The 72,089-nt window shown below is 32.5% G+C and overlaps 3 protein-coding genes and 1 pseudogene across 6 annotated transcripts; 2 read left to right on the top strand and 2 right to left on the bottom strand.

The window, feature by feature from the left end:
• The first annotated feature begins 51 nt into the window (after positions 1 to 51).
• LOC145587426 (zinc finger CCCH domain-containing protein 18-like) lies at positions 52 to 2,993 on the top strand. Its single transcript, XM_081644163.1, has 7 exons — positions 52 to 688; positions 788 to 955; positions 1,052 to 1,231; positions 2,059 to 2,132; positions 2,206 to 2,376; positions 2,469 to 2,595; positions 2,750 to 2,993. Exons 1-7 carry the CDS (start codon positions 81 to 83, stop codon positions 2,808 to 2,810), a joined length of 1,389 nt encoding a protein of 462 aa, XP_081500289.1. The 5' UTR covers positions 52 to 80; the 3' UTR covers positions 2,811 to 2,993.
• A 38,184-nt stretch (positions 2,994 to 41,177) lies between these two features.
• Positions 41,178 to 44,928, top strand: LOC145589396 (scarecrow-like protein 21 pseudogene; annotated as a pseudogene). 3 transcript variants are annotated; one of them, XR_014101669.1, is made up of 3 exons: positions 41,196 to 41,307; positions 41,689 to 41,798; positions 42,988 to 44,928. The product of XR_014101669.1 is annotated as a scarecrow-like protein 21 pseudogene, transcript variant X2 (transcript). The 3 variants fall into 3 exon arrangements; XR_014101668.1 differs by lacking the exon at positions 41,689 to 41,798 and having other exon boundaries at positions 41,178 to 41,307; XR_014101670.1 differs by lacking the exons at positions 41,196 to 41,307; positions 41,689 to 41,798 and adding an exon at positions 42,271 to 42,778.
• A 320-nt stretch (positions 44,929 to 45,248) lies between these two features.
• Positions 45,249 to 54,546, bottom strand: LOC145589395 (WRKY transcription factor SUSIBA2-like). Its single transcript, XM_081645940.1, has 5 exons — positions 54,342 to 54,546; positions 52,381 to 52,893; positions 52,133 to 52,295; positions 51,871 to 52,026; positions 45,249 to 46,433 (listed from the first exon to the last, which is right to left on the bottom strand). The coding sequence occupies exons 2-5, from the start codon at positions 52,766 to 52,768 to the stop codon at positions 45,692 to 45,694; spliced, it is 1,449 nt and encodes a 482-aa protein (XP_081502066.1). The 5' UTR covers positions 52,769 to 52,893; positions 54,342 to 54,546; the 3' UTR covers positions 45,249 to 45,691.
• Positions 54,547 to 57,256: 2,710 nt separating this feature from the next.
• On the bottom strand, positions 57,257 to 58,321 carry LOC145588523 (uncharacterized). The gene has a single exon (XM_081645169.1). The coding sequence runs from the start codon at positions 58,319 to 58,321 to the stop codon at positions 57,257 to 57,259; it is 1,065 nt and encodes a 354-aa protein (XP_081501295.1).
• Positions 58,322 to 72,089: the final 13,768 nt, after the last annotated feature.

Below are 72,089 nucleotides of genomic sequence, written 5' to 3'. Positions count from 1 at the left end.
CGTCTCAACTTAATAACCCCATTCAATATAGCAATCCATATCAAGGTTTTCCTGATTTTCGGCCTTACTCAAACTCAAACATGCCATTGAGTGCTTCTTGGAATGTTCAGGTGGCCGATGGTCTTGAAGAACAGGTTCCGCGGTCCTTGAAATTCAAGGATGGTTACTTGAAGCTGGGTAACTCATTAGATACAGAGTTGCACAGCAATTATAGTTACCCTGATCAGCCTGGTTTTAGTGGATTTTCTACTGACAGAGTTTCAAGAAGGTCGCGGAGTTTGATTGAATTTCCCCCAAAAGTCTGCCATTTCTTCAGCAAGGGGATCTGCAAGCATGGTAACAACTCTAGGTTCTATCATAGTAATCCAATGACCCTTGATGGTTTTTCTGAGTTGTTGGGTCTCAGATCAAACGATATTAGGTTTGGGAATGGGAATGGGATTGACGATCACAATGTATTCCCAGTAGGTTCACTTGAGAAACTTGAATTAGATCTGATTGAACTTCTGAGATCAAGAAATGGAAGCCCCATTTCAATTGCCACATTGCCAATGCTGTATTATGACAAATTTGGCAGGACTCTTCAGGCTGAAGGTTATCTTACCGAGAGCCAAAGACACGGTAAGGCTGGCTACAGCCTTACTAGGCTCCTTGCTCGGTTGAGAAACAGCATCTGTCTCATTGACCGGTAAGGTTTAATATTATGTTCTGGTCTAAGTGATATATATATTTCTCCTGATTTTCCTGTTCTCCTGATTGATTAGTGAGGTTTTATCGTGTTCTCTAGGCCTCATGGACAGCATTCAGTGATCTTGGCTGAAGATGCTCCAAAATACTCGGAGTATGCTAGTGATCGAAGTGAGAATGGTGGAATTGTTCCGGGGTCTAGACAAATTTATCTCACTTTTCCTGCTGAAAGTGCATTCTCTGAGATTGATGTGTCCAACTACTTCAAGTAAGAGATTGTTAAAGTTTACATTAGAAATTGCTATTCATGGTTGGAAATTCTTGAAAACTGATTTATTTCGTGTTACTGTATTTTGTGCTGCAGTACCTACGGCCCTGTCCAGGACGTTAGGATTCCAAGTCAAGACAGAAGGATGTTTGGATTTGTTACCTTTGTTTATCCAGAAACAGTTCGGAAAATCTTGTCCAAGGGGAACCCACATTTTGTTTGTGGTGCTCGTGTTCTTGTGAAACCATACAGGGAAAAGTCAAGGCTTGTTGACAGGTAGTGTGCTTTATCATTCATTGGTTGTTTGTTTTGATCTATGATAGTTTCCGTCCCTAAATAATAGACCACATTATTCTTGTAAATCATCTAAAACTTATTTAATCATTCTTTCAATCTTTGGTAACTTTGAACATTCCCCTGCCCTCTATAATACCTAAAAATCTAATTTCCAATAAATAGGCTACCTTGTGACATGACAAAGGTGTTCTAATTCAATTTATTGAATAAAAATCCTTGAAAAGTGTAGTCTATTACTTGTATTATATATGGATGTGTTAGCAGTTGATTTTGCTCTTATATAGTTATATATATATATATCTGATGGCGATAATTAAGTGATCAATCATACTCATCTGTCAATGTCAATAACAGAATTTTGCTCATTAGATACAAACATATAAGCAAAAGCTTTATACTTTCTCATCAAAAAATATCTCAGGCTCAGCTGGCATTGATTGACATAAAAAGTGTAGCTTTTCCATTTTGAAATTGATATTTAAGGAAGACTTTTTGTAAGTTTTCATTTGTTCTGCACTAGTTGAGTTTGACATGTATGTACTACATACATAGAAGGGTTATTTTCTCCCGCTTCCACATAGGACTGCAAAGTGGAACTCTGATGAAGAAAAAGTTATGACATCCTAGTATTAATCGCGTCAAGATGAAGTTTGGTGTGACTTAGATGTACGCGCTCTTACAGTCTTACTCCTTATAGTCACTACTGTTTAGACAATTAGATAAAACTGTGCTGTTAGGATCTTTTGATTTATATTCGTCATATATATTTTTCAAATGTTTGCCTGTCTTATTCTCCAAATTTGTAGGAATCATGCAGAGAAGCTACAATGCTCTATGCACGACTCACATCTTTCTGATGGAGACCTTGAATTCCAATCTCGTGAGTAATATGTCATTAAGAATAATTGCGTAACTGCCTCAGTTTGTTCTGACATTTTTTCTCTATTTGGCAGTGGCAAGAGCCAGTGATTATTTAAGGTTAATGAGGCAGCAATTCATGGAAGAACACAAGGAGGCACTTGAACAGGAGAAGGCTTGCTTTTCTGAATCACAATTACTGCCTGAACCATCAGCGCGACTCCAATACTTTGCCAACTCTATTGATGAGTTTAAGCTTGCTCAAGGTTTATATATACTCTTACCAAATCTATCTTAGCCATCAACTGTTTCGGGTCAGTGCATATATTGTTGTTTCCATTATCATTGGACTGAGTAGTTGATGCTGAAAATGCAGAGTTTCCAGCTTTGGAGCAGTTTAGTTCCAGGTTAAACGATCTGAACATTGGCTTTTCCAGTGAGGACAACTTCAGGAATGTGAACACTAATTATGAAAGTGGAGAAAGGTACAAACTTACGCAATGCACTCAACTGTTAAACTCCTATAGCAATATTTCTGTACAACAGGACGTATTTGCACTAAGCATGTTAAATAATTACACTCACAATTGCTATATATGTGGTTCGTTATAATTGGCGTTTTGTTTGGACTCCATGCAGCAACCAAGTGCTTAACCTCCCAGATAACCCGTTTGCAACTGCAACAGCTTACGATACATAACAGGAAGATAGAAGTCAGATATACAGATCAGGTTTTGCAAATACTTAAAAGCATAAATGGCAAGACTTGATCATATAATTACAAGGTTTGTTTGTCAAAAGTGTGGATAAATAATAGGTCGGTAAGTTTCTATTTTTTTCAAGACTTGGCGCCAATAGAGTGGCTTGCTCCCCAGAGAAATTCATCACGTTTTTAAGTGGTGCAATACATGCTAATTACTAACTGATACATGGATTTCGTTACTCGAGGAAGGGAGTACTACAGAGTAGATTCATACAGAAATTGTCATACATCATATAAAATGAAAGGTTACATTATTACAGAGTTCAATTGCTTAGAACATTTCTTCATGCAGAATCTTTACCTTGTTGAATGAAATATGAAGCAAGTTTCTTTAGTATACAAATATTATGTTATATGGTTTATAGTATGTTTGTTTTCCATGCTACCATCTTACTATTATAGATACATGTGGTATTTAGCTATTTTCTATTGCTCGTGTCATTCTACCATACCAATGTAACTTTGAATTTCTCAATCAATCGGCCATTCTAGTGTACCTTACTATTTCAAAGCATATTATCTGCACTTATTTAAACTTAATAAATTACGGTAGCAAAACTTGTATGTAACCTTGACATTTTTTATTTGAACTTATTATTTGTCTACCCGAGACAAGTTTGTTGAGAACTAGGGACCGACCATGAACTGATTATCTTATTAGCACAATCTGATCCTAGCTGTTTTTTTTTTTACTAAACTCCTGATATTGTCTCTGGCTTCTCAAAGAATACAGTTCAAAAATTGATGAAGAGCATTTTAAATAAAATGCAATCAATTTGACAGTACTACTGTGAAAATTTATCAAAGGACCACATATTTGAATTTATCTTACTATTTCAGTACGATATACTGCGTAGAATGTCCTGTGGACCCCCTCTCAAAGCGCAACTAGAGCATGTAATTACTAATTAGTGTTAATTATTGTTATCTAAGGGATCATTGCATCAAACTCACATGCAGTTGGCATTGTTATCTTATCATCAATAGATGAAATATGAGATTTGCTTCATAATTTTGATTTACTAATGTTGTTGATGTACAGTACTAATTACTTTATTATCAAGTGGAAATAAGATTAATTGATTATTATTTGCATGTTATTTTACGGAATTGTGTGGACTTCATGAAGATAAAAGTGGTCCCTAATAAGCTTGAAGCCTTGAATGTTAGTATTTTTTTAAAAACTGTTTAGTGCAGAATTAATTCCTACATGTTTAAGGATTTTAAAGTAAGTATTTATCAAGTTGAACGGCTAATCTGTCAGGGTTTGCTAACAGAAAATCTTTTGAATGGTTACAATAAAATTGTGACTATTTTATTAAATGTAATCACAGTCGTTTATTTTTATTGACTAATGTATTGTTGATGGAGTTGACTTTTACTTTCATTTTTGAAAAACATTGGCCAAAAAAATTAAAAATCATACCATGTTTTTTCAGTGTTTACAGAGTAGTTTTTTCCTTTCCCTCTATTTAATATTGTTTGCTTCAATCCAATCCAAAAGAATTTTGCAACTCCTCTCTTGGGAGTTAAAATTAGATCGATATTCTTGCATGATATATTGGAACTGATTTAGTAAGTTTTAGTTTTGTCATATTTTCTTCTATTTCGACTCTCAAATATGGATTTTTTTTTTTGGATTTTTTTTTTTTTTTTTTTTTTTTTTTTTTTTTTGAGGAAGGATAAATTCATGATTAGTTTCATGTATTAAAGTATTTTTCCTATAATTTTTAATGGTGTTGATTGTTGATGTTGTTTAGTTCTTAATTTTACAAGAGAGGCGATGGAAAGTTCTTTTGGATTAGATTGACAAGAACAATATTGAGTAGAGGAAAAGAAAAAAAAATTACTCTATAAAAACACAAAGAACGTGGTATGGTTTTTATTTTATTTTTTTGTCAACATTTTTCAAAAATAAACGAAAAAGTTTAACTCCATTAACATTTTACATTAGTCAATAAAAATGAACATTTGTGATTATATTTAGGAAAAATTGCCAGTAATAATCTCAACTTTGCTTGATTCGCCCAAAATAATCCCAACTTTTGATTATTTTTTAATAATCTGAAATTTAATATTAATTTGCTTCTAATGGTCCCTGGTAACCAGTAACCTGTTGAATAGGTAATTTTTTTAAAAAGAAATTAATTTACACATGTCATTACATAATTGGTTAAAAATAAGTTTAGGTTTTATTTTTATTTATATTATTGGTTTAATTATTCATTTAATTAACTTAAAAAATGTTAAAAAAAAAAAAAACCATTCCAACCACTGCCTCCCTCAAGCCAGCCTGACCACAACCACCGATGGTCGGCGCCTAGATGGCCCAATCCCACCATCCCGCTAGCTCAGTTCCCCCCCCCCCCACCGCCGGTGGAGCCTACCCCATCCCTCTCCCCTTTCTATTTGGTTTTTGGTTTCGTTGTTTTGGGTTTTCTTGGTTGTTTTGGCTAGGGTACGGTTTATGGTTTTGGGGGACGACGAATAGGAGAGGGGGTCGTGTCGGAGAGGGAGGGGCATTTATGTGGAGAATTGGGGAAGGGGAGGAGGGTGGTGCGTTGTGGTAGGGGAATTTGGGGAAGGAGAAGCAGCGGCTGCTAAGTTTGTTCCTGGGAAGGGGAAAGGGGTGAGGTGGACTTCACCAGCGAGGAAGGGAGGAAATGATTCGGCAAGGGAGGGGGAAAATTTGACGACGGGATCCACCAGCCGGGGAGTGGCCAGCTAGTCGTCGGCAGCCGTAGTAGAGGTCAGGCGTTGGGCAGGAGTGGCTAGACTATGCAGGTGGAGGGTTTTTTTTTTTTTTTTTTTTTTAAGTTTTTTGAATTTTTTTTTAGTTAATTATTTTAATTTAATTTTTAATTATTTTAAATTTTTTTGTCCAATCATATTCTGACACGTGTCAAGTGACTTGTTATAACAAGTTTTATAACCGGTTGGGATCGTTAGTAGCAAATTCATGTTAAAGTTTGGATTATTAAAAAATAATCAAAAGTTGGGATTATTTTGGCGAATTGTCAATTTTTCCTTAAATTTAATACAATAACCAAAATTACTCCGTAGAAGTTATAAAAGTTATTCTTCTTTACAAAGAAATATTTTGATATTCTAAATTATTAATCATTCGTGATTTCTTATACTTTTGTCAAGCTAAACATGGACCAATATCAATATGGTATGATGATGTCACCCTCATAGCCATATAATAAGCCTTTATGCACATTATTTATTAAACATTTGGAGTATATTGATCTTACAAAATTGTCAAGCTGTAACAAAAAATAAAAGAAACAATCAATTAAAAGTTAAAACATGCTCTTAAGTTGATTCACAAATGCACCAAAAAATTTCAAATGCACAATAAAGTGACTACATACATTAGCCATCAAATATGCGTGAGTTGATGAAATGAAAATGAATGAACGATTGACTAAAAACTAGACAAATTAAAAGCACTTAGGTTCAGTAAAAGCCCACGTGTAAGCCCAAAGTGCCGAAAGATAGAAAGTAGGGACCCAATTAACCCAAGAATTTAGGAGTTGTTGGCCACTGTTCAGTTTGCAGCAAAGCAATAACTAATATGCTTACGTGGATCAATAAGGCAATATACTTTTCCAAATTAGGTTATTTTTCTAAAGGTATTCTAGCCCATTATCGACTAATAAATCATTCAAAACACGTAATTATGATTTCCAAAATTAGAAAATGGTTTTACCCGGTTGTATCTTACTTATGGTATAACTAATAAGTTATCATTGTAATTATTGTTACTATTATTATTTGTTAGGGTTGTGTTGCAAAGCAAAAACAAATTAAAGACGTGGAGATTAAAAGCAAACAAGATAGTAGATGAAATGACGTGGAAAAAAATACTCAATAAAGGCAAAATACCCGTGAAAGACAAGCACCCGAAAATAATCCACTGCATTAAATTTATAGGAGTGTATTGAAAAGAATATTTAAAAAGGAATAGTTGATTTGTAGTAGAGAAGGTGGATGGTGTACAAGGAGGGTTAATGGATGGAAAGACTTGTGTATAGGTATGCATGACTTCTTGTGTGCATATTTTTATTGAATGTTCATCACCAATATTTATGATTGAAGGTGGAAGTTGAAAGAAATGGCTAAAGTATTCCAAATCTCCTTTCATCATTATTTAAGTAATAATATTCGAGAATTTTAACAAACCATATCTTCTAGTTGCTCTCTAGAACGTTCAAGGAGCTTGGCAGCTTGCATCATACAAGCTAAGCTACTAGAAAAATCTAGAGAAATAATGAGCAAAGACTAACCTTGCTTGATTTTTTCAAAAGATTGTAGAATACACATAAATACTTCACTAAGTCAATTGACCTATAAATTTTTTGATCACATGCACCAACATTATCATTACTAAGTTGATATGATTTACGAAGTATTTAAAATTGATTTGGTGAATATTTCGCTAACAAAGATCAATCTAAAGAGTTCAGAAGTATAAAATCTTATTACATCCCATTTAGCAAGGTTATATATATATTTTTTGTTTAGTATAAAAGCTTCTAAATAAATCATTTTTACTATACTGATGTACATGTATATCAGCCGCTATTAAGATTTCTCATTTTGATGTCTTCAAACACCAATAAAATGCTCAAAATTGAGTTCGAATGTATTAATTATTAGTTGTTAGTTTAAGATATTTTATGATTTATATTACTAGTTCCGTTTAATAACTTGGAACTTCTTACATGAATTTCTAGTTCATATGTACCTCTAGTCAACCTTTTTTTTTTTTTTTTTTTGACGGAATCTCTAGTCAACCTTTAATTTTGGCTCTCCCGTCATTTAAAATTTTGACAATTCGATGAAAATGTTATTTTCTAGTCGTCTATGTAGTTTCGAATCAAATTCTAATGTCAATTCATGTCTCAATAGAGGTGTTCTCCTCGATATGAGAGTTGTCTCGTTATTGTATTGTACTTTAAATTAAAGAAGGTTTTGTCATAACCTATGATATGGCCATTGGCTAAAGGTAGGTCTTTGTGTTTGTTGCATGTTTGTATGAATTCATGAATTGTATGGCTTTATTGTATAATATAAATGATTTTTGGCCCTTCTCAACTTATAAAATTCACTAGGAATAACAATTTAGTAAGAAATGACATTCATGCGTCTAATTAAATAGCTAATTCAGTCAAAACTATACTTCGTAGGAAGCATTACTACTTTATCCCATGCAATCAATTCTATTAATTCATAGCAAGCCAAAAAAAGTTGCTTGGTTGGTTTCTCACATAAACTATCACTTGCATTGTAGCAAATGGTCGCTATGGATGAATAATTATGCAACTTTCTTTTCGCAAAGAAATTAGATTCAAGTTTTCTATTTATTTTCATGTGAATCAAACAAATACTTAATTTCTCGAGAGCCTCTCTTGTTATTTTAAAAATAAAACATATTTTAATTTCTACAATATTTTCAAACATAAGTGAAAAAAAATTGTCTATTAATACATAAAAGTTACTTTAATTGATTTGGAAACTAAATAATATAATCGATAATTGTCGGAATAAGGACAAGGCAAAATGCTTGAAAAGTCAAAATATATGATAACTTTTGCAGTTGTCATTTTATTGTTTGGAACTTCGATATATAGCTAGGAAAAGTTTGAAAAAATAATAGTTTAAATTATCACTTCTTTCTTATCTTAGCTTCTTGGATGAAATTACTAACTAGATTAAATGAAATTATAAAATTGGTAAATTGCCGCATAATTTAGGTACACAAGTGCACCCTACGCGTAACTATCCATGGGAATGTTATGTGTGAATGTTTTTCTTGGCCTTGTTGGGATTAGGACATTACATTTTTCTTGTTGTGGTGAGTTGAGACATTGTGTTGGCTTTAATTTGCATTTTATAAATTTGTTTCATAAATAATAATGTGATAGAGCATATTTTTAGGGTTCAATCATCAGTTTAAACTTTTAATTAAGTTAGTCCTTTAATATGGTATCGGAATTAGTGTGACACAAAGGTCACGGATTTAAATCTCATCCACTCCTCACTTTCAAGTGGAATATTTCGCGAAGGTATCCGGAGGGCCCATGCTGCAAATACATTTCAAGATCCACCCCGTATTTCAAGTGGAATATTTCACATAGAGTATGCAAAGGATGAAGGGCCCATGATGCAGATACATTTCAAGTCCAAAGGATTCTCATATGAAGGGACGTGATAAAATATAAAACAATTCTTGGAGCTCGTCCATCAACTTAAGCTTTAGTTGTTAATCTTTTTAACATAATGCAAAACAATAGTAATAGGGAAAGCCGGAAAGTAAAGAAGTGATGAGATTTATATACTAATACTAATGGGTTCGATACGTACGGGTTTATGCGAGATCATTTTGTTTACGACAATATCTTTTGCGGTTCTCTATAGAATTATTCAATACGAAGTATAATTAATAGTTATGAAACTATGCACGTGTGTTTGTTTTGTGCATTGTGCTGGTGAATTAAATTGGATTTTAGGTGTATTATAAATTTTATTTACATGAGCTTCTCTAAACTTACACAAAGTATGTAGAGTAGCTTTTTTTTAGGGATAAATTTGTATATATTACTCCCTTCGTCCCCAAAATTTCAACTCTTTTGGCCTAATTTTAGTCCTAAAATATTCGACCCATTTGCATTAAAAAATCCACCAATTTACAACAATATTTGTGCAAAATTAGTTTCTCTATATAAAATTTTGTTTTTTCATGTATTTTTAATACTTTATTTCTCTAATTTTTTACAAACCCCATGTAAATTTATCTTTTTAATATGTTTTTATTTCTTTTTATTTAAGTTTCTTAATAACCGCAAAATCAACCCAAAAGAGTTGAAGTTTTGGGAACGGAGGGAGTAGTTAATATGATACAAGTGTTAGATCCTGCTCTTTTAAGCTCATGGACAAGCAGAGCAGAATATAGGAGGTATTAATAGAGCAGAGCAGAGTAGATTGAGTCGCAGAGTAGAGTAGATTGAGTCAGCAACGCAGCTTAATTAAAGCGGGACTCAATAGAGTAGAATAACTCAAAAGAACAAAATTAAACAAATTATACCAATGATTGAGAAAATTACACTTTTGAAAAATACACGCCTTGATTAAAGTCGGTGATGCATTCCCACAGTTGAGAAATATGATGAAAAATGTCAAAATCATTATGATTATGTATGTTTTCAATTCCTTTCTTCAAAAAAAAAAAAAAAAAAAAAAAAAAAAAAAAAAAAAAAAAAAAAGGTATGTTTTCAATTTTAGTCTTCGTATCTCGTATAGACTTTACACCAAACTACTTAAAAATCTATATTTTCCTCCAAACTTTAAAAAACACACCTAACGTATGTAATTGTGGCATATGTCCAAAAAAAAAAAACACTAATCGTAGCTATAAGTTCACACGATTTGTTCTTTTTCTAGACAAATAAGTACAATTTGTATCCAAATGATAACTTTGACGCATCCTAAATTTACTATAACTTACATTTTTAGCTAGCCCAATACTAGCATTTATTTGTGATCATTTCTTATGTTCAAGTAACAAAAACAAAAATACAAGAACAAATTATCAGCTAATTTTTTTTGAACATGTTTATACAACAAGCTAATACGGAATACTATTAACTAGATATTCTTCAAAACATAAAGGGTAACTACCTAGTCAAATCAGTCAATGCAATTAACCCTTAAATCTTAACCACTAATTACACACTAATTAATTATCAAACATGGCTTATATTTAAGTTTGATGAAATTAAATTCAAACTAAATAAGAATTAGTTAAGTAGAACAACAATACCCTTCAAAAAAAAAAAAAAAGTAGAACAACAATAAGTTAATTTTTCGCACAATTAAGTGTTTGTTTCCCCTCAAAAAAAAAAAAAAAAAAAAAAAAAAAAAAAAAAAAAAAAAAAAGTGTTTGTTTTTGGACATTAGCATAATTAAGTTGAGGAATATGAAGTTTTATAGTGATGACTGATGAGTAGGTTTCATGGCTTTGTTTTGTAGCCAAATTGAGTTAAGGACAAAAGTATTAAAATTTAAAGACGTTTAGTTGTAGACTTTTAGCATGTGGTTTAATTTGTCTATCTCATACATAGATGGAGTAATTGTGGGTCCTTTTAAGTTTTAACCACTTTATTAGAGCTACAATCTAATAAGTAACAAACTACGAGTAATTAATAATAGACCCTAAGGGCCTATTTATTATGACTTGAGTTAGGAAGAGTTCACTAATGCAGTATCACTAAACCTTAATGGCCTATTAGATGATTGATAAAAGTCGAATTATAGATGACAAATTGACAACAACAGTACTCCGTAATACTCTTACTTGTATGTAAATTTACAAAAATAATTTAACATCCTATTTTATAAAAGCTTGGCTTTCTTAAATAAGTTTAGCCCGTGCTCGGCCCGTTTACTTTAAAGATCCATTTTTTTTTTAAAAAAAAAAAATCAAAATCAAACCCAACGTTCTGCCTTTCTCCTTCTTCTTCTTACCCACGTTGTCTGCATTTTCACTCCATTTTCATCAGTTACACTCCATTACTATCGAATTAACTCCATTTTTCCGAATAATTCGCATCACTACTTCATTTTTCAGCTTTAATTTTATTTCCATGTATTTAATTTTTAGTTCTTTTATTTAAACCCTAACTTTCATCATTCTCGACTCCATTAGTGGCTGACGTTCCGTCGATTAAGGATTCTTCGCCCTTAAAATTTTATCTTAAACAAAGTAAACAAGCACGAAAACAGGAGAAGACAATTGCAATGGCTGAAAGGTTTATTACATTTCAGTTATTTTTAGGTTATACTTTTTTTTAAAAAAAATCCTTTTTTCTAAGTTATTATTTCGTTCTGTAGGGATCATTCAGAACCTCCATCAAAGAAGCGTGGTCCTAAACTTGGTTCTAAATGAAGTCGAGCATTTAGGTGTGAAATTCTATTCTATTTATTCGCAAAAAGTCTTGTTTGGATATAGTATTTGTTGTTTTATTATATAATATGTTTTTGTTAGGAAATATAGCATTTCTGGTTTTTAAGTAGAATATTCTTGTGTAGAATTAGCTAATTGTTGTTGTAATTATATTGTTGTAATTTGATAATAGATTATTTTTGTCAGGATTCACAATTACTTTGTCGGGAATTATATTCTTTCTATCAAAAATTAGCTTATTATTCTGTGATAAATCATATTTGCAAATTAGATTGTCTTGAATTAGATTATTTTATTTTGATAATAGTATATGTTTGTCAAGATTTAGATTGTTTTGGTCAGAAATTAAGTTCTTTTTGTCAGTATTTAAATCACATCAGTAAGGAATAATATTGCTTCAATCAGAATTAAGATTACTTTAATCAGGAATAAGATATATGTGTGATTACATTACATTAGTTAGGAATAACATTTCTTTTATCAGGAATAACATTATTTTGGTCAGAAATGAAGTTATTTTTGTCAGGAAAAAGATATTTATGCTCAGAAATAAGATTACTATTATCAGGAATAACATAATTATTGTCAGGGATAAGAATATTTTATTCAGCTTACAATTTTAATGTGATTTTTTACTTTTCAATTTTTCAGTTCTCTTACTGAAGATGATATTTCACACTTAGAACTTGGTAATAAATCTGGTCCTAATCATCTTTGTCTAATTCTGGAAAATTTAAGTGATAAGCAAAATAAGGATGTAATAGCCATTGGTTTTGGTGGATTGCTTCATATTAATTTGAAGGAAAATATTAGCCATCAATTGTATAGTTATATAGTAACTCATTATAATCCCAAGGCTAGAAATCTGATTGTTGGTAAAAAGGAACATGCCATTCATATTGATAGTTCCGATATTGCTGATGTGTTGGGTATTCCTTATACCGATCTAGCTGTGAAAGAGATTTCTAAAAACAAGAAAAGATTTAATCCTGATGAGAGTTTGAAGTTAGAGTGGAGGAAGTTTTTGAATTTGGATATAGAAGATGAATTAGAAAAAGGAGATGAATTTGAAAAAGGACATGAATCTGAAACAAAGAAGAAAAAGAAGAAGAAAATTGGAGATGAATCTGAAAAACCTGTTCAAAGTAAGAAGAAAGAATTTGAAAAAGTTGTTCAAAGTAAGAAGAAGAAGACATATGTCAATTTTGTTACTTATCAAACGTTGTTTGAGAAATATAGAGAGGGTGGTTATGAATTAAAGAGAGTTTTTGTTATGTTTGCGGTATCTAATTTTTTGGCTCCAATGGCTGATAGGTCCCCCAATTTTAACATCATCAAGTGTTTGGAAGATGTACGTTTCATAAAGACTTACAACTGGGCTGTTTATGTGATGGATTGGTTATTAACAGGCTAAAGTCGTATCACCTAATCAAAAGTAATTCCTAAAACCACTAACTAATAATAGATAGGGAAGTAGGGTCGAATCCACAGGGAAACGAGTCTTTCTATTCCTAATTAATTATTATAATCTAAATTATTAAGTAACCAAAAGTTGTTATTTGAAGGAACTATACTACGAAGAATATGAGTAGGGAGAAATAAAAGTAGGGAGGAATCAAATAATAAAAGACCTAGGGCATAGGTTCACCAATAAATAATATTCCAGGGTAAAACATAACAATCAAACATCAATGCATCAATTAATCAGATCGTAAAGGGCTTTCGCTACGTATTACAATCACAGAGTTAATTTACCGGTATTAAATCTCATCTCTCGAATCTCGACCTAACCATTTATAAATTAGTCTGCCTATTGAAACTAGACCTTAACATCAATTCTCATCTCTCGAATCTCGAATCAATATTGTCAAACTCATGCATAAAAGATCAGGCCTAATCTAGTCACAGAGCATTAAATCAATCAATAGGAAATTAATCAAGCATTGACAATCAACAACAACAAATTACCCCTTCATATTATTTATGGATCCCCATAAACCCTAGAAAGAAAACTACTCAGACATAATTAAAACTAAACTAATCAAAGCAATTAAAGGAGACATGATGAAAGAAATAAAGTAAATAGCTAAGATTAAAGAAGAAGAAGAAATCGTTACCAAAGTAATCGAAATTAAAGAGTTGAATTAAGAACAAAGTTGTAGAGAGAGAAAATAATCTAAGTAGAGAGAGAAAGTCTAAAGGAGAAGGTAAAAAAAAAGAGTCTAAAAAAAGATCCTAAACTTGCTTAACGGAAAAGTATTTATATTAAGCAAGAATCCTAAACTAAACAAACTTAAACGACGATTAAAAATCTACTAATGCCAATGCGCGCCCGCCCGACCGGGCCCGCCTTTTTACTCCCAATGAATGTTTCTCTTCTCGCGCCCGATCGGGCGCGCCATCGGGCGGAGTCCCTTCGGGCTACTTGGACTCCTTGTTTAGGCTTGTAACTTGGCCCAAACCAAATATCCTCCTTGGGGCTTTAATCGTTCGGTCCAATGCCTCATCTTCTCATAAGTCGAGCCCTTAATCACCGGTTCGATGACTCTAACCGATCTTGGGCTACGAAAGATGGTCGTGCTCCTCCAATGCTCGTAGTTGCTCCATAAAATCCCGGGAAAATGCTCCAAGAGTGCAATTCCCTATAAAACTCAACCAAAACTACGAAAACACTAGAAAACACATATTAGTAATAAAAGTGGCTCTAAAGAGCCAAAAACACTACCAATTATGACCAAGGGACGGGGGTAAAATACTATATAAATTGGACACATCAGTTATGTGATTCAATAGCAGACTTTCGGGCATTTCTTTTGAAGAGGAAGGCAGGAGAGGAAGGGAAAACTAAATCAAAACAGGTAAATGGCTGTCTGGTTACGTTTGTAATTGCTTTTTTGCAAAAGTTTGAGTTTGGGACCACTTTAGATAGGAAGCCATTTATAATGAATTGGACTTGTGAAAGTCTGAATGAGAGGATTAAGTCTGTTGCCGAAAATATTGATTACGGTACTGTGAAACTGTATCCTCAGACCATACCAAAACAGTATGCTGGCAAAAGTGAACAGGCTCTTTTAAAAGCTTTTCAGCCGGAGAGCATTGAGTTTAAGCTTGAAGATACTAATGACGAAGATTTTGATGAAAAGAAGGAAGGTCATGGTGTACAATCTACTAACATTGATTTGAAAGTTGAAGATGAGAAAGCTAGATATGTAATGTACAGGATTCCTAAATAGTATCCCACTGATGATGAGATTGATAATATGGATATTGATGTAAGTTTAAAATCTCATCTTTTTATTAATTTTGTAAAGTTTATCATTCAAGTTTTGATACTGTATAACCTGCTTTTATGTACTTAAATTTTTGTCAGGAATTAAGTGATTAAAATAATATGAGTGAGGATTAAAATTGTGCAGTCAGAAATTAGTTTAGTTTTATCAGGAGTAAGAAATTTAAAATCAGGAAATAAATTTTCTCAATCAGCATTAATGTTGTCAGTCAGAAATTAGATTACTTTTATCAGGAATAAGAAAATGTTAGTCAAGAATGTGATAATTTTGGTCAGGAATGAAATAATTTTAGTCAGGAAATAAGTTATCTCAATCAGGAATAATATTTTTTCAGTAAGAAATTAGATTACTTTTATCAGGAATAAGAAAATATTAGTTAGGAAATAGATTATTTTAGACAGGAAAGAAATTCTATTTGTCAGGAATTAAATTATTACAATAAGCAATAACATTTTTTCAGTTAGAAATTATATTACTTCTGTCAGAAATAAGAATGTTGCAATTCACTTTTTGTTCATAGTCAGGAATTAGGATATTTTATTATATTTTACTTATTCACTCTTTATTCTATTTTTTATTAGCCTGTGAAGAAGAAAATGATGAAATTTAGTTGTGACTTGAAGATCGTATCAGAGAACCAAATTCACTTTGCTATTGATTTGAAGGATGAAGCAAAAACATATTCACAAGAGTCTCAATCTCAAGGAGAAGATGATATATATTCTAGTCCTCAATTCTTAGCAAAAATTGATGAAATAGTGGAAGCTGCTATGCAGAGCAAAAATTTAGCTTCTGATTTGGATCAGTTTGACATTAAGTTTAAGGCTGATGATATTGTAAGTTTAAGTACCTTTATTATTATTTTATAAATTAAATTCATTTAAGATTTGTATCTGATATTAATGTTGATTGTATATAGGTGAATAATGTTATTGCTGATCTTGATTTGGAAAAAGACCAAACTCAAGATAATGAAGGTAATTTAGAGGATGCAAATCAAGGAAACAAAATCAATGTAGAGGATGAAACTGATATACCTAAAACTGGTATGGCTGAAGAGATACCAGAGGATAATAAAGATGAAGGCAATGTCTTGAATGTTGACCAAGGAACTGATGTTGATCAATATTTGAATAGAGAACCAGAATCAGTTGCTGTTTCAGTTGGTGCAGAAGCTAATGCTGTATATTCTAAACTTGGCACAGCACCATCAGAAAATGTGGTTAATTTAGTTGGTGGGGAAGGTGTTCTTGGTTCTAAAACTGTTGTTGGTTCTGAAGTTGTCACAGGATCAGTAGAAACTTCAACATCACCTCCAAGAACACCAAAGAAAGCCAAGGGACTCAATGAATTTTATCTGCTAGTTTGAATGATAATCAGGCTAGGGTTGTGCAAGAAGGCAGGAGTTTTTCCAAGGGAACTGATCCTATGCCTCAGTTTCTATTAATTACTCCTACTCCTGAACGATCTTCTCAACCATCTCAAGAAAAAAATACAGAAGAAAATCCAATAACTACTGAAAAAGAAAGTAAAAATGACAAGGATGATGACAGCACATCTAAGGTCTAATATTTGTATTTTATTTGAATATTTTATTAAAATAATTTTTTTATTTAACTATGATATTTTATATAAATAAGTTTATATTCCCTCCGTCCCAAATTACTCGCAACATTTTGACTTTTTACACTATTCACACATCTTACTTTGACTATCTTTTTTAGTTATTATATGAAAGTCAATGTAAACGTGTAAAATGTTGTTGGGTCTATTTTAATGTATAGTTTCTTAATATAAACTTTTTATAACTTTTATAAATATATAATAAAAGATATCGACGATCAAACATGTGCATCGGCAAGCGTATCCAGTCAAAATGTTGCAAGTAAATTGGGACAGAGGGAGTATATCTTTTATTTGTATTATACATATGATTTCAGGTTTTTCTAAATTTGATGATTTTATTCAGGTTAAAGTTACAGAAGAACATCAGGTGCATCAAGTAAATTTTTATGTTAATTTTTTTCATAAATTAAAGTATTTTGGTAAGAAATTAGTTTTGTTTCGTCAGGAATTAAATTAATTTAATCAAAAATTTGTTTGTTCATTATTGTCAAAATTAGATTATTTTTGTCATTTATTAGATTAGTTTAGTCAGGAATTAAAATATGTTTGTGAAGAGTTAAATTATATCAATAAGCTATAAGATTGTTTTAGTCAGAAAATTAGATTGAATATATCAGAAATAAGAACATTTTAGTCAGGTATTAGATTATTTAGGGCAGGAGTTAAATTATTTTTGTCAGGAAGTAAATTATCTCTATCGGGAATAAAATTGTTCTAGTCAGAAATTAGATTAATTTTATCAGGAATAAGAATATGTTAGTTAGGAATTATAGCATTTTAGTCAGAAATTAACTTATTTTTGTAAGTAAATACATTTTTGATCAGGAATAAGATTGTTTCATTCAGGTATTAGATTACTTTTGTCAGGAGTAAGAACCTTGCAATCAGGAATTAAAATATTCAATTCAGGATTCATATTATATTAGTATAGATTATTATTGTCAGGATTTAGATTAATTTTGTTTGATATTTTTTTTCCTTGCAGGAAGTAGACACTCAGCCTAGAGATACAAGTGCAGTTTTGGATTTATTGAGGAATAAATATATTCCAAAGGAATCTGTTCCAAAGGAATCTATTGCAAATGAATCTCCTACTGGTCCTAATGCTGACATAATTCTAATAGATAAAACTCCTACTCCTTTTATTGCTGCTGATTTGTCTCAAGATGAGCTTATGGTATTAGGAACTCAACCTCCTAAAACACACATTGAGTTAATTGATATAGACAAAAGTTCTACTGCTGCAAATGATCCTGCTGAAACTACCTTTATTGCTGCTGATACATATTCTGAAAAAGGGTTGAGAGAGGGTAATATTTAAGACAAAAACAGCAGTTGACATTGCAGGCTAATTTGGAAGCAGCTGGTGATCCAGATTGGGTAGAACCTATTGATAAGATTCCGATTCAAAATCGAGAAATTCCTGTCTCTAGGAATTTGCAGGAAAATAAGCCTTTGTATCTGAAAAATTTGACTGAACATGAAAGATAAATGTGTGACTTCCTTTTTTTTATGCAATATGATGAGGAGTATGAGTTAGATCCTACGGGAGAAGATGAGGGAGTTAAGGCGCGTAACAACAGTCTGTACGTACGAAATACTGGTACTGTTATCTGTCAGTTTCCCACTGAAGATATTTCACAAAGCAATCTTATTTTGGTTAAAGAGGAAATCTGTTCACTGCGTCCCTCTGTCTGGATTAATAGTGCCATTCATGATGCTTGGGCTTCTGTGCTGAATATTGAAGAGAGCAAAATAACTGATAGAGGTGTTTTTAGTGCAAAAGATTTGTTTTTCATACTGGAGTTGCCGTAAGTTTTTTCTTTTTCTTTAATTATTATTTTTGGAATTTATATTTATATAATATAATATATTTTTTATATTTTTGTTTTGTAGGAAGTTATAGATAGATACATAAAAAAGAGAAATATCTATAAAAAAGAAGTTAACTTCATTAAAGAACAGGAAGAAATTTTTAAGACCTTGGAAGATAATCCAGAAGAATATGAAAAGTTTAAGCATGAGTTGAAAAAAAGGGAGCTTGCATTAGAATTGAAAAAACATGATGCTCAAGATGTTTATAATTCCATTGATAAGTGGGTTAAGCGTTTTCCATCGCTCGATATAGCTGAAGCAGAGTTGGTAAGTTTTTAACTTTATTTCTTCTTTTAGTCAGGTAATATATTTTGTCAGGTATTAACTTTTGTAGTCAGGTATTAGCCAAAAACAGTAAGATAAGATGTTAGCTTTTTTAGGTCAGGTATTAGCTTCTTATTGTCAGGTAATATTTCATTCTAGTCAGATAATAGGTTGTTTTTATAGTGAGGTATTAGCCTAATATAGTAAGATATTAGCTTCTTTAAGTCCGGTATTAGCTTCTTATGGTCTGGCAATAATTCATGGTACTCATATAATAGTTTGTTTTAGTCAGGTATTATATTTTTATAGTCAAGTATTAGGTTCTTTTAGTCAGGTATTAGATTTATATTTAGCTAGGTATCAGCATGTTATATTCAGGTATTAGCCTAATATAGTCAAATATTAGAATCTTTTAGTCTGGTATCAGCTTTTTATAGTAAGATAATAATTTATTCTATTCAAATAATAGTTTAACTTATTATTTTTTTTGTTTTGCAAATAATCTTTCCCATTTGGTACCACAATCATTATACTTTGATGGTTTTCAATTTCATTCCTGGTAAAACTCCACGTATAGATTGGATAAATAACAGGACTGATATTACTCGAGAACATTTGGACGGAATAGATAAATATTTGGTATGATTTTTTAAACTAATTATCTAAGTCTGTTTATTGAAAATTATACTTTTAGATGCTTATATATATATATTTATATTTACAGGTTAGAGCTGCTTCTATTTATTTACTCAAGCATGATCATCTAAAAGCTAATATTATTACAACTTTGAGTTGGCATATTCCTTCTTTTTCATGGAAGACAAGCACTGAAAATTATGATTGTGGGCTTTTTGCATTAATGTGTATGCAAAGGTACACTGGATTAGAGGGAGGACTTGTTGACTTGAAACTTGTAAGTGTTTTTTCTCTTTTGTTTTTTGATTTATACTAATTATTTTTTAGTGTTCTTATTTTTGTATTTTTGTATAAATTTGCAAAAGCAAATCAGAAGTTGTATAGATGCAGAATTGCTTTTGATTTGATGAATAGAGAAGAGAATTTTTTGCGCAAGCAACTGTGGAAGGAATGCATTGCATTTTCTATAAACAAGGATAAAATTTTCAAAGCTCAGCCTGCAAGGAAGAAGCTTGAGAGTAAATATGATAAGGAAAATACTGCCATATAGAAAGAAAAATAGAGGAGATTCTTGTTGGAGCAACAGAAACAGAATGAAATTGAAGAATACATCCAGCAAAATAGAGACAAAAGTTAGATAATTTTATTTTTACAATTATTCATATGTATATATATTTTCTTTTTGTAGTCAGATATTAGGTTTGTTTTGTTTGATAATATTTAAGTGTGGATACATATAAGTTTTGTTTTTGTTAGTTACTTTTACTATTATTTATATATGTATATATACTTTTTTTTGTATATATATATATTTTTTTATAGTCAGATATTAAGTTTCTTTTCTTTAATAATATCAGACGGGTATATGATTGTTTATGTCATAAATTAGATTACTTTGTCAGGAATAAGATTCTTTTATTCATAAATTAGATTACTTCTATCAGGAATAATAAAAAAAATATCAAAACTTAATTTATATTAAAAAGTAAAAATATCAAAATCAAAATATCACAACATAGTATTTTTTACAACAATTTTGAATCAAAAAAATGATTTGATAAATGACCCTATATTAAATGAGTTGTGGATTTGGAGTTTTTGTACCAAACTCATTTAGATCTCTAGTTGCTGTTCTTCTTCTTTCAAAATGTCCTCTAATTCTTTGTTCTTTTTTGGCCTTCCTTTTGTTTTTGGTCGTTTTGGATCTTTTACTGTATTCCTTCTCTCTTCTTCTTCATCAAGTTCACGAATTTTTTCTTCATTTGTTTGGAACACTTTTCTTACAGATTTGTACATTTGTTCCAAAGCATCATCACATATTTTTGATGCCTCTTCGTTCCCTTGACATATTGTTACAAGGTTGTAGAAATTCTTTGTTATTGACTGCCTCTAAGGAGTATTTATTAAAGAATGATCAGTAGTTGGATTTCCTAACAAAATAAAAAAAAATTACTATATTTTTGTCAGGAATAAGATAATATTACTCAGGAATAAAAATATATATCAGGAATAATATTATAATTGTTAGTTATAAGACTTATAACAATATAAATCTCAGGAATAAGATTATGTTTGTCAGGAATAAGTTTTTAAATTTAACAAGAATAAAATGATATTTGTCAGGAATAAGATAACGTTAGTCAGGAATAAGTTTATTATCACGAATAACAATACTTATATTGTTTTCTGCATGAGCCATAAGTTTTCTAACAGGAATAAGATTTTTTTTGTCACGAATAAAAATATTTCTAACAGGAATAAGATCAAATTTGTCAGGAAAATTAATTTTATTTTCTGCAGCAGCAATAAGTTTTCTTGCATCATGAAAAGTCATCCAAATCATTAATTTATTGCATCATGAAAAAGTCATACAAATCTAACTAAAGTCATAAAAAAGTCATACCATTCTGAAAATATAATTTATTACATCATCAATAAGTCATACAAATCTAACTAAAGTCATAATTTTTTCTGTTAAATTACATGTTAATTATTGTTGTTCATACATAACTGTTCTCCATTTAAAGGCTGTTTTAAATTACTTTTTTTTCTATAAAAAGACTTTCTTTAATAACCTCTATTGTTTATATATAAGGTTGAGTCATATATCATTAACTTTAATTTTTTTTCTTCTATATAATCTTGAAGACAATGGCTGATTTCTATGCAAATAAGGCAAAATGTTCTGTTAATTTCAGACCAATTTTATAGGCTTAGTTTGGTAAATACATTAAGTTATATGCTTATACATTTGTTTTGTGTCTTAGTAAATATTTAATGTTTTCATTCTTTCTTGGGTGTTTTTTATTTCAGCCGCTTCTTGCAGAATGAAAAAGTTTTCTTTTAAGATTCACCGGTCCAGTTAGATTCTATCGTGGGAATAATGACAAATTCTGGGAGGTAAGAGTGATAAGCGTACCACAAAAAACAAGAAGTTGTGGTGGTTGTTTAACTGATGATGGATGGACAAGCTTTGTAGAATCCAATAATATTGTTGCTGGAGAAAGACTGGATATTTATCACGACAATGATTCAAATGTTTACATTAGAGTTTTTAATGCTGATGGTAATGAGAGGCTTCCTACTGAAGCTGAAAATGGTATTAATGTATAAGTTTCTTTATCAAGATTATGTTTGTAAGAAATAAGTTTTTTTATCAGAAATAATAATATTTGTATCAGGTATAAGATTATGTTTGTCAGAAATAAATTGTTTTATCAGAAATAACAATATTTTTATCAGGAAAAAGACTATATTTGTCGGGAATAGGAATATATTTGTCAGGAATAAGTTCTAATAATCAGGAATAATAATATTTTTAATTTTATATTTAATTAACAAATAATAAATTTTAAAATAAAAAAGAATGTACGTACCTGATTTATTTTCATCCCACATCATTGATTTTGCAAGCTTTGTCCAACGTTTCAAAACGTATCTCTCTGGTATAGCATGTATGCTGTACATTTGCATTATCTTGAGGATGTGAAAGCACATCAATCCGATCTCTGTGAAGCACATACAAGAACACACAAGCTCAAGGTTTTGACTGTGATATATGACTTGATAGGTGTGCTTATAATCTTCATCAAGAGAAACATCAAAGAATTTGACATATTGCATTGAAGTGGCTTTTTCTCTTGCATATGCTCCTAGACTTGTATCAAATTCCAACTTAAAATCCTTGTATAAGTTTAGAGTATAAACTTCAGCTGCATAATTTAATATTTTTGTTGTTGATTTTGGTTTCTCAGTAGTACATCTGAAATTGTCACTCTTTTCAGTGCTTCTCCATCTTCTCACAGTAGCTACGAATATGTGAAAGAACTCCAAAAGCTTAGTGGTTCGGTTAGCCTTAAATGAAATTGGCCTGTTTGTTACTTCTACTCTTTGAGATGAAAGAATTTCAGCTGAGAAAATATCCTTGCTCAATGTTGTGCACCATTTTTCTAGTAGCCCGAATAACCTATCAAACCATTCTTTTTTTTTTCTAATCCATGCTTTTGAACCATCTTGTTCCAGCAATCTTCAAATTCTGATTCTGAATCACAACCACTTAAGCATTTGTGAAACATATTCTTGAATTCAGGATTATTTTTTAGAGTTCCAAAGTGTGACACAAAATTCTTTTCTAAATGCCATAGACACAGTCTATGTCTTGAATTTGGATAAACCTACAACAATGATAAGAAGAATTAGATAATTTTACTCAGGATTTAATATTTTTAAGTCAGAAATTTGAATATTATTATTAGGAATTAGATTATATTAGTCAGGAATTAGTATGTTTTTGTCATGAATTTGATAATTTATGTCAGGTATTGTTGAATTTTTGTCAGGCATTACAATATTTAAGTCAGGAAGTAGCATTTTTTAGTCAGGAATAAGATAATTTATGTCAGGTATTGGTCTATTTTTGTCAGGCATAACAATATTTTAGTCAGGAATTAAATAGTTTTTGGGTTAGGGTTTTAGAATAAAGATATTTATCCAAAGTTTTTTTTTAAATAAAAAATAGAATGATAATTAAAATAGTTTTCTTTTTTTAATATTTTTTATTTTCCTATAAAACTATTATTTTTTCACACATTTCGCATGTTTGTTGTCTTGTATATTCTCTCTCCAAAAATAAACTTTTTTTCTTTATTTCTCAAATTTGGAAAACAATTCTCAATCTTCTATTTCATCAAACGATCCAGAAGAAAATATTATTAACAACTTTGAAAATAGATTAAATGATCTATTCAAAAGAAGAGATAGAGTGAAGGATGAACTAATGAGGCTTTATGAAAAAGTGGAAAAGAATGAAATCGAAGAACTGAGGAAGAGAAAGAGGGCACAGGAGAAATTCCAGGAAGCACAAAATAAGAAACAGAAAGAAGAAGATCAACAAAATAAGGAACAGAAAAAAGAAAAATAAGATCAAAAGTAGAAACAAGCTTAAAATCTCAAGAAGAACAAAAAGAAGATTAAGATTCTACGGTTTTTTTTTTTTTTTTTTTTTTTTTTTTTTTTTTTTTTTTTTTTTTGCTGTTAAGTTCTAAGTTTAATGAAAAAATTTCGTTATCTATGACATATCATTAGAATATATGAAAATTATGATATATTATAAGTAAAATTTCCAAATATATTATATTTCTTGATATGATTTATTTAGTAGTATCATACTATAATTCTCTTAGGTGATATGATTTTTTATTTTGTTTTGTTGGTTTACATATTTTTAAAGTAGCTTATAAATAATATTAGTCATGAATTAATAATAATTATATAATATTAGTCAGGAATTAGTTTGTTTTTCTCAAGGATTAGATTATTTTAGTCAGTTATTGGTTTATATTTGTCAGGAAAATGATTCTGTTAGTCAAGTTTTAGGTCAAGAATTAATATATTTTAGTCAGGAATTAATATATTTTAGTCAGGTATAAGATATTAATAGTCAGGAATTAGATAATACTAGTCAGAAATTAGTATGTTTTCTTCATAAATTAGATTATTTTAGTCAGTTATTGGTTTATATTTCTCAGGAATTAGATTCTGTTATTTAGTATTAAATAGTTTTAAGTCAGTTATTAATATATTTTAGTCAGATATAAGATAATATTAGTCAGGAATAAGATACTATTATTCAGGAATTTGTATGTTTTAGTTAAGAATTAGATTATTTTAGTCAGGTATTGCATTACTTTTCTCAGGAATTAAATTATTTTGTCAGGAATTAGACTATATTAAATTACTTAGTCTATATTAAATTACTTATACTAATTAGATATTAAATTATAGAATATATATATTATGAAGCTAAAACTGCTTACCTCTGGTATGGCGTTGCTCATTGCAAGATCTTGATTAGTGAAGATTGATTTTGGTTCAATTCCACACATTGACTTTTTGAAAATTGAAAGCAGCCAAACAAATGTTTCAGTCTTTTCATCAGTTATGAAGGCACATCCAAACATTGTTGTTCTCTAGTGATTGTTTATACCAACAAATGGTGCACATATCAACCCATATTTGTTTGTTCTGTATGTTGTATCGAAGATTAAAACATCACCATAAGCTTTGAAATCTTCAAGCATTTGAGAGTCACGCCAAAAATAGCTCACCACGTTATTTTCTTCTTCAAATTTCAGTCTATAAAAGAATGAAGGATCTTTATCTGCTCTTTCTTGAAGGGTGTCTAATACATTCTGCATGTCTCCACCTTCAACCATACTCATTTTCACCCTCGATACATAGTTAAGGTGGTCTCTCTTAGTATGACCTACACATTCTTCTCCTCCAACTTCATTGCTTATATAATTGTAAGCATCCATTGGTTTAATACCACTCTAAAGCATGCTCTCAATTAGCTCACCCATTGGAGCTGATATTTGCTTTTCTGATCTTAGATGATGTCGTTGAACTGTTATTACCAATTCATGATTATGTTCCAACTCATGTGTAAGATCAACAAATTTACCTTCTGCATTTTTCTTGAAACGAATATGAGCTTTGCATCCAGTTCTTGTGTCATTTACTTCCCTTTTGTTTTCTCTTTTTTTCATCAGTTTTACCCAATATAGGTATTTCGATTGAATTTTGTTCACCTGCAATCTTCATTTTACCCTTAATCTGTCCTTCCTTAGAGCATCTAAAATAAAACTCATACAGTATATTATTGTTATCTCTCCTCTTTGTCGATTTTCTGACGCTGAAACCAACAGATCTTGAATGAGCTTTGTATAAAAAATATCCATCATTAATTCATTATAGTCTGATAGTGTATAATCTATTTATGTTTTCATCCTTGTCATATTTGTAATAATCTGCAACAAAAGTAAATATAAAACTGTCAAAATTATTTAAGTCAAGAATTAAATAATTTTTGGCGTAAGAAATTAGATTATTTCAGTCAGGAATTAGAATATTTAAGTCAGGAAATATATCAATTCAGACAACAATTACGTATTTTGTTAACAACTCTATTATTTATGTCACTTTGTCAAGCATTAGATATTTTATGTCAGGTATTACATTATTTATGTCAGGGATTAGATTATTACATACATGAATTAGATTATTTTAGCCTGTCAGGAATTAGATAAATACAGTCAGATATTAGATTATTTTCATCAGGAATTAGATTATTTTAGCCTGCCAGGAATTAGATAAATACAGTCAGAAATTAAATATTTTATGTTAAGTTTAGATCTATTTTTGTCAGGAAATACAATAGGTCTCGGGAAATACAATACAGCCAGAAATTAAACTTCTTTTGAAACTTATAGGTCTCAGGAATTAGCATGTTTCAATCAGGAATTAGATAATTTATGTCAGGTGTTGAACTATTTTTGTCAACCATTTCAATATTTAGTCAGGAATTTAATAGTTTTTTTAATCAGATTTAATATAAGTCAGGGATAAGATAATATTAGTCGAGAATTGCTATGTTTTATAGGGGTAAAAAAAAACTTTGTCACATAGAAAGTTGGCACAAAAGTAAAACTTAATCACTTAAAAAAACTTAGACCCCTAAAGCATTTTATGACTGTTTTGATTGGCGGCCTTCCAGAAAGAGACACGTGTGCGAGGGATATTGGAATTTGGAAAGCCAGAAGCTTTTTTTTATAGTGGTAAGTGAAAGGTCGTCTCCCGCCTTTTCATTTCTTACCCTGTTCTGCTTCCAAACCCTCATTCTCTCTCGAATTTTTTGTGCAATCTGGGTTGATCAAGGCGATAATTCTCACCCCATTCTTCAACAACATTGAGGTAAAATTTCTTTATCTTACATTGTGGTTGTTTTGGGTTGGAATTAGTTCGAATTTTGAACTGTTTGTAATTAAGTTCTAAGGTTTAAATTTTTTTTTTTTTCGTTTCTTAGATTTATGGTTTGATTGTTTTAATGTGGCTGTTAAATGTGGTTGTTTATGTTTGGATTATGTTTATTTGTTTCGTAATTGATTCATTAAAGTGTATTTGTTTGAAATAGTGTTGTTGGTTAGGGATTTGACAGAAAAATAGAGTGTGAGTGTAAGACCCTAATATGTATGTGTTTGGTGAATGTAGGAGATAATGGACGGTCTAGAGGATGCTCACCCTTTTTTGTCATTGGAGGATATCCTTGTTATCCATGTTTTTTCCAGACTTAATCCAGCAGGAAGACATTCAGCAGCGAATGTTTGTAGGAGGTGGAGGAGAGTGATTCGGTTCGGTCTATAGGAAGCCAACCCTGTTCTGGGCATGGAGCAGATAATGGTGCTCCATGTCTTCTTTAAACTGAACTGGTTTGAGCAAAAATTTGCCTCTTTGGTCTGTCAAGATTGGAGGAGGAGGATGGTTGGCTGTGCATTTATCCCTTGGCATCATTACAACTGAAACAACAACTACCAGACATGGGTTATTGATGACCTTATCAACAATGAAGTGAAGGATTTCTGGGCTTATATCAATGAGGATTGGTCACCTTATTGTGATGGGTTCCCTATGTTGTTTGGGGAGAACTAGGTTGTAAGTTGGGGTTGGACAGGGTTGTTTTTGGGGGTTATTAAGCTGTAGGGTAGTATGTATATTTGTTTCTTTACTTTCCTTCATATTCTTAAGCATGTTGTACATTGTAGTGAATCTTGTTCTTGTTTTGCTCTTTGTTAGGTATGGATATGGATGTTTCACACTTTCACCATGCATAATACTACATGATGGTGGGAAGTGGATCAATGATGACCAAAATCTAACATATGCTGGTGGGGAATTAAAGGTGATTAATGATTTGGCAGATGATTTTGATGGTACATTTCTTAAGTCATTAATCAACTCATTAGGATATTCTAATGTGATAAAGCTTCACTATTGTGATCCTTTGAAAAATTATGTAAATGGTGTAAGGTTCTTATCTTATGATGATTACACTTTCACTTAATTCACACACGAATTAGATTATTTTAGCTTGTCAGGAATTATAGAAATGCAGTCAGAAATTAGATTATTTAAATCAGGAATTAGATTATTTTAGCCTGTGAGGAATTAGATAAATACATTCAGAAATTAGATTATTTAAATTAGGAATTAGATTATTTTAGATTGTCAGGAATTAGATAAATACAGTCAGAAATTTGATAATTTATGTCAAGTTTAGGTCTATTTTTGTCATGAATTACAACATTTTAGTCAGTAATTAAACTTCTTTTGAAATTTATAAGTCTCAGGAATTTACATGTTTTAATCAGGAATTAGATAATTTATGTCAGGTATTGAATTATTTTTATCAGACATTACAATATTCAGTCAGGAATTTAATACTTTTTTAAATAGATTTAAGATAATATAAGTCAGGATTAAGATAATATTAGTCAGGAATTGCTATGTTTTAAAATCCAAGTTCCTTTGTTCAATAGATTATTACATACAAGAATTACATTATTTTAGCTAGTCAGGAATTAGATTAAAACAGTCAGGAATTTGATTCTTAATTTTATCAGCAATTAACATGTATTACTCAGGAATTATATACTTTTTCTCAGGTATAATTCAATTTTTGTCAAGAATAACAATATTTTAGTCAGGAATTTAATAATTTATGTCACGTATTGTTCTTTTTTTGCTAGCCATTACAATATATTAGTTAGGAATTTAATATTTTTTAGTGAGGTTTAAGATAATATTAGTCAGGAATTAGTATGTTTTAGTCACAAATTAGATTATTTTAGTCAGATATTGCATTATTTTTCTCAATTATTAGATTAATTTAGTCAGAAATTAAATTAATTTCTTCAGAAAGTAGACTATATTAAATTAATTGTCAGCAATTACATCATTATAATTACTGAGCATTTAATTATTAGTGTATTATACTTCTAATTATTATAATTTTCATACAAACATACCTATTATATTTGCAGCATCTTCATCTCTTTCTTCTTTGTCTCTATCTTGATTGGTGCTCTCTTCAATAGTTACATTATCTGTTGCATTCATCATTAATATTAGTATATTTGAATTTCACAGCTTAAAATTAGCAATACACAATAAATTGGAATCAAATTTAAATTAATTTACTGCAACACCTTATATATACAATCTGAAATTAAAATACCTTTGCATGCAAATGATAAGTCAAAATTAACTCGAAATTAAATACGATCTAAAATTAAATTAGCCTTCCATTCAAATTTTAAGTCGAAATTAAATAGAAATTGATTGCATGCAAATTTAAGTCGCATACGAAATACGATCTGTAATTAAATATGATATAAAATTAAATACGATCTAAAATTATTAAACAAATTATACCTTTTTCAACAGTAATTGAACTCGAAATTGATTCTATAGGTGAATCAAATTCTCCTTCAATTAACATCGTGTTATTTGATTTCTCCATTTTTATGATTTGAATGCTGTGAAATTTGAAGATTTGAATGGTGTGATATTTGAGGAAATGAAAGCGTTCGAAATTTGAGGAAATGAAGGCGTTCAAAATTTGAGGAAATGACGGCGCTCGAAATTTGAGGAAAATGATGAAAATGAAAAAATTTAGGCATTTTATAAAATGGTGCACGGGCTTTGTTCAGGTTTATTAGGCCCGCGCCTTTTTGATTATGAGTCCGGTCTCACATGAGTCCAGTCTCACACAAAATGTTTTGAATTACAATATATTACAATCTTAAAGTGTTTTATATTTTTGTCAGATTAAGAGACGACACATATAGAATATTAATGTAGTGTAAACATGATGTAGGTTCTTTAATTTCGATCACCTTACAACTTTATCAACTAAATTAATTAATATTTAATATGTGGAGTATATATGTAGTGGTAAGATATTAAATAGTAATGGAAAAATAGTACAATACTGTATAAAGTTTAAATAAATTAATTGTCGATAAGCACTATCTTGGCTGATGACATGTAATTTTTCCATACAAAATCATAATCTAAACATAAACTCAAAAAAGATACTAGTAAAGTATTTTCAAGACAAAGTGAACAATATGAAAAATTGATTACAAAGCTTAAAAATCAATCACATAAATATAATATATATTAAGTACTCTTGATTGAAATGCGTGTATATATGTATCACATAAACATATTACACATCATTGTAACCTTTGTTAATTATCGATTAGTTATTGATCACTGTAGGTATGGACAATGGAGTATAACTTTACAAACTCAACGTTAGTTAACATTCTTAAGATTTTCTATTCTTTTTAGAGTTGATCAAAATCGCTAATTTCAAGGTACATTGTATTTATATCAACAAAAATGAAGCATAAACTTTAGGATATGATATGAGTGTGACAACGTGATTCTTCTCTCCCTTAATTAACATAGTTTTAATAAATTAATCATGTTTCAGATTTACATTATCGATGAATATAGCTAATTGTAGCAAAAGATGTTTAAGTGGAAGTAGCGAATTTTGTCCGTTGCAAAAAATACCATAACTTGAAAAAGTAGGAATCATATTTAGGACGTCTGAAGATCAATCTAAACGTAATGTGTCAATCAAGTCGTGATTGTGTCGTTTCCTATGCCTAAGGGCGTGCATCTACCTCTTGGTGGGCCTTCGTTAGTACACACGTGGAGAACATCAAAGGATATGACCCTACATTTTTTTTTTTTTTTTATATAAACAAAGTTTAATCTTGCTTTATTACTCTATAGAATAGAATGTTAAAAGTAATAAGGCCCTTTCCTTTTGAGCTTTTGAGCAGATTAAAACAGGGTAGATTTCAGCAGATCAGATTAAAGTTTTCAACACAGTACAAAGTAAAGTAGAGCAGATTTCAGTAGATCAACTTTAAAAAACAAGGCCTAACCTATCCTAATTAAAGTTGTTATGGAAACCATAAAAAACAAAATGAACTTAGGACATATTCTGATTTACTGAATTGAGTTGAACTGAATTAAACTGAATTGGATTGTTTATGAGAGAAGAAAATTAGGAACTAAACTGAACTGAAATTAAGCTGAAAAGAACAAGCTCTTATCTTGATGTTGTGATGTACCAAGTTAATATATGTCACGTCCTGATGAATCACTGCCTTAAAAGATGGGGTTATCTAGTGCAATAGATGCCAAATGGTTGCCCTCCAAGATTAGCACAGCTTCGAATTTGCTGTACACTTTATAAACTCGAACGGAGTGCATAAAATTTGTTCAAAACTGGAGGTAGTTATGAGAAAAAAATAGAGATGTTTTATGTAAGTTTTTTCTGATTATAAGGCAGGAAAAAATATACTTTCTCCGTCCCAAATTACTTGCGACGATTTGATTTTTTGCACTACTTACGCATCTCACTTTGACCATTTCATTTTAGCTATTATATGAAAGCAAATGTATTAAAAACGGCCGGAAAAGGAAAGTGGAGCAAGTATTTAAAAGCGGAGGAAGTATATAATAAAAAAAAAATTGATGGTCAAATATGTGCACCGACAAGTATGTCCAGTCAAAATGTTGCAAGTAAACTAGAACAACGGGAGTATATAAAGAATCAATAAAAGAGTATACAATCAACCATATATATATATATATATATATATATATATATATATATATTGACAAAAGATTCTATTAAAGAAAAACAGTATTACAACCTAAACACAAACTAAAACAAGAACACATAACAACCTAAACACACTAAGTACCATTACAGGAAGATCGAAGAGAACACAATACTGAAAAGGTCTTGCAGCAACCCAATAGTTGCGGCCCTGACATCCAAGAAAACCAAACCACATCCAAAATGTGGACCAAAAAAAGCCGAATGAACTGAAACAGGCGAGATGGACCAATAGCGCAGATCACAAACACTGAAGAGAACCCAACTGGCAATGATAGCGAAGGGAACTCGAGATGGAAATTCTTGGGAGACGGAAGAACCCGAAATAAGCACCATGTTGCTGAAGAACGGACCTGTGACAACATTCCACTCCTAGGGATCGAAAAGCATAAATGCATCCTAGGAGTCTGGGAACAAAACCTATTACTTTATGAGAAACCGTGCATCCAAATGCACGTTCTCCTCTTGCAACTCTACCAACAGAGAATGCAAGAAAATGGAGGACTTTGCTTAACCCAAACATTAAAGATGGGTAGTCTCCTTCAAGATATTGATTAACAGCGATGACTGACCTTGTCATCACCCAAACTAACAAAGGGATGATAGCAATTGCCTGAATGCCCATATCATCCCACGACCTAGCAACAAGACCTGCAAACCAAACTCTTCCCTCAAAACCACACTCCTCCTGCAAACTCTATATGCAGGGAAAACCATCCACTTGCGCAAATAACTTTCCCCCCTGGAACACTATTTTAATTACCAGGGGAACACATTCACACCCCGAAGAGGCTACTAGTAGGACCACCCACCCGACAAAAAAAGGATTGCTTAATCTTACAACCCTCAACACCCACCAACAAGGCTCCAAAGACCATGACAACACTTCGAAAACTTCCAAAACTAGAACTACTCTATGGAACTCTAACTCATGACCAAGGAGAGAAAGAGATTTATTTAAAAACAAAAAACCCAACAACAAAACATACCACTTATACTAAAAAACATAATTAAATAAAAGCAAATTAAAACCAAAACAACAACTTAAAGAAGAGCATACAAACTAGCGAGAGAATAGAGGAGCAACCTGATAACACTACTTCGGCAGCAACCCAACCCAACACTAAGGACAATCGTCAACGACAACGCAAAGAACCCCTCACTAAACCTAACCTTTGGATATGTGAGGAAACCCTAACCTTAACTTCACCTTTACCGTCGGGAATTAATTAACGAAATTCCTTTCGATGGCGGCGTTAAGACTAGCATTTGGTTCTTGATTCTTTGAAGCAAGCCGCAAAACACTTGACGATGAACTCAATTAACGAAACCACGACTGAAGAGGAGCCCCTGAATTCTACACAAACTGACCTAAAAAAAGAAAAATTAAAGCGAGGAAGGAAACTGATGGCAGGGCTGGGCTCGTCGGCGACGGCTAGGCGGAGCCTGCCAGTTGCCGGCAAGCAAGGGCTGAGAAAAAGGGGGGCGGTGAAGGCGGTGGAAGATAAGGATGGGGGTTAGAAAGAGAAAGGGTCATATCATTTGCGTAACATTTATAAAATTGTTGTAACAATAGTTAGCAATCCAAACAAGGAAGGTCAGATACTAAATAGATAAAAGACCCACACAAACCACCCATACCCGCGCATTGCATCACCCAAGGTATTAGGCCAGCGCTCATGTAGTCATGTGTAATTGTGTATGTAGTCCATCATCCCTCATATCACTTCTGAAACAAGTAATAAACTACTCTCGTTTACATACAAAGAAAATGTTCGATATTCTTTGGATGTAGGATTCTCTCACTTTTGATTCTCTCTATTTTATTTCATCGATTAGTTTTCAATGGCAAAAGCTTCCGGCAAAGTTTGTGGTTGATATTTGATAATTTAAAAAAAAAAAAAAAAAAAAAAGAGTGCATGAGAATTGAGGATTGAAGTTTTGGAGAGACGTCATTAACAGACCCTTAAATTATATATAAGATATAAGACCAAAGTTGAATCAAATTAGACAATCATATCAGATCTGAAAAATAAGTTCTAATCAGATTAAGTGAACTAAACATAGCCTAACTTGATCATAATTTTAATTATGGAATTCTAATCCAAAAGTGGTTGTCAAAATGCCTTAAATCATTTTTCATTTTGTGTTGTTCCTCTCTACACACTCACAAATTTGAAATAAATGAAAATGACTTACTCCATATTATAAATGAGTTCAATGAGTAATTAATTAAGTGTGTTTTCTCATCGTTTGGATTTTAATATCTAAATGTATTGATCATTATCACCTCAACTTAACTTATTAATAATGATAGTGAAGTGAATTAAGCGAATTTGATTACCATGAATTCGACTTCAGCCATCATCGTTAGCCACGAAGTTAATATTTTATTTGAATGTAAGTGAAACTTGACCAATACCAATATGGTCGATTCATATATTTGTAATTTAGGGCCTGTTCTATCTTATTTATTGAACTGAACTAAACTGAACTTATTGGAGCTGAAATGAATTGAACTAATTAAACTGAATTGTTTATGAGAGAAGGAAATTAGGAATTGAACTGATTTGAATTGACATGATTAAAGCTAAATTGAACTAAACTGAAATTAAACTGAAGAGAACAGGATCTTAGTTAAACTAGTTTGAAGCCATATTTTGAATTTTTAGGAAGATTAAAATAATAAAATTAATTATTTGAAGGAAAAATTGTCCGGAATAATCCCACTTTTGGGGTGTCTGCTAAAAATAATCCCACCTTTGGGTTATTTTTAAATAATCCGACCTTTATATCCAATCCGCTAAAATTGGTCCCAACCGCTCATGTAACTTGTTATGACACGTGACAACTTGTGATTGGCAAAAAAATATAAATAAATTACAATAAATAATAATATCAAATAAATAAAATAAACTAAAAAAACTAAAAAAAAAAATATTGAAAAATCGAAAAATCCCAACCACCACCCTGTGGCCACAGCTAGCCCCGACCCCATCCCCCTTCCAGCCGTCGACCGCGTCGCCGACGACCCTATCCCCTCTCTTTCCCATTGCCGTCCCTCCTAAACCCAACCCACAAACCGTAAACCCAAACCCGAAAACCACCTAAACGACACCCAAACTCGTTTAGGGGTGACGAATCCTTGTGGGAAGGGCGAGGAGGGTGGATTCAGGTGGGGGACGGGGGGAGGGCGCAGTTGTCGATGGGGAAAAGGGGGAAATGGGTAGTGTCGTGGAGATGTTCAACCTCAGCGGAGGAGGGCGAGTCTCCGATCGACGCCATCAGATCGAAGCCATGCAGAACGAGGAGAGCGGGTTGGATTCGCTGGAGATCGGAGAAAGTGACGTACACCTGCGCCGAGGGATGGAGGTGGTCGCTGGGGCCGGGGATGAAGGAGGTCGCCGGCGGTTGTGGGGAAGGAGGGTTGGCTGCCTGGCTTTTTTTTTATTTTATAATTTGTTTATTTAACATAATTATAGTTAAATACATAGTTTTTTAATTTTGGACAAATCAAGTTGTGACACATGTAAATTAAACATAAAAAAAAGAATTACCTCTTCAACCAGTTACTGGTTACATTGGACCGTTTTAAGCGGATTAAGTATAAATGTCAGATTATTTAAAAATATCCCAATGGTGGGATTATTTTGGGCAAACGCCTCAAATGTGGGATTATTTCGGACAATTTTTCCTTATTTAAAGGTATCGACCATATTTGTAATTTTTTTGAATAAATCTTTTTACAAATAACTTAAATTATTTAAATTTATGTTAATTTAAGCAATACCATCTTACTAAGGGCCTGTTCATATTTACTGAACTGAGCTGAACTGAACTGAACTGAACTGATTGGAGCTGAACTGAACTGAACTGAACTGATTGGAACTGAACTGAACTGAACTGAACTGATTGGAACTGAACTGAACTGAACTGAACTGAATTAAGCTGAAATGAATATTTTATGTGAGAGGGAAATTAAGAGCTGAACTGAACTGAACTGAACTGAACTGATTGGAACTGAACTGAACTGATTGGAACTGAACTGAGCTGAACTGAACTGATAGGAGCTGAAGTGAACTGAACTGAACTGAAATTAAGTAAATATGAACAGGCCCTAAATGTTGATCTATAGTAAATCATACCTAAGAAAATCTTTGTAATACATTCTTGTAATTTAGTTTAACGGACTTGAAAATATATTTAAATGCTTGCGAAAATGAAAAATAGAGTACTTCGTATAAATTATTTTATCGATCCTCGAGTTCAATCTAGCACTCGAACCTCATCAAGTGTACAAGTCACAACATTAGTAACATGTACTACATACGTATGCAACATTGACAGTTGCAAAACCTTAGGTGGTCCATATTCCATATGTAAGTATGTAACAAATCATTAAGTCATCGTACGTATAAAAAATCTGATGATTAGCCTTACATGCGTAGTCGGTAATTAATATACTTGATTCGATATTTATGGACAAAATTAGCAACATTACTAATCAACCATGACGAACTTAAGCTAAGAAAGATTCGCAAATATAGCAAAACTAAGTTTAATTATTCAAATCATAGCATGTAATCACCTATTTTTCGTGGAACGACGTGCTAATAAACAAGGATTAATTAATAACTAATCAACTCCAACTTGTACTTAAAAAAGAAGCTATAATAAGAAAGGAGAATCATGAAGTTCACTTTGTCTCCTCATTATGTTAAAAGAGTAATGAAAATTTCATGACCCCACCACAATTCTTATCTTCACAAATACTCACCTCCTTTTTTTTTTTTTTTGTCGATCCATGCATATAATATAGAAGCATATATTATAAAATTTTTAATTATGTATATGTATGCATGCATGCTTAAAGTTTAATGACAATTAATTAACGGTTGTCCTACAATTAACGGTCGCTTTTAACTAGGGAAAATGTAGGGCTTCCTATTAGGGGTATGCTACAAACTTTCACATGGGAAATGTAGTGGTTAGAATGTGATATTTGATCTTGAGATTAATTTTAATAACATAATTAATGCTAAGCTAGTTAAAGCATGCCCTTTTGGGTATGGATCAGCTAGGCAAGTTCAATTTGAACAGGAGAGTTGAAGACAGTAGGATCCTTCTATATCGAGTTGGACTAGGTTATATAATATAACATCTTATTGTTAGAGACTAATATGCGATATGATGTATAAGTGTATAACGCATGATATTCCCTCGGTTTCTAATTGATAGTCATGTTTGAAATCTTTATAACTTGACAAATCACATTTATATAAGATCTTTAGGTGTATTCAAGTTAGTTTTTAGGTTTTTTTAGTCTTATTTGCATATTTTATCTCTATTGTGCTCTACTCTTCGTTTTTGATGATTTCATGAAGTCTACATAGTGTTTAGTCTAATTCACCATACATTCACTTATCTTATTAGCACTCTAGAGTTATTTGAAACTAAGCTACAAGCTTTTATTTTATCATATTTGGACTTATTGGTTCATATATTATTGCCCTCATTCTATCTCATTTGAAGCTATTAATCCTAATCTTATTTTTTGGACCTCGTTAACCTAATCTTAACATACCTGAAGATAATCGATCCTTGTCTTTTAAAGTAAATAATACTCTTAATCCTAAACACATCATTCTCCTCCCATGGATATGAAAAACATTTCATACAAATATATTTTTTAATACTCCATATGTATTTAATCTCATCTCTAATAGGGTTTTGAGCGAGAACTAAGAAAGCAAGTTGATACTAGTTACGAAAAAAAAGGAAGCACAAAAGATGAAAAACAAAAAGGTTAACGTTCTTAGATGAAGGCTGAAGTGGAAGGCACTAGTTACCACGTCACGAAAGACTAAAATTGTACTGAGATCTCTATCTCTTCATTCCTAGCGAGTGATGTGGGTCACCTTCCCCAACATCTATATTCCTACGTCTTTGTTTTTGTACGTTAGTGCAACTTATTTCTGAATTTCTTTGTGCTCATCATCTCACTCATTTTAATCATTTTACAAAAATGATTTCATTATAGTTAATAAGCCGGTAAATAAGTTCTTTGAATAGATTCAGTTCAAGTTATTTTGGATCGGAACATATGAAATCAACTCTACACATAAATTATTTTAAAAAATTCAAAAACAACTCTATAAAAAGATTGTAACTATTTATTTGAGTCGGATTAAATTCCAAATTTGTAAGAACAAATTGGTCAACATGGAATTAAATAGATATACATCAACGCTTGCAAAATTAACTTTATTGTTCAAAATGCAAATCTTCAAGACTTCAAGTATTCCAACATTTGCGGTTCAATAGTTAGAATAAATAGATATGCACAACGTAACACTTTTATTTAACCAAAACTTAGCTTTATTGATTTATCCTTACATTTAAGGATTGTTTTTAAAACATTGACTTATCTCCTAAGTCCTAATAAAACTATGTACCATAAGTTTATGATGAACGGGGAGAGGTAGATATAGAATTGCAAATGTTGTTTTCCTATATAAATTTTCCTTCTATATCGTCTATGACAAAATTTCTCTTCATCCTAGCCGTATCCTGGTATAAAACTCAATCCATACTTGCTAGTTGCCACATCATCCCAAGTACCCATTTATGCCAAATAGTCAAATACCAACCCCTACTTGTAGTACTCGTATTATTTAACATGTTGTTTGGATTCAATTCAATCAATGAATATAATCACACAAAAATACCCTAATACAAACAATAATATAGTTAAACATGTAGTACTCGTATTATTTAACATTTATTTAATACAACTTTATATTATTATTAAAAAAGTTTTTTTTTTAAATTTATTTTTAATATAAAATAAGTGATATAAATAGTATATTTAAAACTACTCCATAATAAAATTTAGTGAGGATGAATAGGGACAAACAAATACTTACTTAATCTATACCTTTCACACCACACATGGCGGGTACGATTTTTATCTCTATCCTCACCTTATTAAAGTTATCACCATCAAAATATTCACCTATCATCCCCACCTAAATGGCCTAGGTTTCCAATAAAACCCACACCCACTGACATCCTAGTGCCATGACAAGTTTGCACACTAAATTTGGACAAAGAAAGTAATAATTTCTATGTAACTATACTATGTTCTCTTTACCTTAAAGTGAATTTTTAAAGATCTATTTTAATATGAAATTTTTTGGTCAATTCTAATTGTAATTAGCCTTGATAAGTAAAAAAATTAGAGTATCATCCCCCACTTCCATTCCCGTTTCCATGTAAATGTCTCATTTCATTTGAAGATCCAAAAATGGAAGTGGAGCATTATAATCATATCTATCTATACTATACATTAAACACATTTCAAAGGATGTTTATGTGCCACATGTCACTCTCCAATACTGGTTTCATAATTCATGCGCCATGTGTCACTCTCCAATACTGGTTTCATAATGCATGCGCCATGTGTCACTCTCTTCTATTTGTTTCTTATTACATGCATGTCATCATTATTAAAAAAAAATATCAATAAGATTCAAATATGCAACATCTATCTCTGAAACTGAGTGTCTTACCACCAATCTATGCTACATTTTATATCATTTATTGAATACAATATATTATTATGTAGTGGATGAAAATATGAAGAAAAAAAATTAATTACAAAAAAATTACATCATTAATTTAAAAGTATACAAATATTAAACTAGAGAAAAATGTAGACCCGAGTCATTGCCCAGACTTATATACTAGTTAAACATAAAGAAAGTACGCGTAATAAGAATAAGATGAAGAGAACAATATTAATTAAACCTAACAAACAGGTCGTTCGGGTAGGGCATGGGTCGGGTCTGTTCGGGTCGGGTCAATTTCGGGTCAATCAATATTCAGGTCGAGTTGGATCAATTCGAGTTTCAAGTCAGGTTAGGGTCAATGGTAATTCGGGTCGGGTAGTGTATTGGGTCAACACTTCGGGTTGAGTTCGGGTCGGGTCGAGTTCGGGTTGAGTCATTTAGGGTCAGGTCAATTCGGGTCGGGTTTGTCTTTAGGTCCAATTGTCGGGTCAAGTTCGGGTTGGGTCAAATTTCGGTCGAATTGAGTTCAGGTCGGGTCAATTCTGGTTGGGTCAATCTTCGTTAATGTCGATTAAAAAATCTGACCAATAATATAGTATAATTATCAATAACTATAAAGTATAACAATTGAATATTAATAATATATTCATCGGACATTTCCAACAATACTATATACACAAGACTGTATTGTTCATATGTATGATCACTATCATTGATTAATTGGTCAAAAATTCAAATTAGATAAAGTGAATAGTGAAAAAAATTCAATGTAACATTTAAAAGAAGAAGCTAAGAGTAATAGTAATAATAACTAGGGGTGAACATGGTCTGGTTAGGTGCGGTTTGAGTCTAAACCAAACCAAACCGCAAAATACAGTTTGGTCAATTTTCCAAACCAAACCAAACCATATTAGTATTGAAACCAAACCAAACCAAACCGTAATAATGCGGTTTGGTTTGCGGTTTATAATGAGACGGCATTTTTTCCTAAAAAATTATCAAATACTAATAAATTTATAATAAAGTTTAAATAATTAGCCCAAAGGAATTAAATTATACTACAAAGTTTTAATAAAAATAACAACCAACTAATCAAGTGTTAAGTGCTAACACAATAAGAGCAATATGAGTTATATGACCTATTGAATTATAAGTATTGATATTTGAGAATGAGTATAGAGTATAATAGTATACTGACCGTATAGTCTTCTAATGATTTTTCATGTTTTTTTGTTTTTTTTAATTTTTTTATAATAAATAATAACTATTTTAATTTAATTAAAAATTATATAAATATTAAAATGCGGTTTACTGGTTTACGGTTTGGTTTGGTTTATAATTTTCGAAAAACCAAACCAAACCGCAAACCATATTTCCCCAAAAATCGAAACCAAACCATATTTTTCCAAACCGTAAACCAAACCAAACCGCTAAAATGCGGTTTGGTCTGGTTTGGTTACGGTCCAGACCAAACTGTGTACAGCCCTAATAATAACAATAACAATAACAAGCTAAGTGTTCCTAATCAAATGGAACTTATTATGAATTATGAGTACTAAATTATACTCATATTCCAAGTACTATACACATTACACACAAGACTATAATGTTTAATTTAGGTTATTTTCGATAAGTGTTTATTCGGGTAAAGTAATTAGACCCTAAATCAATTAGATCATTTTGAGTATTTGTTAATTTTGGGCCGGGTCATTTCGGGTATAGTTCGGGTCACTTTGGGTTTCGGGTCAGGTCACTTCGGGTTGGGTCAACTTTGAATCGGGTCAATTTGGGTATCAGGTCAACTTCAGGTTGGGTTAATTCGGGTATTGGGTCAAGTTCCGGTCAACTCCATTTCGGGTTGGGTATGGGTTGGGTTGGGTCAGTTTTGTGTCCAGGTCAATTTCAGATTTATGTTTTCGGGTCAATTTCGGATCACGGATCGGGTCTAATTTTTATACAAGGTGAATAGGGGCATTTAAGTAGTTATGTGAGAAACCAAGGGTATTATGGTTAGAAGGTAATATTATAATCCACACAGGTGCCATTCTTACTCATAGCACTCTGCAATTGCTGTCCCTCATCACCTCTCTCTTTTCCTCTGCTTCTCTCTCTTTCTCTCTCTCTTAAAACAACATATTCTTCTCTTCAACTAAACAAGGTATGTCTAAGAAACATCTGATTATACAAATTTATGCTAAAAATGATGTATTCTTCAAAATTCTGGGTTTCTTTTCTATTATTTTCTTACTTCCTTTGAGCTGATGTTTCATGCTTTGCAATATTTTGATTGATAAAATAGTATTTATTTTTTTGTTGTGTATAGCATACTGTTAAAAGTACAAAAATTTAAGTCCTGGTTTCAATGTTATCACACTCATCTTACTGTACTTGAATTATTTTTATGTTAATATACGAGATTGATCAATCTCACACACACCAAAAATAAAACCCGGTAAAAGGGTTGCTGTTAGATCTTGGGTTTATGTTTATGTTTTTTGTTCATATACTAAACTTTCTGCTTGAACATTTGTTTTTGAAGCTTACAACATCATGACATAATCATCACCACCTTAGATCCTGATTCCTGGAATGTCAGTTTTTCTGCAGTATCAATGGTTGCGAAATTCTATATACATTGACAAGAATTTGGTAATTTTTGTTTCTAGAACCCAGATTATTAAAGGGTATATAAAGAAGCTAAAATGAAGTAGACATGTTAATTTTGATATTCTGATTCCTTCATAATTTATGTAGAATTTCCACTTTGTACAAGAAATGGTTGATTTTGTAGGTTCTTTAATTGGTGGATTCTCTTAGCCCCTTTAAAGATAAAGTTCAATGAAAAAAATTAAAAACCAGGAAAAAAAAAATTCCTTTGGTTCAAGTATTTTTAAGGCCATTTTTGACAACATACAACAATACTAAAGCCTTATTCCTAAAAGAATAGGTCAGCTTCTAGGTCAATTTTAAGTGTAACGAAAGTTTAGTCCGATTATTCTCTTGCTCGAGTGGACAAAGCGATCACTTTCGATCATCGTAAGAATTGGACAAGGGGAGAAGTTGGAAAGATTTTAGATGAGATATAACCTGGCATCTTATAAGCAAATGGTTGGTAATAGCTAAATTTAGGTGCCATTTTTTTCTAATTTTTTATTTGGATTTCTCAAGAATTTTTGTTCTAGAATGGAGAATCCGAATTGTGCGTGTAAGATTGGTTGTTTAGTCATAGTAATACATGTTGTCTATCAACTTGACTTAAATGGAAAGAGAATACAGGACAAGGACATTTGAGGTTTAAGTCAAATTGACAGGTTTGTGAATAATGTTGGTCTATAGACTTTGTAATTGTATACTTTTGATTATAATTGTTACTTTTTGATACTTTGCTTTCTAGTCTTCCTTTGATTGAGTACCTCTTCTAGACATAACTTACTTGCAAGTTACTGTTTTTTTCTAATTACCCCGTATCTATCAAATATCGGTATGATGCTTCTAAGTAGTTAGAGTGTTGGACACATGGAACCTGATTCCTCTTGTCCCAGATCAAATTCTTCTGTCCGACAAATGGAACATTAACAATATGAAAGACCACAGTTTGGTATTGGGTAGGTGGGCGAGAGGGGGTGGAGGTAAGGGGTTGTCTGTTCGAATTGACTAATTGGTGTTCTGATTTGGACATGTTCTCCACTTCATGGTTTTGCATTAATTTCTTTGTGTTCTATATGCTATCTTAATGATGTATGACCTTTCATATGTAATGATAGATTTCCTTAGGCTGATGTACAATTTTTTCCACTCTGGATGGATCATTAAAAATGTGTATTTCTGTTCTCTGCAGGTTTCGATTACTTTCACAAAGATTCATGAGTTTGAGTAGCTCGAAAGCGAGAGGGACATTGGCGGATCAACCTGTTGACATCCAGCAGGATGAGCGCTTGAGTTTCTGAAATAAAATTTGTTGGCGAGAAATTTTGGTAAACTTTGTTTTTCTCACGAGGACGACCTGTACATTTTCTGGCAGTACTAAGCTCATCAATGTCGAACAGTTTGTATTATCAGCCTAAGAGAGAAGTTGATTCACATTTCATGCTTCAGTGTCAGCCTTTGAATCCTCCACTCTATTCTAACCTCAACACTGAAAGTTATGCAACCTCAAAAACTTCCCCAGGTCAGTACAACACTTTGGAATCATCCTCTGGAATTGGCAGCTATATGATGCTTAGCTCCACGTCAACTCTTACCTTTGCATCCAGTGGAAGCCCTGGATCACTACTCGATTCCAGTTCATACCCGCCAGATCAACACTTCTCTCCTGATTACGCCAATAACTCACCTGTGAGTAACTCATGTATTACGGATGATTGCAGTGACTTGAAGTGGAAGCTGAGGGAGTTGGAAAACGTGATGCTGGGACCTGATACCACTGATATTACAGATGGTTATAGCAACATGATCAAGAGCGGGTCCCATGTAACCCCACTAGAGATGGACAGCTGGGGTAAAGTGATTGAGATGCTCGCTTGCAAAGATGTGAAACAGGTTCTTGTTGCCTGTGCAAGAGCAGTTGTCGAGAATGATCAGTTGGTTGCCCAATGGCTGATGGATGAGCTGAGACAGATGGTATCAGTCTCTGGTAGTCCGATTCAAAGATTAGGAGCATACATGTTGGAAGGGCTGGTGGCGAGGCAGGCCTCCTCAGGTAGCTCCATTTACAAAGCATTGAAGAGCAAAGAGCCTGCGAGTGCAGATCTTTTATCTTACTTGCATATACTTTTTGAGGTCTGTCCATACATCAAGTTTGGCTACATGTCCGCAAATGGTGCCATTGCTGAAGCTATGAAAAATGAAAGGAGAGTCCATATCATCGATTTCCAAATAGGTCAAGGGACGCAGTGGGTGACTCTTCTGCAAGCATTTGCAGCCCGGCCTGGAGGAGCCCCCCATATCCGGGTAACTGGAATTGATGACTCATATTCAGCATATGCTCGTGGAGGGGGGTTGAATATAGTTGGCCAGAGGCTTTCAAGGTTAGCTCAGGCATTCAAGGTTCCGTTTGAGTTCCATGCTGTTGATATCTCAGGTTGTCGGGTTCAGTTGAAAGATCTTGGAATTCGGCGTGGTGAGGCTTTGGCAGTGAATTTTGCTTTCATGCTGCATCATATGCCTGACGAAAGTGTAAGCACTGAGAATCACAGGGATCGGTTACTTAGGCTGGTTAAAGGCTTGAACCCAAAAGTGGTGACACTTGTGGAGCAAGAATGTAACACAAATACAGCTGCTTTCTTGCCACGTTTTCTTGAGACATTGGACTATTATATGGCAATGTTCGAGTCCATGGATGTGACTCTGCCAAGGGTTCATAAAGATCGAATTAATGTTGAGCAACACTGTTTAGCTAGGGATGTGGTTAATTTGATAGCTTGTGAGGGAGCCGAGAGGGTGGAGCGCCATGAACTACTTGGAAAGTGGAGATCGCGCTTCACAATGGCAGGGTTTAAGCCTTACCCTTTGAGCGTTTTGGTAAATAGCACAATAAAGACACTGCTGAGGAATTATTGTGATAGATATAGGTTAGAAGAAAGGGATGGAGCTCTTTATCTTGGGTGGATGAATAGGGATTTGGTTGCTTCTTGTGCTTGGCAATGTAGTTAGTCGCCTATTGATTTCTTTGCATAGTATCTGAAGCCGAGAAATCACGTTGTAACTTGTACTCTTATGCATTTTCTTAATTAGTTTCTACTGCTTATTGAAGTTGCAGGTTTGCAACAGCAGCCCTTAAGCTCCCCTTTGTTTCGAGGAGGCAACTCCCCTTTATGTTATTTTGCTTGAATGAAAGAGCAAGGGAAAAAAAAAAAAATCTTTTCCATCTCAACGTTTCAGCCTCAAATTCAGCACTCCAATCTAATAGAGTGAACTCTGAAGTCCCATCCTAATTACGCGAAATCATTGCTTATTCCATTACGAGGGGTGATAAGTACATCTCGGACTGAGGATTTCTTGAGTGTACTTTGGTCATTTTAGGGAAACTTCAAAGGATATTTCAAAAACCAATGGAAAGATGGAAGTATTGTTGAAAAATTTGAGGATTGGACATTAGAGTAACCGAAAAATAATACTCGTATCACATCAAATGTTTACCACGTTCAATCCAAGCTTATAAAAAACAACTCAAAAATTATTGAATTGGTCCTTAATCTGGAAATCCAAAGCAATGGTCATTCCCATAATCAAACTATAGAGAACTTACAGATTCATCCATTTGGTACATATCCACAGGAAATACACTAAATACAATCAAATAGCACTTCCAACTTCCAACTATGAGACATTTTTGAAGGGAAATCTATGATATTTTTATTCTCAATAATTAAATTAGACTCCTCAGGCTATGGCTGCCCCCCTTTGTCTAATTAGATTTATTTACAATGTTTAAAACACCTCCAGAATACTCCCTCCACTTGCAGCGTTTTCTATGTCAATGAATGCCATTGTCTACAACAATCCTCTATCAGCTATGACTTCAATCAGCAACAACAACGTATTCAGCAGTTGACAGCTTCTGCATTAGGCCTTTGTAGTCCGTTTGACTTAGCTTCAGCACGAGAGCTTTCAACTATTGCATCAGGTCTTTTTGCCTCAGTTGATGCAATTTCTGGCTTCTTATCAATGATTGTATCAGGTTTTGTGGCCTCAGTTGATACAACTTCCATATTAACTATTGTATCCGGTTTTTTTGCCTCAGTTGATACAACTTCTGGTTTCATATTAGCGATTGTATCAGGTTTTGTTGCCTCAGATGATACAGCTTCTGGCTTCGTATCAACGTGAATTGAAGCAACTTTCTCTTGTTTGACCATCTGATCTTTACTATCAGTCTGATCAACTTCCTCCTTAGCAATTTGAGACTTATGTTCAGATCTCTCAGCTTTTTGATTGGCTTCTTGGTCAGTGGATCCAGTAATAGCATCTTCAGTCCTCACCACAATTGCTAAATTGTTTTCTTTTTCATTGGTAATAGGACCAACAGAATCACCTTTTTCGGGTTTACCTGTTATTACAGCATCTTGAACTGCATCCCCTTCTTCTGACTTGGATTTACTCATTCCATTAGACTCTGTGTCACCCACAGAAGCTCCAGCAGTCTGGGGAAGAATAGTCCTTATAGGAGGCATACTATGATCATGTTCACCCTCGTACGTGGTGATCACTACTTTAGGGTCATGCGAGGCCCTTTCAACGTGCTTCTTAACTGGGCAACCCGTAGTCGAGCACCGATAGTAACTCCTAAATAATAACAGTCCAGAAAAATGTAAAAGAGATTAAATCCAAAACACTACAAATACTCCGTATGAAAGAGGTGGTGAGGATGAAAAAGAAAAGGCACATTAATTACATGAGAATCCCCAAGTTGACCCTTGTCAATTAAATAGTAGCTAAAGAGCAATACTAAAATTAAATGTGTTGCAACCAAAAGCAGGACAAGAAATTACTAGAATGAAAATTCGGCAAAAATTTGACGATGATTCATAATAAATTTTGCCAATCCCACTTATGGGATTAAGGCTTTGATTGATTGATTGATTCATAACTAAACTAAATTATACTTCCTCCGTTTTCTTTTACTTGCAACACACCTTTTAGGCACGCAGTTTTAGGAGATGATTAGTGAGGGTAAACGAGCGATTTTATCAATATAATTTTTACACGAAGATTAGAATAGGGTTAAGTATCATTTGTAAAAATTATAATGAATAATTTATCTGTTTACATTACATAAACCCGACCTCAAAACACGTGCCACAAGGCTGTGTTGCAAGTAAAAAGAAACGGAGGAAGTATGAAATTATAACCCATTTCCAAGTATTATGATTAAAGCTGGGCGTGGGCCGGGTCAGCACGCGGGCGGCCCGGGCACGGCACGAGGATGGCCCGGCACGGCACGGCCCGCCGGCAGGCCCGGCCCGGCACGATGGCACGCCCCTCGTGCCTCGTGCGGGCTGCGGTTAAAAAAAACCAAAAAACAGCCCGGCACGGCACGAGCCCGGCCAATAGCCCGCAGGCACGGCCCGCAGGCACGGCCCGCAGGCACGGCCCGCAGGCACGGCCCGCAGGCACGGCCCGCGGGCTAACGGCTATAAGGCTGGTTGTGTTTTCCCTCCAACGGCCATAAACGGCCATAAACGGCCATAAACGGCTATAAACGGCTATATTTTCACCTATAAATACCACCCTAAACTTCCAATTCTTTCCACAACTCAACTTCTCATCTCATTCTCTTACTCTCTTATTCTCATAATCTCATTATTCTCATATATTATAATTTATAAATTATAATCTCTTAATATTTCTTAATCTCTTATTCTCTTATAAATTTTACATTTTTAATATTATTAGTCTACTACCAAAAAAAAAAAAAAATACTTTGTTATATTTACATTCGGGAAATTATAATTTCGGGAAATTATAAATTCGAGAAATTATAAATTTGGGAAAGCGTTGAAGCGTCGTTGTAAGATCTAACTCAACTTTATTTTAATTTGTTATTGTTATTGTTATTATTATTGTTGTTATTATTATTATTATTATTATTATTATTATTATTATTATTATTATTATTATTATTATTATTATTATTGTATACTTGGAACTACTTAATTACATAAAAACTAATTTCTATTTTAATTGTGGGTTATTTGGATTGTTGAAATCTGTCTAAGGCGGGATTTGGGCTCTGGACAACGTCGATCCTAACCATAACCTACCTGGGATCTCATTGATTTAGATAATCTACTATTATTATAATTATTTTTGAAAATTTATTAACTTACTAATTAAGTAATAATTAAGAAAAAAAACTTACTTATACTTGTTAATTGTTATAATTTGTTACTTTGTTAGTGTTATAAACTTATAATTGTTAATTTGTTATAATTGTTAATATTGTTGTTAATTATTATTTATTAGTTAATAATCTTAATTAATCATGGCATCAAACCCGAACCAATCCTCCTCTAAAAAAGCCAAATCTAAACGACCATTGGAAGGCTCTTCTATGCCCCCCCCTACAATGCAAATCCCTACTATGCAAATCCCTACAATGGCCACCACCCACCCCGGGTTTTCTACCGGTTTTCCCACCGGATTAGATCAACAAGGGACATTCCAACCATGGCAAAGCACCCAATCTCCACCTTATTATGCCTCCGCACATGATATGCCTTTTGAATTTAACTATCAAACAACTCAAGCAAGCAACACACAACCTGCCGGCTCTAGTGACCCATCCGTCCAAAATACTATTCCCCCATCTGATAACCCATTCATTGAATGGTACACCGAAGAAGAAATGACCCTTTTGAAAAACCGAAAGAGTAAATGTTGGCAATATTTCTTGTTAAGTAGAGATGGTGAAAAAGCCAAGTGTAAAACTTGTGGTAATATTTATTCGGCTCCAGCCAAAGGCGGTACGGGGCACCTAAACCGACACAGTGAAAAATGTGGTGCCCCAAGTACTGACCCAACTCAACCAAAAATTTCTCAATTCCATCCTTATGGCTTCACTTACAATTATGAGAGAGATAGGGATGAACTTGGGAGAATGATAGTCCAAGCCGAACAACCTTTTCTTTTTGCTGAAAGTGATCCGTTTAACAATTACATTAAACGAGCACTACAACCCCAACACAAAAAAATCTCCCGAAAAACCGTTAAAACAGCTGCCATGAAAACTTACTTAGAATACAAAATGAAATTAATTGAAGAACTTAAAACTCTTACTTCAAGAGTTTCTATAACTTCTGATGCATGGGATGGTGGTTATGGTTTACATTATTTGTGTGTTACTTGTCATTGGGTTGATAGTGAATGGTTATTGCAAAAACGTATTATTTATTTCAAATTGCTTGAATACCCCCATACGGCCTTTAATATTTCTAATTGTATTATGAGTGCTCTTGATGAATATTGTCTTAGGGACAAAATCATGTCCATGACGTTTGATAATGCAACATCCATGACAGCTAGTGCTAATCTAATTAAACCAAACTTGCATAATGTCATAATGGATGGAGATGCATTACATATTAGATGCATTTGTCATGTTTTAAACTTGTGTGTTAAGGATGGACAAGAAGCAATTGGTCCATACTATTCCAAAATTCGAAATGCTGTTTTGTCTATTATGTCTTCTAGCAGTAGGTATCAGGAATGGAGGCGATATCTTAAGCAAAATAAGATAAAGCCTATTAGAATTAAAACGGATTGTCCAACTAGGTGGAACTCCACCTATGACATGTTGAGTCAGGCACTTTCGTATAGAGTTCCATTTTCATTGTTTTACAATAATAAGTATCCACAATTCATGATAGCAGACTCCGATTGGGATAATTGTGAAAAATATATGCAATTTTTACAATTATTATATAGTATGATAGAAGAACAAGTTTGAAGCCCGAAACACTAGAAATGTGTGTTTGCTTGAAGGATTGGATGGATGCCCAAGAACGCATCCAAGATCGTACTTTTACGGCCAACGACAACATCGATGGTTCCGATCGTTCTGGTTCAACTAGCTCCTCCGCATTAGCTAGTGAACATGAAGCCGAAGATGAAGACGAAGAAGATAATGAAGACCTTGATTGAAGATTACCAACAACTCGAGAATTAATATTAATTAGCGAAAATTCTAGTATTTCCTATGTACTCTATTAATTAGTGAAAATGTTAGTATATCCTATGTTGGCTATGTACTCTATTAACATTAGCCGTATAATAAAATAACAAAATAAGTTATTCATCAATTATTGTTAGTTGTACACTTGTACTTCATATTATCTTTTACTTAATAAATTTTTATGAATGAATTTTTTCAACTTTTAATTTTATGGAATATGTTATATTGTTATTTAATTTTTGTCTAATACTTATATAGTTATATGAATAATATGATATATAGTAAATTATGAATGAACAATAAATATTAATATAATTTAAACAATATTTAATATAACTTAACTCCATAAAAAATTTAATAATTATTATATTCAAATATTAAATTGTATAATTATTCAATTCAATTTTTTCTTTCATAAAAAAAATTCAAGTTTTTTTAAAGTTTTTTTTAATTTTTTTTTTTAAAAAAAAAAAAGAAAAAAGGGTAAGCCGTGGCCCGTGGGCCGGCACGGCCCGCCTCCACCGTGGGCCGGCACGGTGGCCGGCACGACGGGCGGCCCGGCACGGCACGACCGGCACGGTGGGCCGTGCCGTGCCGTGGACAGGGATGCTTGAAGGCAGGCCCGGCACGGCACGGCCCGCCTCCACCGTGGGCCGTGCCAGGCCCGGCACGACACTGTACCAGGCCCGCCTAGGCACGGCCCACGGCAGGCCCGGCACGGCACGTGCCCAGCACTAATTATGATAATAAAAAAAAATAATCATGGCTATATTTGACAAAGAATACAATAATTTACAGATTTGATATTTTGAAAGGACCATAAGTGAGAAGTTTCTCATCTTTTGCCTATGGATTGCAGCAGACTAAAATCAACTGTTGTGAGTTAATTGGTCAAATAATTGAATCCAGATACAAGAAATCTACCAGATGAACTCTTTGCCATTGTATGGGTGGATTTAAAACTAAGAGCCTCCTTGCAATTGTACAAATATGGCTGTACACATCAAACTTACCCCATCGAAATTAGAGCCTAGTAGGAGGCAATAGGTAATTCTCTATACTCTATTTATACTATATACTACCACAAGGGCTAAGCAGAGGACAGTGTCACAAAATTTACAGTGGAAGAAACCATAGTGACATAAGCAGATAGTAGAGCATTATTTACAAGAACATGTATTGCAAACAAAGAAAAAAAAGAGGGGGGGGGGGGGGGGGGGGGGGGGGGGCATGTAGACAAGAAAAAAGGGTCAGATCAATAATTTGGGAAACAATAAAAAAGGGATCTAGATTTCCAAATCAGCCCATGATGTTCCTAATTGCAACAGGATTCTTCACAGCTAAGACTAAATGAGGAGCATCAAAAAAACCGAGTAAGCTAGTTAGCTTATCAAAGTTGGATTCTTTCTATTTAAGATTAAACTGTTCGTTTTATAAATATAAAGTAAATATGATGCCTAATATATTTTAATGAGATATCTTGCCAGTTTTCCTAAGATCTTCAGGACAGCAAACTTAAAAGTTACTACTTAGAACGCCAAGTATTGAAAAATAGTCCTAATATTTCCCTTCTCAGTATCTTCACGACTCTTTTAAGAACAAAAGCATAGTAAAAGACGAGAAAATATTAAAGCCCTATGTAATAAGGCAGTGAAAACACTAGGACCTACATGGTTGTGTTATTGTACAGTCAAATGCAGTAGAGCTCATAACACTATAGTACAAGATCATTCAATCAATCAATCAATCAAAGCCTTAATCCCATAAGTGGGGTCGGCTATAGTACAAGATCATTGATCAGAAAAAAATGCATATCATTTAATTATTTTCATTTCACGATCTTACTGCAATTAAGCATAAGAAAAAACAGATAAGCAGATCAATTTCATTTTAAACTGACTGGACTATATATCAACGTAATAAAAAAGATGCAGGAACTCTAATTTAGGTGACAATTGTGGGTATTATCAGTTCTTGATTTCTCATGTTTGTGTCTATCCTCTAAGACTTACAGGGATAATGTAACTGTAAAGAGTATATAGTGTATACCTTGGATTAGGGTTTCCCTTGACCATTTTCTGTCCATACTTCCGCCACCTGAACCCATCATTGACGATATCAACCTCACTAACTGTATGAACAACAATCCTTGATTCATGGCTTGGTTTCTCTGCTGAGTTATCAACACCATCAATGCCTCTCTTCCTGTTTTGGTTCATGATTTTCATAGCATAAATTGCAGATGAGTAAGAACTAACACAATATGACCAACAAAAGCAAGCATACGGATGAACCAGATGTTCCAACATACCGTCTCTTCAGGGTAAAGTTTTCACTATGATCATCCCTTGATTGACTTGATGGTGTGAGAGGTACAGGTGTAGCATCATCAGCCACCTTAACTATAGCATGCTCACATAAATCCACTTTCTGAAAATGACCAGTTGCACGGGCTTGCACATCTGATGGTTTATCTTCAGATTGGAGAATATGAAGAGGTAATTAAAAAAAGTTCACCAATTCTTAAGCTTAAGAAATCAAAGATTATATCCTCTTTACCTTCAACAGCAGCTGGTGGACAATCTGGTATCTGTACTTTAACGGACAGAAGAGAGGGAACAGGAACTTGGGGATCAGAATGAGGTTTAGCATGTTCATGCTCTCCCAGGTAATTAATATCTGTGATCCGCCCATCCTGGGATCGCTCCACTTGTTTCTTCACCTGGCAGTTTGGATGTGAACATTTGTAATAGCTTCTTATATATTCATTTCCTTTGACATTTTTCTGCCCATATTTTCTCCAATTATATCCATCTTCAGATGGTTTTTCAGGGACAATAGCTTCCCGATCAGTACTGGAAGCATTTATTGTAGAATCAGGGCTCAATCTCTGCTCCAATTTATCTTTAGGAGATACAAGCACAACGTTTTCCTCTTGTGTAACCATTGGAAGAATTTTAAAGAAGCAAGTTTGGCAAGTTGATCTTAAGGCATTCCAAACCAAGGATTTATGCTGTTTGTCAACAAACTAAATTGACCACTGAGATGGTTATCTTCTTGGACACTTACAAGCTGCACCAATTTACAATCATATTTCAGATTATAGTCTCAAAAACTCAAGAATCCTATACCAATATTATTCAGAAATTCAAAAATAATACATTTCTCAAAAAAGCTACTATATCAGAAATTGTGAATGTGGTGTGACAACACAAAGTATGTTGGAAACCAAGACTCAAATGATGAAAATTTTCCGATTTAGCTGGCACACAATTGAAGTTGTTATCTACCCGGCAAAAGCTAGTGTTTCTAACATCCCAGCGAAGTCTAGAGAAGTGCAAGCATCCTAAACTACATTTTGCTGAAATTTAGCCAGGCAATTTTGCAATCTTCCCCTAAGAAAAAGGTTATGTACTAAAGCAATTGATTATTTCACACAACCCTTGTTTCAATCCTTATTGTGAAAAATCGAGTACACCTCTATTTATTATAGTACCGACTTCCGAGCATGTAATTCATTACAGCCAAAACCCTGAACCACCTCGAAACAACCTTTTATAAAATCACAAGCCCCAAACATCTTGAAATCGCACTTAGAGCATCTCCAATGGCAAGCTACAATACTTTGTAGCTAGCCTTTTCACATTAATTTTTAAGCTACAACACTTTTTAGCAACAAAGTGTTCCAATGGTAAGCTACAACATTTTTTAGTTTGTAAAAAATAAATTATAAAAAATAAATAAATAATTATACACATGTTACAATATTAGTGGAATATATTTGTCTATTGTACAATCAAGCATGTAGCTTGTTTAGGCTACAATTGCTAGCATGTTGCTCAATTTTTTGTTCTCCAATGATAAGCATGTAGCTTAAAATTTTATTTATATTGCAAGCAAGTCCTTACAATTAAACCATTGGAGATGCTCTTAGTAACCCTTGTTGCTAATGTTGTATCCATTCAAAGCATCACATCTAAACTCCAAAGTCAAACAAAGAATACGCTCAGTTTTGAGCAAGTTCCTCTTCAAAAAATCACAAAAGTCACCTACCCAAAGATTTATTTCTTTTCTCAAGTAAAATCCCAGTTCATCCCATACATAGAATCAAAACCTACCATTCATCAAATCCTAATTCGCCCAATTAAGGCATAAGTAATGAACATTTTTTTCAACAATTGGGGAAAAGGGGCAAATTCTAACAAAGTCTCACACTTCATAAGCTGAATCATACAAAATTAAAATATAATTTTAACATTCATCAAAATAATAACAATCACTCCAATCTATAACTTGCCTTCCAAAATACATTAAACAATTAGCACCAAAAATTAATAGGGATTCCCAATTATTACAAAGAATTCATTTTTATTTATAAATATGAAAACCCTTTTCTCACATAAACCAATTTCATTGAAAAAAACAACAAAAAAATTACTAAATTAAGAAATAATATAATTTAAATTAGCACAAATTCCAAAAGCATTAAACCCAAAACAATTAGTAAAATTAAAACTTACCCAACAACAAGAAGAATAAGCTGATGAAGAATTAATAAAAGAATTACGATTTATATGAGAAAAAATCGAAGAAAAATTCTGGGTTTTTTGGGAAAAAAAGAAGAAGAAGAAGAGGGGGTCAAAGTTGAGGCAAAACCCTCGAGAGAAGTGTGATGATCAGAGGAGAGAGAAAATTGGTTTTTTCTACAATCAGGTGGATTCCATTTTTTTTAATTTTATTTTTTTTATGGGGATCGGAGACAGATGTCAGGTTTGTTTGCCGTTTGATTATGAGTTGTCAAGTCAAAGGAGAAATCTGAACCGTTGGATTTGATTAGAGGAGAGAGAAAAATGAAAAATGCCCCCCATTTTTTTAGCTTTGCTTTTGAGTGTGTCAGCAACTGACGGCTGACCTGACCTTAGTGGTTGTTAGTGCATAACTCTTAACTTTTAACCTTTTTTTACCAAAAAAAAATTAACCAAATTTTTTTATAAATACAATAGAGGAATTTTTAAAGAAAAGTGGATACATTCTCTAATTATCACTATATATTCGATTATTCCCCTCTTACAAACAAGGTTATGTGACTTTTGTTCCTATTATCATAAATAAAGGTTTCACCCTAACAAAATTACAACTTTTATTAATCTCAACTTTTGTTCCTGGTCGTGTTGTGTCAGCGGCGGCTCAGCGGAAGCGGGACAAATATGGGACGCGTTGCAGGGCTATTGATTATGGTTTTCTTCCTTTCTCATTTTCTTTGTTGGAGAAATTAGAGAAAGATGGTATTGCGTTGCTGAAGTAGGTTCAGGCGTTCACTAAGCCTCGGGATATTGGTGCTCGTGCAGCTGTTCACATGTTCAGCAGGATCGGGTTCGCTATAGCTAGAGGGGTGGAAGCTCAGATTGTATCTCGGCTCCCCACCAATTTCTAGTAAATTGAGACTTTGTAGGTTTTTTTTGATATTTTTATAATAATAATAATATTAATAATAATAAATAAATAAATATATAATATGAGACAAATGACAAAGGAAATTGTTTAAACTACTTCTGCTTTGCCCTGTACTTTTGAGCTGCTCTACTTTGTTTTACTCAGCTGAAATCTACTCTACTCAGTTTGTTCAGAAGCTCAAAAGAAAAGGGCCAAAGTTTCCTGTGAAATGTCTTACTATATAAAGGTATTGCCCCGTAACCTCAATGTAGTTAGTTAATCAATATATATACTACATTCGATTTTTTTTAGTTGCAACTTTGGGATATTATTTGAGAAATATAAAATATTTCAAAGTTCCAACTAAAAAAAATCGAAGGTAGTACATGCATATGACTTCATTAAAAAAGTAATTAGACAATAGAACTCTAATATTTTAAAGAAAAAAAAATATAAATTATGTCAAAATATGACATAAAATTTAGAAATAGGAATCTTAAATTTTTATGTTGGTAATTTTTTTTTATTGAGTTCCATGCACTTGCATAATCTTTTAAGTTCTATATAAAAAAAAAATAGTGTTGTTTTATATTGTCCTTAACCGTATGTCTTCTAGTTGCTTATTCTTTGTCATCTATCTATCAATACTAATACTATATACTAAACGTGAAATTAGAAATAACACATGTCATATACTGGTTAAAAAGTGATAAATATCGAAAATTACCGGGACTTAACCTAGTTCGACTCTAATCATAAGTCCCAAGTCCGAATCCACCACAACCTGTAGTGAAGACAAACGGCAATGGTAACCGGCAACAACAGCTGGCAGTGGTCAACGACTCAACGTGGATGAGTTGAATGGTCACAAATCACAATCACTAAGTTACAAAGCCACGATTGAAACCAACAATGTTTGCCAAAACAATTTGCTTAGTCAACTACTTTCAATGCTTCTCATTTCTGACCTCGCTCTTTGCTTAAATAGCCCAACAGTAACACTAATCTTGTACTCCGTAACAAAGTCCACATTATGTGGCCAAGTCTAGTTTTGTTACCATGCTGCCAAACTGGACCCTAATTTCGTAATTAAAAAACTTAGGGGGGTTTTATTATTAAAAATAAAAAAACTTAGGGGGCTTTTATTAAAGAAATAAAACAAAAAAAATCTTTAGGTTTTTCATTCGTCTCACCAATTTCCTTCTCTGTCTTTGTTTCAGTTCTATTCATTTTAGTTCAGTTTAGTTCAATAAATCAGAACAAAGAATTAGCAGAATATTGAACAAGTATTAAGATATTTCGGGATATTATTTGATATGGTAGAATATTATCTTTTATAATTTTGTTAATTTCCTAATATCCTAGGTTATTTTTTATTCTAGGGTTAGAAGGATATAACTCTATATATTTTCATTGTGATTAATGAGAAGGCAAGCCATACAATTATCTTTTCCTCTCTAATTTGTATTGGTATCAACAGCAGGTTGATTTTTTATTTTTATTTTTTCATAATTTATCATGGCCGAGGACGATAAAACACCACCACCACCACCTAAAATTGAACCCAATGGTCTACGTATTCGGCAGCTTCGGTCGTTGCTCGCTAAATGTGAGCAGACCAAGTCAATGCCGGTTTCCATCTACTACGGGAAATTACAAGCTATATGGCATGAGCTGGACCACCATGAGCCTTTAATTTCTTGTGCGTGTTGCTCTTCATGTACAGCAGGTCGGCTTCACGAACAACGGAGAGAACAATCTCGTCTTCATGATTTTTTAATGGGACTGTATTCTGGTTTTTATTCTTTTCTCCGCACTAATATATATCACCATCGTCCGATTCTGAATTGCATTATTACATGGGCGCGTCTCACTTACATTTTGGTTCCATTAATTCGATGATAGATGATAGTATTAGTCGTGCTGGTGCGGTTGGGACGTGGGCCTCAGTGCCGGTCAATGATCTATCTGAATTCATCTACACCTGCCTTGATGGGGATGTCTACTGCTTTGGAAATGCCGGGTCTGTTCCAAAGGTCAAGGCCGAACCTAAGGAATGTGACTCGCCCTCAACTGTTGTGGCATTAGCACGCACACCTCTGCCTTGAGCTGTTGCCTTGTCACGCTGCCCAGGCACCCAGCCAGCAGGGTACCCGTGTACCTCGTAGCATCGTCTCGGGTCATGGCCCTTTTTGTTGCAGTGAGGGCAGGGAGTTTTGAACCAGCAATTTGAGAAGTCGTGCCCCGGCTTCTTGCAATGAGTGCAGACTCGATCAGTGGAACCTCGCCCACCACCAGAATTGGCCCGAACAGCGAATCCGACAGCCTCTGTAGATTTTGGCTCGGATTCCTGTCGAGCAGTTCGAACACGCTCGTCTTGTACCACGAGTTGATATGCCCTATCGAGGCTTGGCAATGGATCCTGCGATAAAATATTAGTACGAAGGGAAGAGTAAAAATCAGAGTATAAACCCATCAAGAAGTCATGAAGCCGAGATTGTTCCCTCCTCTGTTCGTGAAGCCTCCCTGCTGTACAAGATGCACAACACGCACAAGAAATCAATGGTTCATGGTGGTCAAGTTCTTGCCATATTGAATGTAATTTGCCGTAGTATACAGAAACTGGCATGGATTTGGTCTGCTCACACTTGGCGAGCGAAGATCGGAGTTGCTGTATGCGTGGTCCATTGGTCTGTGCGAATCTCTTCTTGAGGTGATCCCAAAAGGGCTTTACCTCTCTGAATTTCGAAAGAGAAGCCTTCACTTCTGGATCTATGGTGTTCGAAAGCCATGAAATTAACATGGCGTTAATCGCAGTCCAATCGGACTTTGTACAGGGAGATTGGGGTTCATTAATTGTGCCGTCCAAGAACTCAAACTTCCGGCGTGCTTCCAAGGCCGTCTGAATGTCAGCCGCCCATTCATCATAATTGTCACCTTTGAGACGTGTGGGTGTGATGTAGTCCCCGGGCCGATCTTGCGGTCCGAGATAGTATGGGGAATTAGGTTCAATCTTAGAAGGTGGTGGTGGTGGCGGTGGTGGCGTTGGAATAACGTCACCGGACATGATTAATCAATTTTATTAATTTTGGAAAAAAAATCAACCTGCTCTTGATACCATGATAAATTAGAGTAAATTGGAAAATAATTAGAGTAGAATAGCTTGTCTTCTCATTAATGATAATCGGGAATATATAGAGTTACAAAGATATCGGGAAAATAACTAAAATAGAGAAGATAAATATATGGAAATATTCTATCAAATCTCCTAATATACGATAATATCTCAATATTCTTCGTGTCGATACCAATGGTGTGGCAACACATGGCTCTTGGAAGTCGCTTGGCCCTTTGCCTTCCAAACTGGTGGATTGTAGTGCATATACGCCAGTCATTCCGGACCCTACCAACAATCGCATTCTAGTTCACTTGAATGACAACCAGCTCTCCTCGTCTTACCTCTATGCCTTTTATCCTCCCACTCAAGGTAGTACTCGTGCTGCTACATGGAAATGTCTAGACTCCAAATTGGAACAGAGTTCTGGATGCTGTACTTGTTGATGGTGTCCTCTATCTTCATGTCCGTAAACTTCCTAATCTTGTTCGTGCATAAGAGGTTGCCACAGGAAAGTGGTGTGACGTGCAGTGGTCCACTCGGGTTATTGATGAAGATTTCTCTGTAGATGATTATACCTACGGGTTTGATAAGCTGTTTTGTCTAGATGACACCAACAAAATCTTATGCTTGGCCGATTACTCGCTTATTGTTCCAGATGGTGATCGATGTGATTGTAGCTTACCTACCAACACCACTCTTCTCTTCCTCAAGTTTAAAGCGGAGCGTTGTGGTTCAACCATAACCCTCACTCCCCTTTATACCCGCTCATATGAAATTTCATCCACTTACCAAGTGCTTGACTTCGTCCCGCTTTAGTACTATTGTTTCTTTTCATAATTCTCTTTGGCTTGTTGACCTTGTGCTGTTGCATTTTTATGTTCATTGTTGCTAAAAGGTCAATAATTTAATTTGAAGATTTGTTTCAATTTTTTTTGTATCGCGATTAATTTTCATAGAAATTCAAAGTATGTTGTTTTTGCTCAATTGTATGTATTGGTGAACAGATTGGATATAATGTTTGGCTCATAGTTATGTCAATTGGAATCAGTGAGTTCGCTTCAAATTTAGATCATCACCTTCCTGTTCAGGATTCAGGAATAGGTACATATAGCTCGATCTTGTTTTTTTTCCTTGGTATTTATGTTTGTTATATATGTTAGTTTAAACTGGTGGATTATTTTGTTGGAGACTGGTTATATTAAGGAGACAAAAGAGGGTAATGAATAATTCTGATAATTTGTACAGGTCAATGTACCTCAATTAGAGAGGGTAATGAATAAAAATAATGTTTTTTATTTTTCCTAGCCTAGTTTGAACTGTATTACTCAATATGGAGTACCATTTAATTTAAAAAGATACCAAATGACTAACGAACATAAGTATTATACCACATTCACTTAATTACTAACACTTCATTATTTGACAAGCTAAGAGTATAAATAGGATCAAGTTAGATTTTAAATAAGACCGGCCCAACTCTTTTTTTATTTTTTTTATTTTGGACTGATTTTCTATATCTTGATATATAAACATTTGAATTATCTTGATATATAAACATTTGAATCAAACCAAATAATTGACATCTCTACTTCTAATTCATAATCCATCTTGAGTGGATCCAACCGAAGTATCAAACTTGTCCTGCTTCGAAAGAATGGTATGTAAAATTGTAAATGACTAACTTAGTAGGTTTGTGGGCTAGTAATCAATTATAGAAGTATGCCTTTATGATGAAAACTCACTTAAATTATATGTGAGTCATTTTAGCTCCTATAGTGGGCCTTGACCTAAGGCCCAACAATCAATATTACAACTTTACCAATAGACTAAGACCCTGTTCTTTTAAGCTTTTGGGCAAAGCAGAGCAGAGCAGAGCAGATTTCATTATTATTATTATTATTATTATTATTATTATTATTACTACTACTACTACTACTACTACTACTACTACTACTATTATCAATATTATTACTACTACTATTATCAATATTATCGCATTATTATTATAATTATTAAATATTAATTATTATTATAATAATTATTAAATATTATTTAATTATTATTATTATTATTATTAAAAATTAATAATTAGTATTATATTTAAATATTAGTTATTATCTTTAAATATTAATTTATATTATAAAAAATCAATTATTATAATTATTATTATTATTATTATTATTAAGTATTATTACTACTATTATTGTCATTATTTTTTTTTTGAGTGAGAAAATATTATTATCAATATTATTTTTACTACTATTATTATTATTATTTATTATTTATTATCATTATTATTTATTATTTTTATTATTATAAATAAATATTAATTATTATTATTATTATTTATTATTTATTATTATTATTATTATTATTCAATATTAATTATTAGTTTAATTATTAAATATTATTTATTATTTATTATTAAATAATAATTTTTAATATTATTATTATTATTAAATATTAATTTTTAATAATATTATTATTATTAAATATTAATTATTTATTGTTGTTATTATTAAATATTAATTTTTAATAATATTATTATTATTAAATATTAATTAATTATTATTATTAAATATTAATTAATTATTATTATTAATTATTATTATTAAATATTAATTATTTATTATTATTAAATATTAATTATTTATTATTATTAAATATTAATTATTATTATAACAATTCAATATTAAGTATTATTTTTAAATAGAGTAGGGTAGAGCAGAGCAGATTGAAGCAGAGCAGATTTCAGCAGAATAGAGCAGCTCTAAAGAAAGGGGCCTAAGATTAGATTGCCTAAATTGATCTAACGTTGTAGAGTGTAGCATGTCTGAAGTCACAAATATAGCAACTAGCAAGTGAGGAATTCCTAGATGTAGCAAGTGATCAAGCCGAGGGAGTGGTGATTGTACATTTGGAGATCTCGAATTCGAGATCTTGTGTGATCATACATGTTAAGGAGGGTATTGAAATTTAGCATGGGTGTATGTAAGCCTTTAGAGGTGACATTATTGTATGGTACGATGTTTTGAAAGATGATTACGTGGAGCCTACTTGATGTAAACACAAGATACCTGCGTGGTAGAAACGTTACGTTGAACATGCCTATAGTATGAAGTGGAACATATTGATTACTTGGTGTGGCTCAAACACACTATGCAATACATACATGAAAGGTCGGAGAGATTATTGAGAGAGTTTTTGGATGTTTTATCAAAATGGCTAATTTGACAAAAATATTTATCAAAATGGCTAATTATAAAATTTTATTCCCAAACTAGCTAATTTATTAATTTTGAAGGAATTAATTTATCTATTTATTATTTTTCTTTGAACCGGTTTGGTTCACTTTATTAATTTTTTTTAATTTGTTTTTTTGTTTTATTTTAATTTTCTTAAAGATTTTTTTTTTTTTTAAAATAAAACCAAAAAAAAAAAAAAAAATTTATCAGCTATATCGATCTTTAGGTTATTACTACTTATTTTAGAGGTATATGCATAATTATAAATACACTATTAGCTTGTATTTGCATCTTGATTTGGGTGCCTTATCTTCAATCTTTTAAAAGAAGCTTTGATATTGGCTGTTTTCGGAGTAAATAAAATGATTCTCTGTTTAATAGTTGTATAACTCTAGTTATTTATATTCAAGACTTGATTGTTCCTATTTGCTTTCTAAATTTTAGGCTTTTATCTTATTCTAATACACCTTTTTCTCCCTGTAAGTGCATTAGAAATTTTGGGCCTATAGACCTTAATATATTTCTATCTTTATCTGTTAAAAAATAGATTCTTTTTTGACCGGAAGTTTGGATCAATTTTTTAAGTGATTGTTTATTTTGTGTAACTTTTTAAAAAAAATTGAGAATTGTTGCAAATATACTATGTTGAATGTTACTATTTGATATGTCCATTTTATATAGTATTTTACCCCCGTCCCTTGGTCATAATTAGTAGTGTTTTTGGCTCTTTAGAGCCACTTTTATTGCTAATATGTGTTTTCTAGTGTTTTCGTAGTTTTGGTTGAGTTTTGTAGGGAATTGCACCTTTGGAGCATTTTCCCGAGATTTTATGGAGCAACTACGAGCATTGGAGGAGCACGACCATCTTTCATAGCCCAAGATCGGTTAGAGTAATCAAGCCGGTGAATAAGGGCTCGACTTGTGTGAAGACGAGGCATTTGGACCGAATGATTTAAGCCCCAAAGAGGATATTTGGTTTGGGCCAAGTTACGAGCCCAAACGAGGAGTCCAAGCGGCCCAAAGGTGTCCGCCCGATGGTCCGCCCGATAGTGCGCCCGATCGGGAAAAGAAGACTTATATCGCAGCAGCCCTTCGTCCGATCAAAAAGGCGCGCCCGATCGGGCGGTGCCTCGCCCGATCGGGCGCGTGTTTCTGGAGGACGTTTTAAGCATCGTTTAATTTGTTTTAACTTAGGATTTTCTAGCTTAGTATAAATACGCTTTTGTTAAGCGAATTTTGGGGGGAATTCTTTTCTCCCTTCCCTTACTCTCTCTTTTCTCTCTTTAACTTTTCTCTTTCTCTCTTCTCTTAAACTCTTAGTATTATTTTGTCTCTCTACAACTCTTGTTCCTTTTAACTTTGGTAACGATTTCTTCTCTTTTAATTTCAGTTATTTATTTTATTTCTTTATTCTATCATGACTACTTTTATTGCTTCGTTTACTTTAGATTTAATTATGTCCGAGTAGTTTAATTCTAGGGTTTATGGGGATCCATAATTAATATGAAGGGATAATTTGTTATTATTGATTATTGATATTGCATGATAATTTCTTATTGAATTGTTTTAATTCTTTGCAATTAGATTATGAATCGAGCAGATGTAATTTGATTGTGAATGTTTAGCAATATTGAATTGATGAATCGAGCATATGTTAATTTAATATTAAAGGCTATTTTCAATAGGAACTTAGATCTAGTAAATTGCGAGAGCCTGTTAGATCTATGTTGGTTAATAAATTGCGAGAGCCTGTTAATCATGTTATTTGTGCAATGTTGATTATTGATTGTCATGTTTTATCCCAGAATATTAATTATTGGTGAACCTGTGACCCTAGGCCTTCTTATTATTGTTTTTCTCCCTGAACTTGATCTCCGTAGTTTAATTCCTTTTTACAATAACAATATTGGTTACCTTGATAGTTTAGATTATAATAATTAGTTAGGAATAGAAAGACTTGTTTCCCTGTGGATTCGACCCTACTTCCCTATCTATATTTAGTTAGTGGTTTTAGGAATTACTTTTGATTAGGGGATACGACTTTACCCTGTCACTATTCAAATTAATGGGATATTTTAACTATGGCGTTATAATTTCCCATAGAAAAACAAAAAACCAAAATTTATATAAAAAAAAAAACAATTTTTTTTTATAAGTAAAAAAAAGAATAAAAAAATAAAAAAAATAAAAACCATAAAGTGAAGCAAACTAGTTCTAAGGAATATAAAAAATAGATAAATTCCTTCCAAGTTGATAAATTAGCTAGTTTGCGAATTAAAATTTATAATTAACCGTTTTGGTAAATATTTTTGTAAAATTAGCCATTTTGGTAAAAGATCCAGAGTTTTTCATGTCAATGTGAATAACAATTGTGTCGCGTCACATTAAAGGAGTGGTAAATGCATGTTAATTAGACAACAATTATCAAGCTAAGGATATTATATAAGGACTTTCAATATTGTATATATAGATATTTTATAGTTAAAATTTCCCCTTGCTCCAAGGTGTCATTTAAGGTTTGCCACCATATATATATGTTAGACGATGATAAACACATTAATTTATTTTTTTATGTCTAATATTCTCGATCTTTTCCTTGATGGATGAAAACATCAAGTTTTATACAAACCAAGTATAATTGTATATTTTGTAAAAGGCCAATTAATCTAAAAATTCATGCATTGTTCATTATCAATAGCTAGTTACTTATAGGTGGTACGATACATTCTTCGTTCTTATCATCTTTATGTGACATATGTTGCTAAACTCTTACTTCATATGAGTTTGCCTAGTTGCAAGAATTGAAGACAATGATGATACTATAGGAGTAGTATATGCTTGAGATTTGAAGGGTTGTTGAATCAATAACTTAATATTAAAACAGACACCGGGAGTGATACGTGTCACATTGTGGTGCTGTTTTTTCCCTCAAAAATCCCCCATTTCTTTTTAACCATTTTTTTTTTGGTGAATATTTGATACAATTCTTTTATATTATCTTTATGACAAAAATATTACTTTTTATTTGGTGTTCATAATTCTTCCACATACATTTACCTAAAATATTATTTCAACTCCTTTTTAATACATTTATCTAAAATATTATTTGAACTCATTTTTTATTATCTGATAAACGAAGTAATATTAGATTTTGCTAAAAAAGTAATACTCCGTAGTAAAATTGATTCATATTATTGATACTAGAGAAATTACTTTAAAGCATCACTTTTATTTGCTATATATAACTATTTTTTTTACAGAAAAATTACACTTATCGTGCATGGCACGGAGCCTAAGCTAGTTTTTTGGGTCCAATTCATAATATTGGATATTAAGGTTTTTTCAGTATTTGTATTGTGGGGATGTAAATGGTATATAATAAAAACCGGTTTAACAAACCATTTATTTTTTCTTGTATATTTTTCTTTTTTATATTAATAAAAGAATTAATTTATACTATACACAAATCGACTTAACTTAATTACGGTACTAAACTTTTCCATGTCTAGGAGAACCAGCAAATTTTTGTGCCAAAAAAATAAAAAATTCGAACCATATATATTTAGGTGCACGTGCACCCCTTTTTTTTTTGTCTAATTCATTACATATATAAATTTACATTTGGACATGTATAAATTTTATAATTTATATGCACCCAAGTGTAAGATTTTGTAATTTTCTTGTATTTAAAAGTATGATAACCCATTTTTTCCTTCTCATCCAATCTTGTAGAACAAACTTATCCGATCCATCCAACATTTGTAGTTTCACGTAGTTAAAACATTTATTTGTTTTGACTTTCGATCACATCCCTTGATCACCCAACATGGAGTTATAGATGTACCGTCTCTTTAATTAGTTAGTCTCTGAATACATTTCTATTTTTAGTCGATCATACCATTGATTTCATTGTACATCTTTTAAGCATACAAGATAACTCTTTGCATGTACATGAAGCATTATTGCAATATTATTGCACTCTTTAAGACCGAAGATCTTATGACGTATTGACATATGCGCATGCAATGCTAGCCCCCCCTTTTATCTTTGGAGAGTACAAGTAGTAAACCATGCTAATATAATTAATGAAAATTAAAGTACGTGGTACACTCATTGTCGATTGCCACGAGTGCAAATTCAACAATGGATAATGAAATTCACTTCTACAAAATTATGATTTCTCCTTCAACTCAAACAAACAAACTAGTAAGTTTTTTCATGCATTTTTCTTAGTCATGTATGTATATATTATTTATAATTGCACCCTATAATTTTTTTTTTTTTTTTTTTTTTTTTAATTTGTATTCTTGTTGATGGACAGAGAATACCGGAAGAATATGTGAATAAAAATGGACAACGATTTGCGTATGATTATGTGAGGCTAAGAGTTGGCAAAGATGGTAGGGTTTGGAGAGTCGAAGTTTATAAAGAAAGTGATCAAGTTTGGCTAACAAAAGGTTGGGAAAGGGTTGTGATGAACTACTCAATCAAACGCGGTGATTTTCTATTGTTCAAGTATGATGAACGCGATTCTATGTTTCAACTCAACATTTTTGACACCACCGGTTTTGAAATCGAGTATGATCAACAAGTAGAACAAATTTCATCGGCATCCGAAGAGATGGTTCTAAATGATGTTAATGATCACGACGACATTTCTTTTTCAGGTAAAATAATCTCTTTAACTTATTACAAAACAATTTAAGTAGTTATTATATGTTTCAATCACCTTTCGTTTAGAATTAATTAGCAAGACAAGTCCTTGAACCGGTATGTGTTATACTTTAGTTATTATATTTGAGTATGTTTTTCGTATTAATTAGTTACTATTATATTTGAGTATGTTTTCGTATTAATTAATTAGTTAATACAGTTTTAATCACCTTTCATTTATAATTACAACTATTACATTTACATGCTTAAATCTATTAAATCATTCGAGTATGTATTTCGTATTAATTAATCAAATATAAATAGTTATAATTTAGTCGTCTCTTCATCTGTTGTATGTGTAGCATGAAATTGTATCCTATAATTAAATATATATAGTTGTAATTAACTATAATTTTTAGACAAACATGTGATTAAAAGTGAGATTACATATACTAATCAATGTCTTTATTTATTTTTTCTTTGTATAAAGAGGAGGATGATGATGATGTTGCAGTCCACGAGCCCATGGATCCGACAGATGTTGAAAGTAGGGTCGAAGCTTACAAAACTATAAACCCTCATTTCAAAGTTATCATGCAACCTAGCTATGTCTCTAATGTATTTCGATATGTAAGATCATACTTCATCGATTATTTAATTACTCTTCATTTCATCATTATTAAGAAAAAATAATTGTTTAATTATAATTTAGTAAAAATCATATATCATGATGATAATCAAAGGGATCTCTAATTAGTTTTCACATACATGGTGTAGTCATTTCCAATTCGTCACGTGAGAAAACATTTGAGGCTTTTGGAAGTACAACAAATTCACTTGAAGGCAACAGATCATGAGGGGAGCTACCCGGTAAGGTTGAATTTGTACAATAAGAATAGTCAAGCTGCCGTCGGCATTGGATGGAAAAAATTTGTGCTTGAGAATGATCTGCAAGCAGGCGACGGTTGTGTTTTTGAGTTGGTTTGCCCTCAAAGCAATGCATACAAGGTTACCATCTTTCGTGTACCGCGATTTTAGCTTAACTAGCTACATCCATATTACTACTTGGTTTCTAAGTTTATGTATGTGAAAGTTAATTAGTTTATTTGTATGTATAAATTGAACTAAAGTATGACTGAAGATGTCATGATGTGAAACCTTTGTACTTGGCCTGTAATTAAATAATTAGTTTTTTCCTTTTTTTTTTTTTTTGACTTCAAATGAGCGGGGTATATATTTTATGAATTAGTATTGACATGGTAGAACGTATATGCAAGAAATTAAAGAAATTAGTATTGACATTGGTACGTGAATATTATTGATCCCTTTAAGCTTGTATATTGTGGCTGATGAGTTCTTTCCTTTTTTTTCTTCTTTTTTTTTTTTTTTTCAGTTGAATAATTACTTTAATTTCGCGTTATATATTATCTTAGCCTAAAATTATTCTCCATTATGATGAATTAATAATCCCTTAGCTTATGGACTTTTTATAAAAGTTACGGAGTATTACTTAATAAATTTGAGGATTAATTTCACAAGCAAGAATACAAATGGAGTAATATTTTATTAGGTACGGAGTAATTGGTACCGAGTTTATACAGTAGGTCGAAATAAAATGCATTTTTGTGCAATTAGACATTATTAGTGGTCACAATGGCTGAACAACCTCACTTTTAATATAATTATTTAAGATACAACGAACATATTTCGTATGATTTAGGACAATAGTGTTGTTTATTTCTACTTCCTCCGTTTTTATTTTATTGCACCATTAGGACTTTTACACTATTCACTAAATCTTCTTTGATCATTATTTATGATTTATATATTAGGAAAAATATAGTCATGTGAGATCTAATTAGATTCGTATCGAACTCTACTTTTCAAATATCAAATTTTTATAATTTTTACAAAAGTATAATTGAAGATATTGATAACTAAAATAATGCATTGGCAAGCGTGAAATCCCTTATGGTACAATAAAAAAAGAACGGAGGAAGTATCTTATATGATCTAAAATTAGAATCCATGTTATGCTTTTTTTTTTACTATAATTATTACTATTATTTATATTTTATTTATATATTTTTTTTTAACTTTTTTTAATGATACTTATACAAAGCATGCATTTTTATCGTACTATATGATACAATTGTGCAGCACGTATATATACGTCATCAGATCTTCAAATCTTCAATATTAAGAGTGCAACAATGCTATAGCCTGTACATGCAAAGAGTACAAGCTAGATAAATGTTCAAAAATAGGAATGTACGTCGCATTAATAACCTAGTAACTAATTAAGCCCTTCTACATTATCTACAACTTGTACTTAATGAAGGCAACTGTGCCATAATGGATCGTACATAGTAAATGATTTTAGTACTCTTTCCGTTTCATAATGTTAGACCCATATACTATTTTGGGCGTTTTAAAAAACTATACCCATATTGAATATATTTCATTTATAACTTGTTTTTTTTTGGAATTAATAAGTTGAATTGATGACATGACTCTAAGTATGGAAATCTTTACCTTAAATTATACAATTATAACTTGTGCTTTCCTAATAAAAAATTTAAAAAGTTAAATAAGGTAAACTAATTATGAATTATGTTGTACTTTAATGTTAGATTTCAAATATATTTCTTTTCTTATTTTATGTGATTGATTCCATATGGGACTAACATTTTGAAACACAGGGAGTAAAAATATTGATGTCCAATGGATCGTATCGGATAAATAATTTATGATCTATCATACAAGTTCGGATGAGAGTGAGTGAAGTGGATTAACAAAATGTGTTAATTCAGGGCTTGTTTGGCATCGTTTTTTGTTTTCAGTTTTCAGTTTTTTTGAAAACAAAAAACCAAAAACGGGAAACAAGAAAAAGGTGTTTCCACTTTTTTGTTGACAGTTTTCAAAAATAACATTATCTTAATAAGTTTGACTAATTTTTTATTCATTATAGGACATATATCATATGATTTTGAAAAACAAAAAACCACAGCGATGCCAAACGAACCCTCAATTAGCATTTTATTTGTTCAATCACTTACTCAAGCAAGCTAATCAATATTACAGTACGTAAAACCGCTAATTCAATTAGCGGTTTTACATTATATGAAACCGCTAATTCAATTAGCGGTTTTGTTTTAAATTTGGCAAAAAAAAAATAAATTAATAATTACACTTGCCAAAATGGACAGTACGTTGGGAATTTTATTAAAATGTAGCGTATTTATGGAATTTTGTTCTCTTCTCACATATTCATGGAAATCGCTCATTATAACAAGGTTTTCAATACATCTCCTTACTTTTTTTTTTTTAATTTAGTTGTTGTGGCTGGTGATATGACAAGTGTTATGGAAAGGCTCGAAGCCTTCAAATCTCAAAACCCTCATTTGAAATTTATTATGCGTCCTAGCTATGTCTCCAAGTTATATCGAATGGTAAGAAAATCTTACATACAATATAATTTTCCAATCCATTTTTATTAGCCATAAGATTAATTGGTTGGTTATATGTATTCTTGAATATGTCTATAATCGAGTAAAAATATTATTACCGTAACCTAATTTGTGTTGATCTAATCTAACATGTACATATGTGATACGTTTAGGCAATTCCAACGAGTTACCTCAGAAAACATTTAAAGGGTATGGATGAGAAGGAGCTAATCCTCCTAGGACAAGATGAGAAGAGCTACAACGTACGATTAAATGTGTATAAGAAAAAGACTCCAAAGAAAATTATAATAGCAAAACTCCGTGTTGACCCTAAGTTTTGATGATGACTCAAAGGAATCTAAGCAAATTCATGTTAGTTTAACCTTCAATTTTAGTTGTGATTGATGACAGTATTTGAAGGATTTATGTCTTCGTCGTGTGCAATTACTAGATATATAAATGGATCAAATTATGGAGATAATTAAGTTCGGACATTTGGGTCATCGTTTTATCATAGCTAGAGGTACTAACGATCTTTGGGCTAGTAAAATGGCCCAAATCCCAATGGACGGATCCTATAAGGTCACACAAAGGGTCTAGATCGGGCACGAGAGGACAAGGCCCATGATGGGCCTCATCCTCTAGTATGGCCGCCATATGGAGTAAGGTTGAGGGTTTTGGGCTTCCTAACCCTAGTCTAATTATAATGTGATTATAAATAGACTAGGTGCCTAGGGTTTGCTAGTTGTATGCAATTATCTGATCAGTGAGATCAAACCCTAATTAGCAAACACGAGACCAACCCCTCTCAAACTCTCCTCTCTATCTCACGGCTCTCTCTCTCCTCCTCGGCGCCAGTGTGGTGGTTTGTGGTGGTGGTGGATCGTGGTGGTCGGCTTAGTCCATTAAAGGTGGTGATCGCGGTTTTCCTCAATCACTCGGCCAATCTAGTATTGGTGGACGGCTCGTTCAAAGCTCGTGGACTAAGTAGAGGAGCAACGCTTGGGGCTCTATTCTCTCCCTGATTTGTCAATTAAATTGCTACATGGAATTCACGCTTCAAAGGTATGATTATGTGTCTTGTGTGTTATGCATGTGATCTTGGGATTAGGAACTTTTATGAATATGATTCATGATTTTCCGCTGCGTAGTACCTATAAACTCCTATAGTGGTATCAGTTAGCCTCTTGCATGAACGCGCTTGATCATATTAATACGATTAATTTGAAGTCCACGTTAATTTAATAATCAATTAAGAGGGAAAAATTAATTTAATTATGGTTCAATTGTTATATTTAATGTGATTAAACTTTTGAAATTGATTAAATGCGATTTAATTATGCTCAAATAGCCATGAAGAGGACCGAATTAAGCCCTAGATCATTTGAAAAATTACGAACCCCCTAACCCTAATTTTGAATTATTTTGAAAATTCCTAGCCCTAAAATGTGATTTTTGTGCTTGATTTTGATTTAATTCAATTTGTTTTATGTTTCATAATTTTAATCGGATTGATTTATGCATAAAAATGTTTTATGTATGATCATTAATTTAATTTTAAGAGTTAGAATTAAATTGGGATTAATTTTATAATGAACCCTAAGTTGAATGTGATTTAATTTTAAAATTTGGACTGATTTAATTTAATTTTTATAAAAGTTATTTTAATTAAATTAAAAACCAAAAAAAAAATAGTTTTAAGGCCGGCAGCCGCGGCGGCTGACGACCTGGTGGCGGTCCAAGAGGGAGGGGTGGGGAGGGTGGCGGTCCAAGGTGGCCGGGGCAGCAGCTGTGCAAGCGTTGCACGCTGCTGCCGTGGCTGCCACTGCTACGGGGTGCTGCTGCCTTGCGGCAGTGGCTGCTGCGAAGCAGCTAGGCACCGTGGCTAGCCTCGGCTAGCCAACCACGGTGGCCAGCAGCCGTGCAGTATGGTTTTCAAAAAAAAAAAAAATTCTGTTTTTGAAAAGTTATTTCAAGATAATTACAAAATTGTTTTGGGATAAAATCGGTTTTATTTTGGATAAAATGAAATCTTGGAAAAGTTGTTATATTTGATATTATCCATATTTAAAGTTTTTAAATTGGTAATTATCCATAAATTTTGGATAAGATTGATTAGGATATTCTGAGCATATTCCAAAAGGATAATAATTGATTTAAATAATGTGATTATCCCATAATTAGATTGGGATATAATTGATTTTAAAATTATTTGATTGGCTAATAATTAGGATAGAATCTCCTAAAGTTGTTAGGATAATCATGAAAGATTAAATATGATTTATCTTTCTAGATTAAAATAAGATTTGATCCTATCTTATGCCTAAATTAAAATATATGATATTTTATGATTGGTCATGAATAATATAT

The sequence above is a fragment of the Chenopodium album genome, chromosome 17, assembly GCF_948465745.1.
Source record: "Chenopodium album chromosome 17, dcCheAlbu1.1, whole genome shotgun sequence".
NCBI lineage: Eukaryota > Viridiplantae > Streptophyta > Magnoliopsida > Caryophyllales > Amaranthaceae > Chenopodium > Chenopodium album.
This window is presented reverse-complemented; position numbering and strand designations above follow the sequence as displayed.

Coding starts and splice junctions, on each gene's coding strand:
- LOC145589395 (XM_081645940.1), bottom strand. CDS start 52,768: ATGGTTACACAAGAGGAAAACGTTGTGCTTGTATCTCCTAAAGATAAA. Junction 52,027..52,132: donor AACTTTACCCTGAAGAGACG/GTATGTTGGAAC, acceptor GAACCAAAACAG/GAAGAGAGGCATTGATGGTG. Junction 46,434..51,870: donor AAGGGAAACCCTAATCCAAG/GTATACACTATA, acceptor GTTATTATTTAG/GAGTTACTATCGGTGCTCGA.
- LOC145588523 (XM_081645169.1), bottom strand. CDS start 58,321: ATGTCCGGTGACGTTATTCCAACGCCACCACCGCCACCACCACCACCT.
- LOC145587426 (XM_081644163.1), top strand. CDS start 81: ATGCCATTGAGTGCTTCTTGGAATGTTCAGGTGGCCGATGGTCTTGAA. Junction 689..787: donor AGCATCTGTCTCATTGACCG/GTAAGGTTTAAT, acceptor CGTGTTCTCTAG/GCCTCATGGACAGCATTCAG. Junction 2,377..2,468: donor TGAGTTTAAGCTTGCTCAAG/GTTTATATATAC, acceptor TGGACTGAGTAG/TTGATGCTGAAAATGCAGAG.